At 36.7% G+C, this 72,089-nt stretch overlaps 3 protein-coding genes and 2 pseudogenes across 5 annotated transcripts in view; 3 read left to right on the top strand and 2 right to left on the bottom strand.

Annotated features, from left to right (window-relative positions):
- The first annotated feature begins 5,596 nt into the window (after positions 1 to 5,596).
- Positions 5,597 to 6,502, top strand: LOC143560564 (uncharacterized). Its single transcript, XM_077048845.1, has one exon. It carries the CDS (start codon positions 5,597 to 5,599, stop codon positions 6,500 to 6,502), a length of 906 nt encoding a protein of 301 aa, XP_076904960.1.
- A 4,430-nt stretch (positions 6,503 to 10,932) lies between these two features.
- LOC143560563 (uncharacterized) lies at positions 10,933 to 11,355 on the top strand. Its single transcript, XM_077048844.1, has one exon. It carries the CDS (start codon positions 10,933 to 10,935, stop codon positions 11,353 to 11,355), a length of 423 nt encoding a protein of 140 aa, XP_076904959.1.
- Positions 11,356 to 44,100: 32,745 nt separating this feature from the next.
- LOC143560571 (protochlorophyllide-dependent translocon component 52, chloroplastic-like) lies at positions 44,101 to 46,075 on the bottom strand (annotated as a pseudogene). Its single transcript, XR_013140142.1, has 6 exons — positions 45,562 to 46,075; positions 45,196 to 45,471; positions 44,932 to 45,112; positions 44,685 to 44,851; positions 44,424 to 44,611; positions 44,101 to 44,358 (listed from the first exon to the last, which is right to left on the bottom strand). The product of XR_013140142.1 is annotated as a protochlorophyllide-dependent translocon component 52, chloroplastic-like (transcript).
- A 4,787-nt stretch (positions 46,076 to 50,862) lies between these two features.
- LOC143560562 (uncharacterized) lies at positions 50,863 to 51,630 on the top strand. The gene is made up of 2 exons (XM_077048843.1): positions 50,863 to 51,034; positions 51,083 to 51,630. The coding sequence occupies exons 1-2, from the start codon at positions 50,863 to 50,865 to the stop codon at positions 51,628 to 51,630; spliced, it is 720 nt and encodes a 239-aa protein (XP_076904958.1).
- A 20,429-nt stretch (positions 51,631 to 72,059) lies between these two features.
- The window catches only part of LOC143560574 (protochlorophyllide-dependent translocon component 52, chloroplastic-like), a 2,072-nt pseudogene continuing 2,042 nt past the window's right edge, over positions 72,060 to 72,089 (bottom strand). The window contains exon 6 of the transcript XR_013140143.1: positions 72,060 to 72,089. This exon is cut by the window's right edge and continues 225 nt beyond it. The product of XR_013140143.1 is annotated as a protochlorophyllide-dependent translocon component 52, chloroplastic-like (transcript).

Here is a 72,089-nt window from a genome sequence, read left to right as displayed (position 1 = left end):
GTAACACCTACCTATTGTATGCAAGATTCAACTGTTGAAATCTAATCGGAATAATGTTGTTTAGACCTCCATTCATGTGGGGGATTGTTGGGAGTTTCGGGTATATGTGTGCAAATGAATGCCTTGAAAATAAAAGTGGTAAAACTTGTCTCACATCGGGTTGGAACAAAATAAAGAGTTGTTTATAAGGTATAACCTTTACTACTCATTTGAAGATTTATGATGTGTTTTACTACAAGTCCTACCCGCGCGTAGGGGGGGTTGCAAAATTGGGTTGCTGGACTAAAAATTCTTCGAACTCGTGCGTGCCCGCACGTCTCGCGATCAAGAATGGAGCTCCGAAAACCGGGGCCCGTGGGAAGCAATTTTTTGCATTTGTTTTTTAGACTTTTATAACTAATCTTGAATTAGTGATCATTATTTTCATAATGATTATTTTGGTTTTAACTGATGCACTAATGACCATTATTCATAATTATTATGCACTAATGATCATTATTCAGTTGTGACTTTATGGCTATAAAACCAGTCCAAATGTTGTAGTCTAGAAGACACCAAAACATAGAACACTCTTGTCAGGACCGGGATCTCGTGTTACACTAATAATAGTCGACAAGAACACACAATATCTAGATATTGAAGACCCTCTAATTATACTGGCAAAATTAGTATAATCAGGGTGTTGGATTGAATATATGATTGTATTAGAACACACTCACAATAAACTTAAAGATTCCAATATATTATAATGAATCGATCAAGAACAGCGGAAAGGTTTATAGGATTGCGTGGAATGTCTAGGGTTTCGTGTATTCAATGACGAGTTGTACTAGGTTACATAAATGAGGTATAGTCTCTCATTAATCATTTATGCACCTATGCCCTATTAGGTAAACCTAGTGTTCTATTTATAGGCCCATAGATGTTCTTTCTAGAAACCCTAATGATTACATAATGATTGAAAATAAATACAACTGTAAAAATAGGTCTTCGAGTAAGATATATCCTTGTCGAGCAATTCTACTCTAGCAAACTTCAATCTTCATGACATATTCAAACTTTTGCTCGAGTAAGTCCCACAAGCAAACATATTATTCTTGATCTCTTCAATCTTTCTTTAGGATTTATTGTGAACAACTCCAGCATACTGATGTGGTTTAATTATACATATTAATAAAACCAGTATTTCCTACATTTTTAATAGTTTTTAAGTGTGTATCAATAAAATATTAGTCTCATTTAGCTCATATTTGGATTTTACAAGGTTTCATGAGACCAGGAACTAAAATATAGTATTTTACTAAACTTGAGGCTAAATAATAATAATAATAATAATAATAATAATAATAATAAGTAAACTTACGTTTGTGAAGACTAAAATTGTACATATGGTGCCAGCTAACAAAACAATATGGTGAGCTAGTAACTTTACTGGACCGTGATTAATTCGTTTGTGGGCTGGATAAAGAAGACGAACCCTAACATTCATATGATATATAAAGAAAAAAAGAAGGGAGAGAGTGGTTTCTATTGTCCGGAAGAGCCGTGGGTTTTAGAAAGGAGATTTTCGAGGCAGCTAGGTTTGGACGTGGGGGCTACTAGTTATTATTGGAGGAGCTGCAAGAGACAAAAAGGAGCACAGCAAAAAAAAGAGTCACACGAAAATTATTATTAATTCTTTGTGAACCAAGAAAGAAGTCAACGGAAGTAAGGTACAACAATTAGTGGTGGTGGTGGTGGTGAATATTATTTATTTGGAGATGCATACTCTTTGTTATCTGTTTTCAATTATGGTTGTCATGGATTTTTCTATTATTTGCGAGTTTGTTAATATTATTATGAGTAGCTAAACTCATTAGAACTACCTAGGTTTGGTTTATTGACGATTGTTTTGGGTTGGCAAACGAACATATAATTTATTTTCTATTGTCAAGTTCATATTATTGTGATTTTTTTTCTATGATTACTATTGAATTTTGTCAATAATACATTAATTAAACCCTGTGGGATTTTATCTATACCAGAATTAGTTTCGTGTTTGGTTTAGGATTGCATGCTAGACTAATTACTTGGTGTTTTTGGTCGTTTATGGTAGACGTCACCATAGGGTTTGATTGGTTAGAGTTGTTCATCTCAGTAGTTCATCTCCTTTTAGTCGGACCAAGATTGGAAGCAGTTTATCTCTTTGGTCTAGTCGATTTAGTTAGCCCTTGTGAGACCTCGTTCGGTTTTCTAGCCGTTGATTAGGTTAATTTGTAAGCTGAATTATTTAATCTTTAATATAGAATTATCCCTTATTCTATAGGTTTGTTAGGATTACGAGCCTTAGAGAAATTTGTGATTTTGATACGGACCAAGTAATAAATCATTAGGGTACTTAGAAAATCAACCGCACTTTACCTATCTTTCTAGACGTTTTTAGGGGTCTTTAGTAAAACTGACCGTGGGGACCTATTTTCCCTTATTATTGTCTATTTAGATCATCCTTAGAACCCGGGTTTCATGTGTTCGTTGTCACCCGAGCATCGTCGATAGTCGTTAAGATTCCTTACCTAGGTGGTTCCCCTTCATCATATTTGAGAACTCTGTTAGTGTCGTTAGTGTCGTTAAGTTTTCCCGTTAGCTCCGTTAAGTTAAGTAAGTTAGCTAAATTAGTTTAAATTAATTAAAGACAGAATTACAAATTTTGTCCTTTAAAAAAAGCCAAAAACCGGTTCGTGTCCTTTTCTAAGTTTCCTTGCAGGCGGTGTACTTTAAACTTTTTTTTCTACACGTTATGTCCTTTACGCTAACTGAGTTAGAAAAACTCAGTTAAATGCCCTCACGTGAGACGCATGTGAGGGCATTTTTGTCTTTTCACCTGTACCTGCAACCAGTCACCTACATCACCACCGCCGTCTTCTTCTTCTTCTTCTTCTTTTCCCGCTCCGACCGATACCACCATTAATATAATACATACCTCCCATTTCCTTCAATTTCTCACACAGCTAGTAAAACAATCATGGGGCTTCCTTATATCCCCACCGTAATCATCCTCCCTAGGGTTAAACAACCATCGCCCCCCCCCCCCCCCCCCGCCATCAGCACACCCCTAGGGTTCATATCGTTCTCGTCTCCGATTAAGGCAGTAGAGATGGTTCTGTTATTAACAGTCGCTACCATCTTCATATCTGCTTCAGGCGGCGGAGATGGTGACAACGAGATTAGGAAAGAAAGATGTAGCAGTGAAGCTATTGTGGGCGGGGAACAAGACGATGATGGCGGCCGGCGAATGGTGACGAAGAACAGCCCCGTCGCCGGATCTGAAGATCTGGAACGACCCAGATGGGGTTTGGTGATCTAGGGTTTACGATAGCGACTTGGACATTGGGTATAAAGAATCGGGTCAAGAGAATCGGGTTGTTAATTTACGATAGCGACTTGACATTGGGTAAATATAATTGTTTCACAAACAATTATATTTTTCAAAAATCAGTAAATTGAAATTGCTTTTATGGTGTGCTTACATTCTGGTCAAGAGAATCGGGTTCTAGTTGAAGATGGATCTGGGTTTGTGGGTTCTCCGGCGAGTTGGATCTGGAAGATGGATCTGGGTTTGTGTCTTCTCCGGCGAGTTTGACCGGAATCTGGGTTTATGGGTTCTCCGGCGGTGGCTGGTGGCGGAGCTATGGTGGCGGTGGTGATCCCTTGGCGAGTTTGACCGGAATCTGGGTTTATTTAGAGGTGTTCATATCTGAAGAAGAAGAAGTTGCAGGGTAGGCAAAAAGACAAAAATGCCCTCACATGCGTCTCACGTGAGGGCATTTAACTGAGTTTTTCTAACCCAGTTAGCGTAAAGGACATAACGTGTAGAAAAAAAAAGTTTAAAGGACACCGCCTGCAAGGAAAGGACACGAACCGTAATTTGGCTTTTTTTAAAGGACAAAATTTGTAATTGGGTCTTAATTAAAATAGAATAAAAAAAGATAATTAATTAAATATTGTTATTAGGCAGTACTTATTTAGGGTTTAGTATCCGAGCCACCTCACGTGTCCTTGAGTTCGATATCCGGACTTTCTTATCTCTTTGCTACGCGCGACTGGTACACTTGCCGATTGTGTGAACTAGGTTAGGTTGTCTGGTTTTAAAGCTTAGTTGCGAACCGCATTTTATTTATATATATTTTCGCACATCAAGTTTTTGCGTCGTTGCCGGGGACACGGTTTGAGGAGATTAGAGAACGACCCGAGTTGGGAACTTGCCTGTTTATTTTTGTTTTCTAGTTTAGATTAGTTTAGCTTAATTAGTTTCATTTTGTTTATTTTCGTTTAGTTAAGGGCTCTACGTGCTACTTGAAAAAAAATTATTTGCCTTTTATTTGAGCTTACACCTGTTTATCTCACTAGTGCATGCCACACACACGTTCGCAGGGACCATCCGAGTTAAAACCTTTTTCCGAACCCGAACGTGAGTTTCATAGGCGATCTAAGGCACCACCAAAAGCAAAAGAGAGGACCGTTGCAGACCGGGCCCGTCCGGCCAATGCTGGCGCGAGATCCAGCATCATTCCACCTGCCATCGCGGTAAACACGAATTGGCAGATTCCATCTAATATTCTAAACACTATTTCACACTCTGCTCAACTTCACGGGTTGATCCACGAAAACCCACATTCTCATCTCACTCACATTGCTCGTATCTACGATTCATTCAATCTCACCGGCGTTTCCGAAGATGCTATCAAGCTTCGTGTCTTTCCATTCTCACTCGTTGATCAGACTAGCCAGTGGCTTGAATCCCTCCCACAGGGGTCCATAGCTACTTGGGCCGCCATGCAAGCCTAATTCTTCGAAAAATACGATCCTCCGGCTAAAGCCGCTCGTTTGCGTAATCAAATCCATTCTTTCCAAATGGAGGATACCGAGACGTTCTATGAGGCATGGGAGCGATTTAAAAATCTTCTAGCATTATGTCCGAACCATGGCCTACAAGACTGGGCAGTTGTCGAGAAGTTCTACAACGGAGTGACATATGCGACGCAGAGTATGCTTGGCACGGTTGCGGGAGGCAACTTTGGCGACTAAGGATACCGATGAGTGCATACCCTGTTCAATGGGTTAGCCATGAGTGGATACCAGCGACCACCCGCTAAGAGTTCTAAGAGCGTCGACTCTATATCACATGGCATACATCCGGTCGACACGAACACCGCACTTACTTTACAGGTTGAGGCGTTAAAGAAGATGGTGAAGGACCTGCAGGTGAAGAGTTAGCTTTGCGAGATTTGTAGAGGGGGCACGATACAAATCAGTGCCCCGTAGGTTTCAGGAAGAGGCTATTGACTTCATAAGCTATCCAAACCGAAACCAAAATTCCTATAATTCGGAGGAACGGAAATCAATCCGCTTTCCAACAACGTCAAAGCCTATTTCAGGATTCCGTCGAGGGGGCCGAGCAGTGGAGAGAAGAAACCCACCTTAGAGGAGATGACGGCACAGCAGACGCAGATGTTATCCCAGCTCATAACACGAGAAGATTCCCGTCATAAGGAAACCCAAGAGAAATTCCGTGAGCACGAAACCTTCATGAAAAATCAGGGAGCATATAGAGTGGCAGATGGGAGAGATAGCTAGTCGTTTAAATAAGAGGCCGCCGGGTACACTTGCGAGCAATACCGAGCAAAACCCGAAGGGATTCGCGAAAGCTGTGATTACTAGGAGTGGTGTAGGGGCACGTGACGAGCCCGTGATTCAGAAGGTGACTACAGAAGGAGTCATCGAGCAGCCTGCGGTCGATGGAGAGGAGCAGGTAGATGAGGAGACTCAGATGGATTCTCCGCCGGCCAAGGTGCACCAGAGGCGCAGCCCAGCAAGTACAGCACAGGCCAAGAAGCTATCCAAACCACCACTAAGAGTTTATAAGCCTAAATTGCCATATCCTGGGAGACTTCAGATGGATAGAGACGAAGAGCAGAACGCTAAATTCTTAGAACTTCTTAAGCAGCTTCATCTAAACGTTTCATTCCTTGTGGCACTTACTCAAATGCCTAAATACGCAAAGTTCCTCAAGGACAGTCTTATGAATAAGCAGAAGTTAGCCGAAGTCTCTTCCATTCCTCTTAGTGCTGGATGCTCTGCCGTTTTGCAGAGCAAGTTTCCAAAAAAGATGGCCGATCCTGGGAGTTTCACGATTCCTTGCATCTTAGGCGATGATACGGTTAGTCATGCGTTGGCCGATCTTGGGGCCAGTATTAATCTGATGCCGTATTCTGTTTTCAGTAGACTAGGTCTGGGCGAGCCAAGGCCCACTAGGATGAGCATTCAGCTCGCGGACCGATCCGTGAAATATCCGCGCGGGATAGTTGAGAACATGCTCGTTCGCATTGGTAAATTCATCTTCCCGGTGGACTTCGTCATTCTTGATATGAACGAGGATGATAGTGTTCCTCTCATTCTAGGTAGACCTCTTCTAGCCACCGAGCAGGCGTTGATCGACGTTCGCAATGGCAAACTCATTCTTTGAGTCGGGGATGAGAATGTCACGTTTGACGTTCGAGAATCACTCAAGCATCCCAAATCGGCTAATGACTCCGTATATTTCATTGATACGATCATGACTCATGTGGGGAAGTTTTTCAGTGACATTTGTGGAGGCTCCGCCTTAGACACACAGATTCTAGATATGGAGATCCCAGAGGTTGAGATGGTCGCCATGACCGAACAGCCCTCTAATGCTGACGTCGAGTCATCCTCCCTTGATTCTAGCGTATCGACTGAGATCGTGCGAGTTGATCCAAAGGACCAACCTTCCGTCGAGAGTCCTCCTTCTTCCTTAGAGCTTAAATATCTACCCACTCATTTGGAGTATGCGTTTCTGGATGAAGAGAGGAAGCTGCCAGCGATTATTGCTTCTGCACTGATGGAGGGCGAGAAGATGAAGTTGTTGAAGGTGCTCAGGGCGCACGTGTAGGCCATTTCTTGGAAGATTATTGACATCAAATGTATAAACCCCTCATTTTGCACTCATCAAATCCTCATGGAGGATGATTTCAAAACCGTTGTTCAGCCTTAGAGAAGGCTAAATCCGAAGATGCAAGAGGTGGTGAAGAAAGAGATTATCAAACTCCTTGATGCAGGGATCATATTTCCCATTTCTGATAGCCCCTGGATTATTCCTGTTCAAGTGGTTCCGAAGAAGGGTGGCATGACTCTCGTCACCAATGAGAGGAACGAGCTCATTCCCACTCGGACTGTGGCTGGTTGGAGAGTCTGCATCGACTATCGCAGAATGAACGATGCCACCAGGAAAGATCACTTTCCTTTACCATTCATTGAACAGATGCTGGAGCGTTTGGCATGTCAGCAGTACTACTGCTTCCTTGATGGTTTCTTCGAGTATTTTCATATCCCGATTGCTCGAGATGACCAGGAGAAAACCACATTAACTTGTCCTTATGGCACGTTTGCCTATAAACGTATGCCCTTCGGACTTTGCAACGCTCTAGCCACATTTCAGAGATGCATTGTGGCTGATGTGTTGTAAAACACTCGTATTTTTCGCACGTTTTATCTACGTATTATATTATATTTTATATGTTTTAACTCGTTTTAGATAGGTTTTACATACATTTATTAATCTTGTAGGTTTTGGGTAAAAGAAAGGAAGAAACCGGGACTTTTCGAGCATTCTACAAGCATTTTACGCATACGTTTTCAAGTAAACAACTCAAGACCCGACCCATATGCATCATGGAGGCCCAAGACCATATTATATTATATTATATAAAAAAAATAAAAACCCTAGGGCTGTGAACAGGTTCCGATCGGCAGCAGGAGGAAAGAAAGAAAAAGAGAAAAAGTTTTTTGGAGCTAGGGTTTGATCGTGTAGCGGCTAGGGAAGGAAGAAGACACAAGAACCAAGCCTCAGGAAGGTTTTTCATCAGTTGCAGCAGCCAAGAACAGCCCGGAATTCATTCATATCCTTACATCTTTTTCATTGTTCATATACTTTGATTTACTTATTCAATTTATTAGTAGTTTTGCAATTACTTGGGATATTGACTTGTTATTGATTAGTATTGGTTATCGAATGTTTGAATTGATTTTTAAGATGAGTTTAATGATGCTTTTATTTAATGTTCATGGCTGTCCAAAGATGATTATTGGCTAAACTTGTTAGTTCCACATAGGAATGATGATTCTTGTTAGTGTTTGATGAGCTTTTTGGATTGTTTGATTGATAGACTTGAATTGCTATTGTAAAGTTTGATTTAGACATGAAATAGGTTGTGTTTAAGGGCTGGAAATTTTGGTGATTCATTGCATAAACCTCGTGTGTTGATTGATTAGTTTTGTGTTGATTGATCGGTGCATTGTTTGATTCTAGACTTTGTGTTTAGGGTTTGTTTGCGGTAGGAACAACCGTAGGGTTTTGTTGCGTGATTAATTGGATTAAGTACAGCGGTTAAACACCTTCCTTGAGACCGAGAGGTGATAGGAAGTTAGGGTTGTCTCAGGTTTAGGAATTTTGAGCGACTAGTTGATCTATTTTGGTTTAAGTTGAATTGTTCCTCTATCCTTGGTTGTGTAGTATTCATTACCATTAGGGTCAAGTGTTGGTGAGACCGAGAGGTGATCTTCATTAGAACACGTTAGCAATTGGTTCCCGGTTTGGTCGTTTTAGCCGATTTTGAGTAGTTAGGGTTTTTTGTGTGAGACCGAGAGGTAATCCAGTGAGCCCGAGCGATCCTTAGTCGTGTCATCTTTAGGGACCGGTGTCTAGATATCATTCAATCCATTAGCTTGTTAGGCCTACAATTTGATTCAGACATAGGTAGACGTTTTTCTCCATTCCTAAGTTAACATAGTTTGTTTCCCGTTAAGTTTTCTATTTTTGGTAAGTTTTGTTAGTCAGTCTAGTTAGTTCAGTTAAGTATTTAAAAATCAAAAATCAATATAATTATTATTCTAAGGTAGGTCTTGTCTAGGGTTAGTGATCTTTAGCGTTCTGACGTGTCCACGTGTTCGATACTCGGACTTCCTAAGTCTATACTACTTGCGATCGGTACACTTGCCGGTTGTGTGTGGTTTTAGGATTTTCGTTTTAATATTAAAGCTTAGTTGTGAGGGTCATATTTATAGGGTTATTAGACACACATCAGTGGCTATCTTTCACGACATGATTGAGGACTCCATGGAGGTTTTCATGGATGCCTTTTCAGTGTTCGGGAGTTCCTTTGATCATTGTCTCTCTAATCTTGAAAGATGATGTCTCGTTGCATTGATACCAACCTAGTCCTTAACTAGGAGAAGTGTCATTTCATGGTGCGTGAGGGTATTGTCTTAGGGGCATCGAATCTCGAATGTGGGGATTGAGGTAGATCGTGCAAAAATTGAAACAATATCTAAACTGCCCCTGCCAACTTCCGTGAGATCTATTCGAAGCCTTTTGGGTCACGCCAGATTCTATCGTCGTTTTATCAAAGATTTCTCAAAAATTGAACGACCCATGACCAAACTTCTTGAGAAAGATGCTCCATTTGTCTTTTTTAAGCAGTGTATCGAGGCATTTGATCTTTTAAAAGACAAACTCATTAACGCCCTGATCATGGTTGCTCCCGACTGGACGTTACCATTTGAGTTGATATGTGACAAGAGCGATTAAGAAGTCGGTGCCGTTCTTGGACAGCGGAAGGAGAGACACTTCCATCCGATCTACTATGCGAGCCGGACCTTAAACGACGCTCAGTAGAACTACACCACCACCGAGAAAGAGCTGCTAGCTGTGGTGTTTGCATTCGATAAGTTTAGGTCCTATCTTGTTCTGTCCAAGACCATTGTTTACACGGATCATGCCGCTATTCGATATCTCTTCAGTAAGCAGGATGCTAAGCCTCGTCTTATCCGTTGGATTCTGCTACTTCAAGAGTTTGATATAGAGATCCGTGATAAAAAGGGGGCTGAGAATGTGGTGGCCGATCATTTGTCACGTCTGGAGAGAGCCGAAGTTGAAGATGAAGTTGTTGAGCTCGATGATTGTTTTCCTACCGAGTGTTTGATGTTTGTTAAGGCATAGGATGTCGGTTACCCTTGGTTCGCCGATATCGTGAACTTTCTTGTTGACAGGTCTATCCCGAAAAAGATGTCTCACCAGCAAAAGAAGAAATTCTTTGCTGATGTTAAGTTCTACATCTGGGATGATCCGTATTTGTTTCGTATCGGTGCTGATCAGCTTGTTAGGAGATGCGTGGATGCTAAGGAGGGATGACAGATTTTGAGCCATTGTCACGAGGGACCAAAAGGAGGGCATCACGGTGCGAGCCTTACCGCGAAGAAGGTATTTGATGCTGGATTTTATTGGCCGTCAGTGTTTAAAGACGTGTATACTTTCGTTAGAGGTTGTGATCGTTGTCAGCATATCGGTAATATCTCATCACGGAATGAGATGCCTCAGAATTCTATTCAGGTTTGCGAGGTCTTTGATATTTGGGGTATTGATTTCATGGGCCCATCCCTGTCATCTCGTGGAACAAGTACATACTCATGGCTGTTGATTATGTCTCAAAGTGGGTCGAGGCCAAAGCCTTGCCCACGAATGATGCCAGGGTTGTAGTGAGATTTCTGAAGGCTCTTTTCTCTCGGTTTGGTGTTCCGAAATCCTTGATCAGTGATCGAGGTACTCACTACTGCAATGCGTAGATGGGGAATGCGTTGTAGTGCTATGGGGTCACCCATCGGCTTGCAACCGCCTACCACCCACAGACTATTGGGCAGGTGGAAGTGAGTAACTGGGGCATTAAATGCATTCTTGAGAAGACGGTTGGGCTAAACCGAAAGGATTAGTCCGATAAGCTAGATGACACTCTTTGGGCTTTCCGTACAGCATATAAAACTCCGACCGATTCTACACTGTTTCAGATGATTTATGGGAAGGCCTGTCATCTGCCCGTCGACATGGAGCATCGTGCCTCATGGGCACTTCAGACGGTTAACCTTTATCTTTCGACAGCCGGAGATCATCGTTTTCATCAGCTGCATGAGTTGGAGGAGCTTCGTGATCATGCATATGCGCATTCATATAATTATAAGCAGAGGACTAAGGAGTTGCATGATCGAAAGCTACGAGGTAATAAACAATTCAAATGTGGGGACACCGTACTTCTTTTTAATTCCCGATTGAAATTATTCCCGGGAAAGCTTAAGTCCCGATGGTACGGACCGTACACGGTCAAGGAAGTCTTTCCGTATGGAGCAATTGAGATTGAAGATAAAAACGGGAGCTTCAAGGTTAATGGTCACCGTCTCAAACATTATATCGGGGAAAAGGCGGAAGAAAGGGAAGACGTGGTCTTGCGCCTCACAGCATTTGACGCATAGGCGTGATGGAGGGGTCAGGCTGGGGACCCGCTAAACTAAGCGCTCTCGGGAGGCAGCCCAATTTGTAGAGTTTTGTAGTTATTTTGTTTATTTTATTTTATGTTCAGGATATCTCTCTAATAACGACCGCTCGTACTCAATCTCCATTCAAGTTGGTCGATTTCAGAAGTATTCTATATATATATATATATATATATATATATATATATATATATATATATATATATATATATAAAGTAAAATAAAAAATAAAAATCCAAAAAAAAAATCATAAAATGCAAAAATACAAAAATATGTTTATTTCTTATATATTCTTTTTGTTTTGTACGCCGCTATATGCGAGCGAGTGTGGTTTAGTACAGATGGTATCTATTCGCATGATAGCTCTGACGGCGTTATGAAACCTGCTCCCGAGGATCACAAGATTAGAAGACACAGCTATTTACCATGAGAGTATTAGTTCTTTTCTTTCGTATTTTTAATTTCTAGAATAGTTTTATTTTTATTTCTTTTTCTTATTCTCATCGAGGATGATGTTTTCGTTCAAGTGTGGGGATAGGAGTTTATTTTACTTAGTTGTAGGGAAAAAAAAAGTAATAAAAAAGAAATAAAAAAAAGTAAAAAAAAAAAGAGGTTTTTGAATGTCCCGTGTTTTTGAATTTCTGCGTTAAACATGAAATGATATTATTACCGAGTGTTTTTGACAAATTCTTGGTGTTTTTAAAAAAAATTAAGAAAATAATATATATATATATAAATATATATATATAATAAATCAAAGCAGTGTCAATAGGCCCACACGTAAGGTATTGTAGCTGAACAGTTTAGACTCAGTGTCCGATGTGTTGGCAGGCTCAGCCTTTAAGAATGAAAGGGCGGTTTGGTTGTTGACTTAATTGAACCTTTTAAAATGTCTGATTTTTAGTGGGATACATGTTAGACTATAGAAAATGGGATGAAAGGTCGGGTCATACTCAAGCCTTATGTTTAGTTTGATAATAAAAATTAAAAATTTTATAGAAATCCGAATAGACTAATCATACGATGCTTGGGTAGATTTAACGTTAGGGTATGCCCAAGTAGCCTGTGATATAAACATAAATTTCATACTTCTAGTTTTAGTGGTTAACACTTCATAGGCGTATGGTTTTATAACCTTAAATCCTATATTGATTGAATGCTCCGGGGTTCGGAGACCATGGGTCTTTATGCGAAATGTCATCTGGGTATTCATATCTCCTAAGTGGATTTATGAATATTAAAAGAGCTCAAAGAGCAAACCCGCAGTTTTTTCTACTAAACATAAGTCACTAAACATGATCATCTCGTACTTCAAAGTACAAATACACTACTGACTTGATCATCCACGCTGTTAGTCATATGGTGTCCCCTTGCTTGCGTCCTATTACCATTAAGAAACGGACCACAAGGGACACGTCATATGTAAGCCCTACAGATGAATTTGTGCATACTCACCTATGGAGATGGACTTTGGGTGTTGCTTGATAACGGGGGTATGTCATGTAGTGGAGAACACTTACTAGTTAGTTACTTAATACATACCTTAATCATATCTAATGGCTGCTAGGTAGACCTTGATGCTTAAGCTTAGGTGGATAAACAATATACTTAATCGTCTTTAGCTATTCTTATAAATGGTGCAACAAGTTTTGATCAACTATATATAAGGTTTAAGTGAACTTGGGATGGCTCGGGTCCGGTAAAACCGTAAGAAATTGTTCTTAATTATGGGTCCAACTTAGTCATACAACCTAATATATTTGCCATACCTTATTTGTCTAGATAAGTATTAGGAGCATGGGTTTAAGTGGATCACAATACCGACAATCGGCCTGATCTGGCTTAATAGGTGAAAGCTGATTAGTGGATAGAAATGTCTGGATTCATGATTATTTGTTCTACGACTTTTAAAAAAAATAATAAATAAATAAATAATCCGAGAGTTGTCGTTTTTGCTTGGTTCTGATCCTATATAGAATTCTCTTTCAGGGACGAAAATGTTTTAAGTGTGGAGATATTTGATGTGGTTTAATTATACATATTAATAAAACTAGTATTACCTACACTTTTAATAGTTTTTAAGTGTGTATCAATAAAATATTAGTCTCATTTAGCTCATATTTGGATTTTATAAGGTTTCATGAGACCACGAGCTAAAATATAGTATTTTACTAAACTTGAGGCTAAATAATAATAATAATAATAATAATAATAATAATAAGTAAACTTACGTTTGTGAAGACTAAAATTGTTCATATGGTGCCAGCTAACAAAATATTATGGTGAGCTAGTAACTTTACTGGGCCGTGATTAATTCGTTTGTGGGGTGGATAAAGAAGACAAACCCTAACATTCATATGATATATAAAGAAAAAAAGAAGGGAGAGAGTGGTGTCTATTGTCTGGAAGAGCCGTGGGTTATAGAAAGGAGATTTTCGAGGCAGCTAGGTTTGGATGTGGGTATTGGAGGAGCTGCAAGAGACGAAAAGGAGCACAGCAAAAAAAAAAGTCACACGAAAATTATTAATTCTTTGTGAACCAAGAAAGAAGTCAACGGAAGTAAGGTACAGCAATTAGTGGTGGTGGTGAATATTATTTATTTGGAGATGCATACTCTTTGTTATCTGTTTTCAATTATGGTTGTCATGGATTTTTCTATTATTTGCGAGTTTGTTAATATTATTATGAGTAGCTAAACTCATTAGAACTACCGAGGTTTGGTTTATTGACGATGTGTTGACGATTGTTTTGGGTTGGCTAACGAACATATAATTTATTTTCTATTGTCAGGTTCATATTATTATGATTTTATTCTATGATTACTATTGAGTTTTGTCAATAATATATTAATTAAACCTCGTGTGATTTTATCTATACATGAATTAGTTTCGTGTTTGGTTTAGGATTGCATGCTAGACTAATTACTTGGTGTTTTTGGTCATTCATGGTAGACGTCACCATAGGGTTTGATTGGTTAGAGTTATTCATCTCAATAGTTCATCTCCTTTTAGTCGGACCAAGACATTTGGAGTTGGTTTAACTCTTTAGTCTAGTCGATTTAGTTAGCCGTTGCGAGACCTCGTTCGGTTTTCTAGCCGTTGATTAGGTTAATTTGTAAGCTGAATTATTCAATCTTTAATATATAATTACCCCTTATTCCCTAGGTTTGCTAGGATTACGAGCCTTAGAGGAATTTGTGATTTTGATATGGACCAAGTAATAAATCATTACTTAGAAAATCAACCGTGCTTTACCTACCTTTCTAGACGTTTTTAGGGGTCTTTAGTAAAACTGACCGTGGAGACCTATTTTCCCTTATTATTGTCTAGTTAGATCATCCTTAGAACCCGGTTTCATGTATTCGTTGTCACCCGAGCGTCGTCAATAGTCGTTAAGATTCCTTACCTAGGTGGTTCCCCTTCATCATATTTGAGAACTCCGTTAGTGTCGTTAAGTTTTCCCGTTAGCTCCGTTAAGTTAAGTAAGTTAGTTAAATTAGTTTAAATTAATTAAAATAGAATAAAAAAAAAGATAATTAGTTAAATATTGTTATTAGGCAGTACTTAGTTAGGGTTTAGTATCCGAGCCACCTCACGTGTCCTTGAGTTTGATATCCGGACTTCCTTATCTCTTTGCTACGCGCGACCTGTACACTTACTGATTGGGTGAACTAGGTTAGGTTGTTTGGTTTTAAAGCTTAGTTGCGAACCGCATTTTATTTATATATATTTTCGCACATCACATACTCGGGTACTGAAACTTGCTCGAGATTGACCATTCTCGAAGCTTTACTTAGAACATATTGAGATCTTCCCTTATTGTATGCATGCTCGACCCACCAAGATGCTCGTACAACTTAGTTTAAGCTGGATAGATCAAGTGTTTGCTCGCATAGAAAACTTTGTTTGACGAAGAACATCCTTGCTCGACGAAATGTAGCTTGCTCGAAGCTTTCAGCACTTAGAAGAATTCCAAAAGATAATCTTACGATAGTAAGATATCCTGCTCGAGGCAGTAAACTTCATGCTCGAAGGTCCAAGCTTGCTCGAATTCCATACTTCGCCATTTTCCAAGGAGGTTGAGAAGATTCCAATCTTCCTTAGCACTTTTCCAACTCAACAATCTCCCCCTAGATTGGAACAAGCTCAGATGCAGCAAAACATACCTGCATTTACTCACACTTTTGTCAAAATACATACACAAATCATATAAAGATCAAATAATCATTACATACATAGTCAAGATTCTGCCTTAAAGGAAATATAAATCAAAATACACAGTTATCAAATTACACAATTAAAATCAAAATACCCAAAAGTATAAAAATTTCAAAGATTCATAAGAATACTCCCTTTAACACAAATCTTGTAATCTTTCACCTCTCATTTCAGCCTCCTAGCCCTGTTAATTTTTCGATTTCGAACGGCGGCTCTTTGCTTAAACATGTCAAGTTCTACATACACCTTTGAATCCAACGGTATCTCCACTCTCATTATGTCTGTTAAGTCCTAGATGTGTATGAACTCCAATTCAGGGTCATGTTCAACAATTGCAATGACATCCCCTTCTGAGTTCCTGGGAGTAACCGCTTCACTTTTCTTGTTAAAAGGTCAATAGTAATCCTTCCATTTTTCTGAACTTGTGAGTTAGGCACCACCATCTCCCTTCTCATAGCAATGCTTTCTCTAAGTGTTCTTTTGGTTAAGCTAGCACTAGTGATCTTCTTTTGTCCACTGGAGCTTGATGGTCTGTGCTTCTTTAATGTGTCTTTCTGTCCAGGTTGTAGGAATGTATACTCAGCCCATCACACTTTCCTGAGTCTTTTGTCTCTCCTTGACTTCTCAGCATCAGTGTATGTCCACTTTCTTTTCTTATCTAGCAGAGGAAATCCATTTCTGTGTTGCTCGTGTAAGTACTTCGATAAATCATTCCTCTGCTATCCAGCAAGCTTGTCTTTTTGCAAATAATCATATAAATCGAATGTAGCCATTTTCTCAAGCTGCTCCCTTCTAAACTCTCTAAAGTAATCTTTGAAAATAATCATGCTCTCAACGCCATCTTCTGTTATAACCTTCAGAGTTTTGGATCTTGAATCAAAATGCAGGTTTGTAGGCAGATTGAAATTTGTTCTCTGTTGCTCTTACCTATGAATCTCAGATCTGATGAATGCATTTATGTCCTTGAAGGTGAAGTACGATGAGTTTAAGGTTTCTTGGAATATTTCTTTTCAGATTCATCAAATAATCTCTTTATTTCTGCTTTAGCCTTCGACATTAATTCAAAGTATTTTTCTCCTCTCTTGCATAGGATGCTTATCATCTTTGTAGTTTCTGTATCCATTTTCCCTTTAATTTCCATTGGCTCAGGTTTTACTTCCACTGGCTCTGTTAACTTCTTCATTTTTCTTTCGTCCTTAAGATTCTTCAACTCTTGATTGTACAATCTAAGCTCTCTGTCATATATTTCTATCATTTCCTCTCTTGACAATTTCTTAATTTTAGGCTCAATCATGCCTTTGGTGATCAATAATTTATTCATGATTTCCACCCTCTCGGCATTTTCAAACCATTCTTTTACATCGGCCCTTATCTGTTCCTCAATAAATCTGGCTTTCATTTCTTCAGCCTTTTTCTTGATTTCTCTTTCAAATCTGTCATTCTCCTTCTTCTCCTCATATGCCTTTTTCACCAATCTGACTTTCTCCTCATATGCATCACAGTACATGATAAAGTTCTCTAAACCTTCGTGCAAGCCTAAGATAGATGCATTTTTCAGTTTATTCTTAAGTGTTTTGAATGCTTCTTCTTGTTTTGGTCCCCATTCAAACTTAACATATTTTCAAGTGAGTGAGGTTAAAGGAATGGCTATTCTAAATAAATTATGAATGAACCTTTGGTAATAACCTACCAGTCCTATAAAACTTCTAACTTGTGTTGGGTTTTTGGGTGTTTCTCATTTGGTAATATCCTCAACCTTTGCTGGATCAACTTGAATTCCCTTTTAATTTATAATATGACCAAGAAATTTCTGACAGTTAGAATTCACACTTTGAAAATTTGGCATAAAGTTTTTCTTTTCTTAATGTTTTAAGCATGACTCTAAGATGAGTTTGATGATCTTCCTTTGTCTTGGAGTAGATAAGAATGTCATCAATGAAGATAATAACAAACTTATCAAAATAAGGCTTACATATTCGATTCACATATCCATGAATACTGTCGGAGCATTAGTCAACCCAAACGGCATAGTGGTGAACTCATAATGTTCGTATCTGGTTCGGAATGCTGTTTTCGGGATATCTTTTTCTCGAACTTTCAGTTAGTGATATCCTGATCTAAGATCGATTTTTGAAAAGTAACTGGTTCCTTGGAGTTGGTCAAACAGATCATCGATTCTCAGAAGCGAATAATAATTCTTGATTGTGACTTTGTTTAATTCATGGTGGTAAACGAACATTCTCATTAAACGATCTGTCTTTTTAATGAACATGATTGGAGCTCCCCACGATGAAGAACTCGCCGTATGAATCCTTCTTCCAACAACTCGTCTAATTGTTTCTTCAACTCTTTCATTTTAGTTGGTACTAATCTATAAGGAGATTTAACAATTGGTGTGGTCCCTAGAAGTAAATCTATTCTAAATTCAACTTCTCTGTCCAATGGGATTCCAGGTAATTCTTAAACTCGGAGACAATCGGGACCTCTTCCATTTTCTTAGGTTCGGGTTCCTTGGTTACATAGACTATGAATGCGATGCATCCCATACCTAAACAATGACTTGCTTTAGTTTTTGAAATAATTCCAATTTTTCCCGCTTCTTTATCTCCAGCTACACAGATAACTTTTTTATTCGAGGTTAAGATATTAATGGCTTTTTGTCTCAAAGGATATGGGATTGGTTGGGGATAACCAATCCATTCCTAATATTACATCGAAGCCTGCTAATTCCATAGGTAACAACTGTATAGGTATATTATACCAGGCTAAGGAAATATAACAACTACTTAAAACTTCAAATATTTTGATTAAATTTCCATTAACAGTTTCTACCTCATAATGGCTGTTTAATTTAACTAGAGGTTTGTTTAATAGCTACAAAACATATAATCTATAAATCTTTGATTAGTTCCTGAATAAAAAAAAACCTATAGCATAAACATTATTTATAGGAAGCGTACCAGTAATCACGTCTGGTATTTCTCCTGCTTTCTAGGTATTGAGCATGAAAGCACGAGCATTCCCTTTTCTGGTATCGTACTTGATACCACTTCCTCCAACACCACCAATTGTTGGCTTCTTATTGGTACACTTGATAATAAAATGTCCTTTTTCACCACAACCAAAGCACACTACGGTTTTCTTTCTACAATCCTCCTACTTCTGTTGCAAAGGGATTATACTTACGAACACCAGTTTTGATTGTTGGTTTCAAACATTTTCCATCATGCCTTTTTCCACAATTCTTACACATCAGTCTAGTATACACAAACGACCTTTCTTTCTTTTTATCAAACATCTTTATCCCATCTCCTTCATGTTTCTTCTCACTAATATTCTTTTTATTTTCCTCACGGTTCCTGATCATGCCATCCATTAGATACCCAGTGAGTTCCATAGAAGATTTGGTAGTTGACGACATATGTGATCAAACATGATCACGAATCTCTTTAGGTAACCCATAGATGTAACGGGAGACCTTATTGTACTTAGGGGTAACTAAATGTGCTACTAGCCTGCAATACTCAAGTAATTTTGTGTTATATTCTCTGAGATTTTTTCCGACCACTTTATGGTTCCATAGTTTAGGTTGGATTTGCTTAATCTCATGAATCGAACAGAACTTTTGCTTTATAAGTTCCTTGAAAATTTTCCATTCAAGATTATACAGATTGTTCCTTCCCTTAACTTCAACTAGCGTATTCCACCACTCTAGCGTCTCCCCTTTAAACATTAGAGAGCTGTACTGGATACTCTCTTCTTCCGTACACTTGCTTATTATGACTATAGACTCTATTTTTTCCAACCAACAAAGTGCAACCCTTGCTCACTTTTATTCTTTTTACTTTACTTGGTTCATGCTCAGCGGTTGAACTTTCATACCCGTCATCCTTCTTTTCCTTTGTTTCTTTTGCCTCTTTAGTTTCTTTCTTTGAATATACAGATATACTTTGACTTGGTTTAGAATGTTTAGATGATTTTTCCATGTTTTTGAATTTTTTGTGTTATCTTGTATCATTTTTATCATTGGGGTCACCGCTTCTTTAATCATATCGTGGATCCCACCCACGTATTCTTCAGGTATGGCTTTATTATTTTCAGGAGTCTTTACTTGTTCATTAATTTGACTCCCTTGACTTCCTTGATTCCTTTCTCCAAACATTCTGTGATTGAGTAAAATAAATGGCTTCAAAACAAAGTACACATTTCGCCTCTAATCCTTGTATCGTGATCATCTTGTATCACGATCATCTATCTCTATGCATCTAATCCTTGTTTGTAGCTATCTACACTTAATTACCTGCAATTGTTGGGAAAAATACGTTAGCGATGAGCTGGTGAAACGTTGACTAACTCTTAAAAGAATTTATAACAGTCGCTAAATACAAATATAGTTTTCTGTTCACAATCTCAGATGGAATGCTAGTCATTCCAGGGATTTGTACCACTACCCTACATACATAATTCAGGAGTTCCCTGAGTTACATAGCCCCTGTTTGGAGACAGTGCCCTCCAATTGGAGAACTGGTTATGATTGACTTGGTTTTGTATGCCCGTTTAGTCAGTTAATTTTAGATCCAGACACCTATTTAATCGGTCTGAGTTGCTTTTATTTTCTATTTTGTATTGTAACGATTTTAGAGATCAAGTAATCTCATGCAAATGTTTATCAAACTCTTTGTAATAAACAAACTATCTACTACAAGAGTAAAAATGTCTGTCTGTAAAAGGTTCAACGTATTAACCTGTGATTTTCGGTTTGGTGATGTTTGAAAAACTTCCCTGTCTGTCCATCTGATGTTAACCTATAGTAAAACAGGTTTGAATAAATACTTTGATGGTGTTTCGTGATTAAGCTGCTGACCTTAAGTCTAGTTTAACCTAGATAGAGTTATAGTCGTTTAAGAAAATATACTGTATTTATATATGACATTTGGAATAGCATGCTTTGGCCTAAAAGGTTCTATCACGTTGGTAAGTTTCCCCAGGTAAGTAAACAGGTCCCGCGGTTGATTGGGATTTGTATGAATTATTTCCTTAAGCAAAGAACTTACTACTAATGATATCCCCCTTCCAATTACTACATACCTTTCAAAATATATAGTTTTGATAACATTACTTCTTTTGAAAGTAACATCATTTCTTTTGTAAAAACTTAGTTAGAAATCTTTCATGGTTAACGACTATACTCTCGACTAGGTGTTAAGCTACTATAACTATATATTAAAATAACTTAAACATAACTTCTACCTTAAACGATCATTCGAGAATAATGATAAGAAGAAACAGACAGCAACTTGTTGATAGAACTTTGGTAAATGAGACAGGTTGGATGTTAGCAAGGCTTCAGGGCTTCGTAATTCGCACGATCTTCGAAGAATAAGCCGTTGATTCGTCGGGAAAGTTGGGGCACGAATTCCTAGACTAAGTTTGTGTTTAGAAAGGTCTTTTTGGAATGAAGTGGCTCTAACCTGTAGCCCTCCCTTTTTATTGCCAAAATGGAATACTTCGCGTCGCGCGAAGGACTAAGTCGGTGTCCCTTCGCGTAGCGTGAAGCAGCAACTTATCTGATTCTGCCACGTGGCCTGTTAAATCGTGCCACGTGTTGATACGTAGTTGGACTCGTGTACCCAGTTACTTAACGTGGTTCCATGTAGCGCAAACCATCTATGCATCGTTTTCCGTTATCTATTGCATCGCATAGCGCAAAGTAAGTATGATGAATGCTTCCCGTAGCACGAAGGACTTGGAAATCAAAATTTTCCTTTTCAACCTTTTAACTTTCAGATTTGACATTTTTTTAGCCCAAACTTAAACAGGGTATTTCCGAGATGTTACAATGGTGGTGTAGAGGCACAGAAACGAAAGGCTAAAGGCAAAGCAATCATAGTTAATGAGCCAAAGCTTAAACGAACCAGGAGGGATTCGAGCTTATTTATACAAGATCCACAACAAGAGCCATGGGTGGTGGTTTCTAATCCTATTGTTACTTCATCTACACTGGCTTCTACTACTCCAAGTACACCAGTTGTTACACTTATGATAGATCCGCAATTTATGGATATTCCTCGACCTATGTTATCTCCTATTCCTTCTCTTCAATAAACTCTAGTGACTGCAAGTCCATCTATTCCTACAAGACCAATGTAGAGGCCAGATTATTCTTTCATGACATCAAATAAACCGCAAGACCCGATGCAGCTGATTCATCCAAAATCCTACAACCTACCTGTACAACATCAGATGTTTCAATTGTTGAATCTTTTACATATACAAAAAAACCAAATGGCTGCAGATTGACAATTTCAAGAGACAATGAGGATAGATCAGAGAAAAATGATAAGCGGTCTTCAATATTTACAGAATAATCAAAAGCTGAGAGCACTAGTTGCTACTCGGGGGGGGGGGGGGGAGGATAGGAAAACAAGACGAGATGATTCTTTAGATCACATGCAAAGATGATATGCTAAAGAAACTAAAAGATCATGATCAAGACAAGGATCCTGAGGCGGGCAGTAGTGATCAGCAACCAAGTGTCTCATCATCTGGGAATGTTCCTGCCAAGGGGGAGTCATCGGGAAAGGAGTTATTTGTGTACCATGACTCGACCTATGTACAACCCGTTAACGCATTGAAAGTTAAGATGGTGTTATTCGTAGATGAGAAATAGGGTTGTATGAAGCATGGTGAATGCGGATGATATTGAAGAAGGCGAGTTTGTTGGCCATTCAATAACTAAGGAACAAATCGCTTTTCTTCTTAATTTAAACAAGAAGGCAGTGGATGAGTTAGAAAGGCAAAAGGACGTGGAGGTTGAAGATACTAAGGAGGTTAAATTTTATAAGAGTGTTCCATCTGGGAATACTAATTTTAATAATGTTGACGTTGAAATGGAAGACATAACGGCTGAGGAGTACCCGGATTTGTATACTCAATCTAATTCTGATGAAAGTATTCTATTAATCACATACAGAGCATTTTGATGCGGCTGAAGAACGGTTGAGAAAAGAAAAGGAGAAATAGAAAGGAAAAGGTAAAGTATATGAACCTGAGTCACAAGCTTCTGATGATATGTTCAACCACAACATGAAAAGCATGAAGAAGACGATCGAGGCTCTGAGATGTGCTGAAAAAGAAGATTATATGCAGAAAAAAACTCAAGAATCTGCGTATCGTATGAAGAAGTTTGTAGCGATAAAGACGGTGAAAGGTGACATTTTCTCGTCGATGAATGAACTGATTCTTAAAGTATGTATCGTGAACTGGGAGAATAGCATGCAGTGTTTTCAATGTATTACTGATGTGCTTTTCATGTCGCGATGGGATGTTTGTACATTGGCATGCAAATCGTTTATGAATCGTGGTGACAATCAGATGGCGGATTGGTATTATCATCATTTGTTACACGAGGTAAAGTATGGGTTCAAATTTTTAAAGCCATAGTTGCCTAATCGAAAGTATGTTGACGAAATAGATCCACGCACCAGCTGGAGGAAACTTGTTCTTAAAGTAAAGCCGTCATGCATGTTAAAGAAAGTTCCTTTGAAGACTTTTCCCCAAATCCTTTACAAGAAATTTAATCGGTGGTATTATGATAACAAAAAAGGCGAAGCTGTAATAGTACTGGGATCTGGACTAAAGACGGAGTTTATCAGAATCATTGATCATATGTGGCTAGTCAACTAATGTGAGTCCGACAACGAAGTATTATACAAGAATTGGATCAGATGGGCGAACGTAAAAGATAATGAGCAAGCTATGCAATTCCAAAGAGTTTTTCAAATATGTCATGCTTTTCGGATTCATAGTTGTGCGGATTGAAAGACTAGCAGGTTCAAAAGTTGAAGATTTCAAAGAGCTCGAGACGAGAGGGTTTGTTAACATATCGTTTTACGTCTTGGTCTTTGTTTTAATGTATTTGGAATTAGTTTTAATGTATAGGGGTACTTGGGTTATTAATTTAAGTGACTAATTTGTTAGGGGATGGTAACGAATGAGTCTGTGTCTTTTATTACTCATTCGTTAGGGAATGTTAAAGAATGAGTATAACGTATGTAACTTATTCGTTAAGGATGTTTAACGAATAAGAGGTTAGCGTATCTAGTGTCATTCAATAGGGGATGTTAACGAATGACTTAACGTATAGAGACGTGTGAGAGGCTCATTCGTTAGCGATGTCTAATGAATGAGACATGAATGTCTCATCGTCTATATATACCCTTGTATCTATATAATTGACAACAGAGTTCTTATTTTATCACCTTGCATTTTGTTACTCTGCCAAATTACTCTCTCAGCACGCACACTACACACACTAAAGTAATTCGTACCTAATTGTATTCATACCGCAAGACTAGATCTCTGTTAAAGTATGAATCAGATTAAGGAAATCTCACTTGCATCTCAACATACACACACATGTTCTCTGCAATGCTTTTCTCGTCTTCACCGCTTCACTCAGTGTAAGACCCCGAATCCCGGGAATCCTACAGTTGGTAATCATATCCAAAAATTCTAAAAAATTTAAAGTCAAACCATTTCATCTTATTAAAATTCGGTTCAGTGATAAACAGCGGAAAATCACAAGTACTAAAACCAAGTTCCCAAAACCATAATTTAAATATTTAAAGTAATAAATAAAAAGAAAACAGTTTGCGTATTAATCTCCAACTAGTTATGCCTTCAACCGTCCAAGTAGTCTCCAGCACGTCCAAGCGGTAAGCATCCTCCTCTAAACCTGAAACTCACACTAACATACACACAAAGTCAGCTTGAGCTGAGTGAGTTCAAGTTTTAAGTAAACAATATCAGTAATAACAAATATGGTAGACATACCAAAAGTTTTTAAAGTAAAAAGAGTGCATCTATTAAGTCATCGTTACCGAGGACTAAACATTCTCATACATACATATACAAAAGATATATATATCAACATCCTTCCAAGTACATCCCTATATATATAACAATATATATATAACATCCACGTATAACATTCAGGGTCGAGCACACGTACAACCCAAACACGTAACATCCAATGATGATCATGCCACACGAGCCTCCCCCCCCCTCACGGGCTTTTCAGGGCCCACCACAGGATTTAAGAACCTGAGTCGTATAGTTTGGACCGTCCAAAATCACCATCTATAACATCCATATGTATAACATTCAGGGTCGAGCACACGTACAACCCAAACACGTAACATCCGATGATGATCATGCCACACGAGCCTCCCCCTCACGGGCTTTTCAGGGCCCGCCACAGGATTAAAGAACCTGAGTCGTATAGTTTGGCCCGGCCAAGATCACCATCCATCCGTATGCAAACACGCGGTTTAACATACCAAACACATGATACGGGCCTCCTCACCTCGGGTCTTCCCCAAGTAATATATTTGACCCGACCACGGTTTATAGAACGGCGGGCCTCCTCACCCCGGGTCTTCCCCAAGTAATATATTTGACCCGCCGGGTCATAAACATGCAACACAGGCCTCCTCACCCCGGGTCCTCCCCGAGTAATATATTTGACCTGGTCACAGTTTACCATCACATACACATTCACATACACACATACAAACATCTAATTCAAACATCCAACCAACAATATCACCACATACAATCTATAAATAATGGATAATCTAGGCATTTAATACTAAGCCTAATAGCAACCTCGAGGCTTAGAGCCCAAGTAATATGCATAACCTTAAGGGATATATGACCCTATAACGAGTTTAAAATATCCTAATGCATAAGATATAATTTACACATGTCTTCTTAAAGGCACAACTACAAACAAGATCATACAATACCAACCCAATAGTTTAAAGGAATAAAATCGGTGAAAATCATAATAAGGTGTGTATGCTAGCCAAAAACGTAAAATGATTAAAAAGGGGCATCATCAACTCACCTGAAACGAGCCACACAAACACCAAAGAGTTTGAGAACTTCAAAGCTAATCGACAGTTTACAAGCCTGTCGGATTGCACACAAATATTACTAACTAAACGTACCGACTCGTTTATCCTACGAGACGTTCTAACATGATTTGATTGACCTAAAGCCTTGACATTACCAAATTCAATTACATCAGCCCCCGAGGCCATGTATTTACCAAAACCACCCTTAGTTAATCCCGGGGACAAAGGGTTCCCAATTTACCCCCGAAAGTTGTTGACTTTATCGAATACGCGCGTTAACGGGTTGTTTATGCACTTAGATACCGAATCAGCCCCGTGTGGACCAAATTTAGTAAAATCACAGCCAACAAGTCCACACGACGCTACACGAGTTGGATGGGTCGGTAATTCGTAAGCACGATGCACAAATTACCAATAAACGCGAATTTGCGCTGTACCGACCCGTTTGAGTAACCGACAACCAATTCAGCCCCAATAACATAAAAATATAGCTTTTCACAGCCAAAAAATCATACCGGGGCTACAACATCCGAATTAGTTGTTAATTCCCTCAAACAACGCGCTAGACGCAACAATTGACAAACTAGACAACCGAAACCTAGTTTTCACTTCATCAACAGTTGACCAATCTAACGAATGCCAAAACTCATGATACTAAAGTATATTACACTAGACATACCTAAGAATATGAAGGAGCACGAACTTCAATTATAACAGCCTCGAAAGATGCGAGAAAGGGCAGCCACCGGTTAAGCCTAAAACGAACTTACCGATCAATAACGAATATAACATGCAGATTTTAGCATGCAAAGATGTATTTTATTACATAGGAAAACCATGGAATTAAATTATTGAATTTTTACCAGAGTTGCATAAATATCTTAAATTTATAAAAATATTTTTATTATATTTTTCTAGTAGACACAAAAATCATAAAAATTCCTCCAACACAGAAAGGTATGTACAGCTATTTCAGTGCGCAACAAAATGGTTTTATTTTTATAAAATTCATTACCCAGCCAATTTAAGCGATTACAATTCGGTTTGGTTCCTAACTCAAAATATTAACTTCCAGAAGTGGAACCAACCAATTTTGACTTGTCTAAAAAGAGTTATGATGTCGGGAAGACAGACCAGAATCCGTCATCCCGTATCAGTTTTGACACTCGATCTTATAAAATTATAAAAAGTATTCAAATCTCGTCTGAAAATTATGTATTATACCTTTCTGGAAACTAGACTCAAATTAGAACATCATGGAAACAAGAATCGATCAAAAACAATGGATTATCATTGCGTTACAGACCGAGCAATAAACGTATATGAATCTGTCAGCAAACTGTTATCATCAAAGCTCAACCCTAACGACCAATAAGCGCGTTAATATGATCAATTAAGGTGAAAAAGAGTTGTAGACATACAATACCCACCTGGAATTGAATTTTTATGGATCAAAGCTGGCTGGACAGAAGATTTTTGAGCAGGGGGGGTCTTGAGTCCGATCGGCTGGAAGAGAGTTTTAAGGTTAGGTTTCTTTTGTTTTATAATATAATAAAAATAGTTATATCCAAGTCCCTCCAAATTGAAGTATGTAGCAACTTGGGTGGAAAGTTAAGTGAGAACGTTTACGAGGGTTGCAAGGAGCTCCAGGGAGAATGCCGGGTCAATCCCCGAAAGGTGTACATAACACTACAAGATTAAACCTTTTGTAGGAAATTAACGGGCGTTACACTCAAGTTACCAATGATGTTCTCGAGTGGATGATCTTTTTGAACTTTCAAGTTTGAGAATAAGTTAACTGCCAGATCATCGCCCAAATTAGTATCAAGCTCCCCCGAAGTACGTTGATTGTGGAATGGATTATGAAAATCATCATCATTTCCTTCTTCCATAGTTAAAGTACTCGGTTCTTCATTATTGGATATTAGGGTGCTTGAAGATGTTGGAATAGCAACCTCGTCATCATCATATAGCATTTGAGTTACTAAATTTTCTTCTAAATCTTCATCAAACAAGTAAGGAATGTTAAAGATTTAAAAAGTCTATCATAATCGAAAGCCCCTTCTGATCCTATACAAGGTAGAGGAGTTGAGTAGTTTGTGATGTCAGTGTTGCACACCACTTCTACCCTGTTATTTGCAATGTTAAAAACACATTTATTTGGTTATCCAACAACGTAGCCAACAAAGAATCCTTCATCAGCTACTTCACCAAATTTTGAATTTTTCTTTAAAATTATGCAAGGGGATCCAAAAGGTTCAAATCCTTTCAGATTTGGCTTTCGCTTATGCATTAGTTCATAACATGTTTTATTAAGCCTTTTAACAATTAAAACTCTATTGAGGATATAACAGGCCATGGATACAGCCTCTGCCCAAAATATGACTAGCAGTTTGTAATCCGCGAACATAGTTCTTGCAACTTCAATAAGAGTCTTCTTCTTCCTTTCTGCCACTCCATTTTGCTGTGGTGTATACGGTGCACCCACCTATAATATTCTCAACCTTAGTAATTATGTTTATCACCATTTGAACTGTCTCGTCTTTTGTTGCAAGAAAATAGACCCGTGAGTAACGGGAATAGTCCTCAGTCACTACCAGACAGTAAGATCCCCCCCCCCCCCAAAAAAAATACTTTTGACATTGATGGGACCTAATAGATCCATGTTGAGTAGATCTAAGGGTGTGACAATCAAGTTCACCAACTTATCCAGATGCGATTTCTTATGCTGCTTCCCTTTCTTGCATGAAATGCATTTATCTTCAAACCCAAAGCTCTTCATAGTTACTCCCAATACCAGACCATTGATGACAATATAATTCATTTTTCTTATTTGGATGTGTCCCATTCGTCTATTCCATAACTCAGATTATGATTCCGACACCTTCGAGAGCAAACATGATTCTTCATATGTTGTTTCAATCGCTCTCATATCCATCACATATGTATTTTTTTCCGTTGGAGCTCTTATCAGTATCCACTTCTCATTTATTTTGAGTAACGGGAATAGTCCTCAGTCACTACCAGACAGTAAGAACCCACCCCCCCCCCCCAAAAAAAAATACTTTTGACATTGATGGGACCTAATAGATCCATGTTGAGTAGATCTAAGGGTGTGACAATCAAGTTCACCAACTTATCCAGATGCGATTTCTTATGCTGCTTCCCTTTCTTGCATGAAATGCATTTATCTTCAAACCCAAAGCTCTTCATAGTTACTCCCAATACCAGACCATTCATGACAATATAATTCATTTTTCTTAGTTGGATGTGTCCCATTCGTCTATTCCATAACTCAGATTATGATTCCGACACCTTCGAGAGCAAACATGATTCTTCATATGTTGTTTCAATCGCTCTCATATCCATCACATATGTATTTTTTTCCGTTGGAGCTCTTATCAGTATCCACTTCTCATTTATTTTAAATCCAGGATGCAAAACCAAGGCATCTTTATTAGTAAAGTGCATGGTAAATCATTTGTCACAAACTTAGAATACACTCATAAGATTATGCTTTAGTTCTTCAACATAATTAACTTTCTCCAACTTGATCTTTCCATTTGTAACAATCCCGTCCCTATGATTTTACCACCATTCTTTCCTGCAAAACTAACACATCCCCCTTGAATACTTTTTCAGTCTTGTAACAAGTCTCTGTTACCCGTCATGTGCCTAGAATAGCCATTGTCTGCTACCCACTTGTTGTTCACAGCTCTTGCTAACTGTTCCTGCATAAGTATTGAAACTTAATTAGTATGGGGGACCCAAGCCATAGAGGTCTTGGGTCGTCCAGATCTTCCACTATGTGTCAAGTTTTTCCTATCACCATTACACATAGCATGTGTCTTGGTATTCTAATAGAAAGGATTGCTGATATTGGGGAAACGTCTTTGAGACTTGTTAAAATTGAATTTATATATTAACCAATTAAACTTGGAATTTTGAGAGTGTGTGAAAAACCTAGGTTGGTTCCTTTGAAAATGATGCCCGAGCCCGAACCTTTGGTTAAGATTAGCATTATCATTTTGTTTAGAATTCATCTTTTGTTTCTTAGTTTTCGGGCTGTGTAAAAAGCTTTACTTTCCCTTCCATCCGTTTTCCATTCTTTAAGGGGTAGATTCTCACAACATGACCCTTAAGATGGCACTTAAAACACGACCTATTCTCCAATAGGTCAGTTTTGATGGACTAACTCACCTCACTTGAGTTCATTTTTTAGGATAATGAGGTCGGAATCATAGTTTGTTTAACATAAGGAGGCACGAACGAATTGAAACCACTTTTACATTTTATAAATTCAACGTTCGACTCCTTAGATAATGATCCTGCCTCATGATTCACCATGCTTCCTTTCATAAACTTGATCGGAGTGAAAGTGTTGTCTTTTCTTTGTTTGTTAATCTGTCCAGCAAGTGAGGCAAAGTTACTTAACTTCGCCTGGTCTGTTTTATCGAAGTTATTTAACTTCATTTCTGATAAATCTATTTGATCAGGGATGGCGAACTTGGGTAAGTTCGCTATACCTGATGTTTTGTTCATATTTTGAATGGCTGCTGACTCGGGATAAGAACAAAGCTGATCATTGTTGAGCTCTTCAATAGATTTATTTGTATAATAATAATAATAATAATAATAATAATAATAATTATTATTATTATTATTATTATTATTATTATTATTATTATTATTATTTTAAAGAGGAGGAACTTTCATATAACCAAGTCCCTCCTTATCTATTGAAGACTTCAAGGAGCTCAAAGCATGATTGATGAGACCTAAAATATATATAAAATTATATAAATATTTCCTATATGATGAATAGTTTTGGGTTAATAATTACTTTTAATGAATTCATATTTGAAATTTAAAAGGCTTAAGGGTAAACGAGGTAAAATATATATGAATTTATCATATCATAATAAATAATTTGAATAATAATAAGTCAAGTTGTAATTTTGGTAAAGATCTCGTGATTTTTTGGGATTAAGAAGAAAATTAATTAAATCAAGGAAACAAATAATATTGTAATATTTTTAATTGTTTCCTACAGTGATTTAATCATAAAACCAAAGAAAATATAGTAATTATTTTATTTATGTCTATATAATCAAACACAGTTAAGAATTGAAATATCATATGGGCTGATATTATTGACATGGCACCTTGGGCCCAATTTCTGGAATCTTCTATGAATTTAGGGTTTTTGAGCCCTGAAAGTCTATATAAACACCCCTAAACTTAACCTTAAACATAACCTGAAGAACCAGCCGAATTTGGGGAGTTCCAAGGCTTAGGATTGCTACTTTTGATGGCTTGGGAGGTGAAGAATCATTCGGTGAAGCGCTTATTGTTTGAAGACGAAGACCACGGGTTTTATCTTCTATTTTCTTTCATCTTTCATTATTTTCACCATGAATTCTTTTAAGTTTATTGTTCTTTATTTCGCGATGCTTGGCTAGACTTTATAAACTACTTAGGCATACGATGAACCTATGTTGACGTTGTGATTGATTTTGGATTTATTTATCGTTATGGTTTTATGAATTAGTTAAAAGATTTAATTATATTAAATTGATGCATATGGATACTTAGGATTGTTTGATGAGTTTTATTCCATAGTTGCCTTGATTATTGTTTTTCATATGATAGGTCGCTATTAGGTCAATTACTTTATGTTCTTGATTATTTTATTATTGATTTGCAATAAGATCATATTAATAATATTATCAAATTAACATAAGTATGCTGCTAACCTAAATAGCTATAAGGTGCTAGGTTATTAATAGGTCTTTGTTAATTAATCTTGCTAGATTTAGTTCTTCGTAAGGAGTCCATGTAGGTTTGATTATTTAATATTGTCTATTGAGTCAATTAAATATATTAAATTGCCTTTGATTTCCACGCTGTAAGGTAGGATTTCGTTATAAAGGAACTGATTCATAATTAATTGGGTGACCGTAAGGAAACTTGATTTTTAAAACTGGTGTGCATTAAAACTTATTAAAAACCCATAGGTTTCTTCTTAAGAAGGGTCAGGGGTCCTGTTCGGGTTTTTTTTAAGTGTCTATTTTACAATCCCAGTTCCATAACTAATTATTTTCCTGGTTAATTAAAAACTAAAACTTAGGGGATTCTAGCCTATGTAGTTTTTCTATATCATCTGATTTAATCAACATACTTGTGTTTTGTTTAATTTACTTGTTTTCCTAAATTAGTTTTAATAATAGTTTTAATTTAATATTTTAATTAAAAACCCCCCTTAAACAAATATAAACAAATAAGTCGTATCTGTAGTTAAGTCTAATTAGCTAGTTAACGTAATTTAAAGAGTCTCATGGGTTCGATATCCGAATTTACTTAGCTTTACTAGAGTCGATCGGTTCACTTGCCGGTTAATATTTTAGTCAAGTTTTAGCGAGTCTAGTATTACTGAGTGTCTAGATTATAATAATTTAGCTAATAATTATTTGACTACTTTTAGCACATCAATGATCCAAAACAATAGAAGAGTTTCTAAATTTCTCAAGTTTCTTATTTAACTCTACTACTTTCTCTTGGTAATCAACTATTTCCTTATCTTTTGAAGAGATAATTTTTATCTTTTCTTCAACCACTTTATAAGAAGAACTATTACTTAGACTTTTTTCACCCAGAGTAGTTTTTTGTCCTCTTATATCTTTTTCATAGCTTTTAATAGTTCTTACATATTTACTCTATTTCTTTTTTATGTAGTGGTTATTTTATTTTAGCTGATTAATCTTTTTTCTTAAATCGGTGTTCTGCATAGTTAGTTGATTAAACTATTTAGTTAAATTTTGACACTTTACACAAGACTCTACAGTACTTACCTCAGATAGCAGATCACTCAGTTATGCCATGTAAGCTTGATCACTTCTATTGAAGGAGCTACCGTCTTCCTTGTCAAAATCCAACTTGGCCACTTGAGCTTGTTCATCAACTTCTTCAACTTTTAAATTCCAATTATACCCCCCCCATTCTGTTGAGATACCATAGCTTTTACTTCACTTTGTCCACCGTACTGATTACCCGATTGGTTTGCACTTCTGTCAACTCTTTCATTTGTGCATTCACGAGCAAAGTGCTCGTTTCTCAGACGTTGTAGCGTCGTACCTTAGTTTTGTCAAAACCTGGGCCTTAACCCACAAACTTTCTACCAGTTTTCTACAAAAACCTCTTCACTCCTCGTAAGTACTATCAAAGCCATCTGCCACTGTAAATCCATATCTCCAAGTTATCTACATCTATCTGATCATAATCTTCGTCTAATGTTGCTGGATCTACAATCTGTCCTTTAATGTAGTTCTCATAAGATGCTATGAAAGACGCATATAAGGTAAATTTTTGTTCGGCCGATTTAACACTCATTGGCATTCATGAATAATTCACAATCTATGGACTACCTGATGAGCTACTTGAACTTGCTTTGCTCTTAGTTGGAGTAGACCCTCCAGCCACAAAACAAATATCACCATTCGAATTTATCACCACTTACGGACTTCCTTTCTCACACCCATCACTACCCGTGTAGTATGCTGCATACCCAGAGTTAGAACTTGAGGAAGTTTTGTCCCCATATATTGACGAATCCTGAACCTGACAAGTAACTACTCCCATCCTCTTCAAATTCATCTCATACCCTTTTAGTCTATTAACTATATCTTCCGATTCACGTTTCTCAAAATCCTTATCATCTCTGATCATTACAGCGTACATTTCTCATTTAGGTGGAAGTGCATCTAGAAGCTTTTCCCCTATCTCTATTTCGTCCAGTTTGATGTCAAAATTGTGGAGCACGGTCATGAGATGGTAGTAACGAGTGATGAGTTATCCAAAGACTCATTATTCATGTACTTGAACACGGAAAACTGAGTCTTGAGCAACTTAGTCTTTGAGTTATGTATTGAAACGTTTCCTTCATATCTACTCTCTAAAGCATCCCATATAGCCCTTGCAATTTTATATTTTTTAAGCGCGTGGAGAATTTCTTGAGGCAAAGCCATAGTTATTGCAGCTAAGGTTTTATTCTGCTTCATACATTATGATGGAATCTCTAAAGTTTCCATCATACTGTATTTTTTATTTGCTGTCTTCCCGCAAACGTGGCAGTGGGTGGTATGTACCCATGTTCAATACATACACACATTTTGGCATCTTTCCACTTAATATATTGCTCAAACTTTCTTTCCATTGAACGAAATTAGCTCATCTTAGTAATTTCGGAGCTTTAGCTGTGGAACCTGATTCTACTTCCATTTTAACCAGTTCTGATAAGTTAGTAGAAGTGATTTTTATATTTAAATGGTCTTTGTAAAGTTTAAAATTTAAACAGTTTATAACTCCGCCTAAGTTTCAATGTAAGGGAAGCTAGCTCAACTTCGCCTAGTCAAATAGTCAGGTCAACTTTGTTTGGTCAAAAGTTTGGTCAACTTCGCCTGGCCAAAAGTTATAGACAACTTCTACGAGTTCAAACTTCGCATGTTAGAACTTTGCTAGTTATAACTTCGCCTGATCTAAGGAAACCCTAGCGATAACTTCACTGTGACGTCTGGAAATATTGCTTTTTCGAGTTTTGGATGTGTTTTTTAGTGTAGGGTTTTGTAGGGATGTTTGGTGGGTTATGTAGGCTATGGATTGTATTTTGAAACTTTTGTGAACGTAAAACTTGTGAAAAATTCGTTGTTCAAGTTATAATGCTCATGTGATACTCCCGAACCAATTGTAGGTCCCTGGAATGGATCGCTGCATGGGATATCACAAACTCTAACGGTGCGGAATCATTTTAGCGATTGATTACGAGAATAAACACAACCTAGAATAATAGACAACAATAAAAGCACACGTTTACTTGTATTGAATAATAACCTGGTATCTTTCAATACATTACAAAGCACGTCACAAGTTCACTCCTATTAGAATGAACTCTCACAAGTTCACGCCTGTTACATAATAGGCGAAGTTATCTCAACTTCGTTTATCTCACAACTTCGCTTACACATAACCCGTAAAGCACAAAATACAAGCACAAACTATTGTTCATTACAGACCAGACAAACATTAAACCTATGGACTACTGACACACCAAAATGCCCCAACAATATATAAAATAACAAAAGACAGAAACACACTTAACTTGAGATGTGTCGATAGGCTCAGATTTTTGGTTGTTGACTTAATTAAACCTTTAATTGCTTGATTTTAGTAGGAAATATCTTAAAGTTTTGTTTTCTTAGCTAAGCCTGTGTAAGGACTAGGATGAAAGGTCGGGTCACACTCAAGCCTTTTGTTAGTTTGATCACCAAAGGTATAATTTTCTAGAATATGAATAGACTATTGTGCGATGCTTGGAAAGGCTTAACATTAGAGTATGCTAGATGGCATGTGATATAAACTTAAATGAAAACCACTACTAGAAAATTTGTCTTTAATGACATGCAATGCGTGTCATTAAAGGGTATAGATGACACGAAGTGCATGTCGTTGAAGCCCTAGTCATAAACTGAATATGACATGCATCTACGTGTCATGTATTATGATACGCATTAATGACTTGCATTTGTGACACCCATTTATGACGTGCATGTATGACACACTTTTATGCTTGTCATCTTATACTTTATTTTTAAATATATATTTAACTTTTTTTTGCATAATTAATAACTTTTACATTAATTACACAAATATAGCAACAAAACAATTCATTTCATTTCATAATTAGTCAAAATATTACAAATATTCCCAAGTTGACAAAAAAAATTGGTTAATAGTAAATACAATACACTGTTACTAAAAAAATAATTTGTGTCACATAACCCGACCATTCTTCTCTAACTGTATTAAAATCCACCTATGTGTATTCATCTTTGCCTCCCAAACCTGTAAAGAAAATTAAACAAAGAAAATGCTAAGAAATTTGATCAGGCCAAAACGAATTGGGTCAAAAGAAACCAATATAAACATAATTAAACCTCTAAATAACTTTTACATTGTTAGTAACGAGTATTTCAATCCATGCTATCTCGGAATCAATCCATGCCATTTCATAATCTCCAAACCTCACTCAATATCGGTCAACATACGTATTTTTTTGTCACCAGATATGATCACGAAAACTATATATAATTCAAATAAAATGAATATTGCTAACCTTCATAAAAAAAGTTGCTCATCCAGACAGTTGCACCTATTTCAAAACAAGCGAAATAAAAATAAAGGATTATTTAACGATAAATGGTCCAAAATAACAATTTGAACTCTGTATGTACCTAAGAAAGCATACAAATCTGCCGTGATGTCAATTTTTTCTTTAATTTGAAGTTCATATACAGGGGACAAAACATATTTTATACAGTGTTGCTTAAAAAAGATTTTTTATATAAGTAAAGAAGAAGAACATTCATACAAGTTTCAGGGGACAAATACACACACACATTAAATTGTTATAAAATTATATAAAACGTGCAGGTATAGATCTGATGTGTGTCTAATAACCCTATAAATATGACCCTCACAACTAAGCTTTAATATTAAAACGAAAATCCTAAAACCACACACAACCGGCAAGTGTACCGATCGCAAGTAGTATAGACCTAGGAAGTCCGAGTATCGAACACATGGACACGTAAGACGCTAAAGATTACTAACCCTAGACAAGACCTACCTTAAAATAATATTATATTGATTTTTGATTTCTTTTAACTTAACTGAACTAACTGGATTAACTAACAAAGCTTACCAAAAATAGAAAACTTAACGAAAAACTAACTGAGTTGACTTCGGATGGAGAAAAACGTCTACCTAGGTCTGAATCAAATTGTAGGCCTAACAAGCTAATGGATTGGATGACTTCAAGACACCGGTCCCTAAAGATGACACGACTAAGGATTGCTCGGGCTCACTGGATTACCTCTCGGTCTCACTCAACAAGCCTAAACTACTCAAAATCGGCTAAAACGACCAAACCGGGAAACAATTGCTAACGTGTTCTAATGCTAGATCACCTCTCGGTCTCACCAACACTCGACCCTAGTGGCAATGAATACTACACAACCAATGATAGAGGAACAATTCAACTTAAACCAAAATAGATCAACTAGTCGCTCAAACACCTAAACCTGACAAGAAACGAACTCGCTCTCGCGCAATCCTTATTCTAGCATGCAAAGGCAATGAGACAACCCTAACTTCCTATCACCTCTCGGTCTCAAGGAAGGTGTCTAACCGCTGTACTTAATCCAATTAATCCCGCAACAAAACCCTACGGTTGTTCCTACCGCAAACAAACCCAAAACACAAAGTCTAGAATCAAACAATGCACGAATCAATCAACACAAAACTAATCAATCAACACACGGGGTTTATGCAATGAATCACTAGAATTTCCAGCCCTTAAACACAACTTGTTTCATGTTTAAATCAAACTTTGCAATAACAATTCAAGTCTATCAACCAAACAATCCAACAAGCTCATCAAACACTAACAAGAATCATCATTCCTAGGTAGAACTAACAAGTTTAGCCTCTCATATTATTTGGATAGCCATGAACATTAAATAAAAGCATCATTAAACTCATCTTAAACATCAATTCAAACATTCAATAACCAATACTAATCAATAACAAGTCAATCTCTCAAGTAATTGCAAAACTACTAATCAATTGAACAAGTAAATCAAAGTATATGAACAATGAAAAAGATGTAAGGATATGAATGAATTCCGGGCTGTTCTTGGCTGCTACAACTGATGAAAAACCTTCCCGAGGCTTGGTTCTTGTGTCTTCTTCCTTCCCTAGCCGCTACACGATCAAACCCTAGCTCCAAAAAAACTTTTTCTCTTTTTCTTTCCTTCCTACTGCTGCGATCGGACTCTGCCCAGCTGCTTAGGGCTTTTATTTTTTTTATATAATATAATATAATATGGTCTTGGGCCTCCATGATACATACGGTTCGGGCCTTGAGTTGTTTATTTGAAAACGTATGCGTAAAATGCTCGTAGAATGCTCGAAAAGTCCCGGTTTTCTTCTTTCTTTCACCCAAAACCTACAAGATTAATAAATGTATGTAAAACCTATCTAAAACAAGTTAAAACATATAAAATATAATATAATACTTGGATAAAACATGCGGAAAGTACGAGTGTTTTACAACACATCAAATATCCCCACACTTAAGACTTTTTCGTCCCTAAAAATAAATACTACACAAGATCATACCCGAGTTCAACCGACAACTCTTGGTTTTATTTATTTGTTATTATTATTAATATTTATTTATTTTTTATTTTTTTTTATATAAGTAGAACAAGTGACCCGTTACCCCTTCCAACTTTCACCTAATAAGCTAGATCAGGTCGATTGCCGGTATTGCTGTCCACTTTAAACCCATGCCCCTAATACTTACCGAGGCAAATAAGGCGTGACAATTCTATTAATTTGTATGACTAAGTGGAACCCACACCTAAAAGCCTTGCTGCCACTTTACCAATTCCATTATGGTTTTACCGGGCCGAGCCACCCCAACTTCACTTAACCCTATTGCCACATGATTAAAACATTTCGACTCATATACAACCTATAAACTCTAGCTTGGTCAAGATCGACCGACAGTAGTTTCCTTCATGGTGGTTTTGATTTAAAATAATTTTTTTTCTGCCTTTGGCCATTTGCATTTTTTTTTATTATACCATGTTGGACGAAACTACAGAAATGCATCAAGGCTCAGATCTGCGCCACCGCGCAACAGAGGGCCGAGCAAAACTGTCTTCTGCTAGCAGCAACGTTCAGGTCTGCGCCACCGCGCAACAAAGTACGGAGCTTCACAGGAATAAACACATATACAAAAGATTATAATATACAGACGATCATGCGACTCGAGGCTTGAGTATGACCCGGCTTTTCATTCCAGTCCTGTCACGAGCTTAGTTAAACAAACAAAACCCATAAGATGTTTCCCACTAAAGTCAGACCATTTAAAAGGTTCAATTAGGTCAACAACCAAACCGCCCTTTCATTCTTAAAGGCTGAGCCTACCCACACACGATTACTGAGTCTAAACCGTTCGGTTACCATACATTACGTGCTGGGTCTAATGGGCACTGTTCTTATTTATTATATATATATTTATTAAAAGACACCAAGATAATATACAAGAGTAAAAACAAAGAACGGGTTACTCCCCTGGTTTGTGTGCAGAATCTTCAATAGCTGAGTAGTGTCCAAACGACCGTATAGCATTTCATTCGCGGCCGCAACCTCGGGAGAACCTGTTCCAAAACGCCACCATAGCTACTATGCGTATAATGTAACCTGCAAAACTCAAACTCGCTCGCATGTAGCGGCGTACAATACGGAAAACAAAAACATAAAGAAATAAACATATATTTTATATATATATATATATATAGGATACTCCTTAAATCGACCGACTCGAATGGAGATTGAGTACGAGCGGTTTCATCTTGGAACAACCTGAAATAGAAAAAACAAAGAAAACAGATAGCATCACACAAATACATAAATACAAACTCTATAACTCGAGCAGTCTCCCGAGTGTTCATCCATAGCGTCTAAGTCTCGGAGAGCGCGTCAAGGTAGAATACCTCGACCGTCTGATCAGTCACCGGCTCTCCTATGTAGTGCTTCAATCTATGACCGTTCACCTTAAACTTCCCACCTTTATCCTCTATTTCAACAGTGCCGTACGGGAAGTTCTCAGTGACCGTGAACGGTCCCGACCATCGGGATCTCAACTTTCCCGGGAATAACCTCAACCGGGAGTTATACAATAAAACCAAATCCCCACACTTGAACTGCTTTCTACCCTTCAACTTCCTACCGTGCAGTTCCTTCGTCCGCTCCTTATACCTAAATGACTGCGCGTAAGCGTGATCTCTCAGCTCCTCTAACTCGTGCAACTGGTGGAAACGAGTGCTCTCTGCGGCAGACATATCGAAGTTGACCCTCTGTAGGGCCTAAGAAGCACGGTGCTCTAACTCGACAGGCAGGTGGCAGGCCTTCCCATAAATCATCCGAAACGGTGTGGAACCGGTCGGAGTCTTATAGGCTGTACGGAAGGCCCACAACGCGTCATCCAACTTGTCGGACCAATCCCAACGATTCGAACCAACCGTTTTCTCAAGAATACGTTTGATCCCCCGGTTACTCACTTCTACCTGCCCACTAGTCTATGGGTGGTAGGCGGTTGCAAGCCGATGGGTGACCCCATAGCGACGCAACACCTTCTCCATCTGCGCATTGCAGAAGTGAGTTCCTCTATCACTGATCAACGCCTTCGGGACACCAAAACGAGCAAAAAGGCTCTTGAGAAAACGTAGTACAACTCGGGCATCATTAGTGGGTAAGGCCTTGGCCTCAACTCACTTCGAGACATAATCAACCGCCACGAGTATATGCTTGTTCCCACGCGAAGATGGAAACGGTCCCATGAAATCAATGCCCCACACATCGAAAACCTCACAAACCTGAATAGCATTCTGGGGCATTTCATTTCGCGACGAGATGTTGCCAACACGCTGGTAACAATCACAACTCTCCACAAACGCGTTCGCATCCTTAAAAATCGAAGTCCAATAAAATCCACAATCAAACACCTTCTTTGCCGTCAAACTCCCACCGTGGTGACCTCCTGTCGGTCCAACATGGCAATGGCTCAGAATCTGCCATCCCTCCTTAACGTCAACACACCTCCTGATCAACTGGTCAGCACCTATACGAAAAAGATACGGGTCGTCCCACAGGTAAAACTTGACATCAGCAAAGAATTTCTTCTTTTGCCGGTAAGACATCTTCGGATAGTCCCTATCAGCAAGATAGTTCGCAAAGTTGGCAAACCATGGGAAACCCTCATCCTGAGCCGAAACAAACATAAGACTCTCTGTCGGAAAGTGGTCATTAATCCTGACCCCCGGCTCTCCTAACTCAGCTCCCTCAAGACGCGAAAGATGATCGGCCGTCACATTCTCAGCTCCCTTCTTATCACGGATTTCAATATCAAACTCTTGAAGCAACAGGATCCATCGGATAAGGCGTGGTTTAGCATCCTGTTTGGCATAAATAACTGGCATAAATAACTTAAGGTTAAAATTAAAGAACCATAATGAGTTACCACCTATAATGTTCTTATCGCTTAGAAATTAATTAATAATGTAGAGCCTGCAGGGCTCAAGGTAAAAGGTAAAGAACAATTATGTTTGTATACGATGGTGATGAAACCTTGGCGGTCATCGTTAGCCTTTGTCATACCAATTGCAAATCCATAATGTTTTTTGGTACATCATCGAAAGACGAAATGAGGAGGATGATCGACTCGTTAATTCATACTTCATCAAATTACGTGCCTGCAAAATCGATTCACAGTCGATTTTGGGTTCGTCTGAGAAATTGACTTTGGTGGGTTGTGTTAGGCATCGCGGTATGAGAGCGTGAGGGATCGATTAAGATGCATAAGAATGAAGTAAGAGGAGGAAGAAATCGATTTAGGGTTACACATAAAGTGGCATGCATAACAAAAAGGAAACGAATGTCAAATAGAGATAGAGATAGAGATAGAGATAGAGCCCTAATTTTATTAACACTCCAGTGTTTAAAAAACATATATCTCAAAGATGACACACAAGTAATTTAAAATTGTACAATATTTTATTAATTTTATTCTTTTACGACACTAAAATATGACACACAAAAATGCAAGTTATCGTTTCTTCAATTTTTGAAAAACATGACATTTTTTTATGGCACGCGCTTTTACACGTCATAAATCACTGCTTGTCATGGTGCGCATGCCATTAAAGCCTATTTTTCTAGCAGTGAAAAACTTCTAGTTTAAGTGGTTAATGCTTCACGGCGTATAGTTTTATGGCCTTAAATCATGTATTGATAGGATGCTTTGGGTTTTGAAATTTTGGGTCTTTATGCGGTTTGTTGGGTATTTGTATTTCCTAAGTGGTTTACAAATATAAATTGAGCTAAAAATCTATACCCGTAGTTACTACTTGTTAGAGCGTGGTTTACAAATATAAATTGAGCTAAAAAGCTATACCCGTAGTTACTACTTGGTTATTAAATAATGTATAGGGGTATTTTGGTAATATTTTAATGGTCATTCACTAATGTATAGCTCATTCGTTAGAGTAGCTAATAACGAATGAGCTCTGCATGTTTGTTCATCCTCATTCGTTGGGGATGTTAACGAATGAAGGTAGCGTATTTGCTTATTCGTTTACTTAACGAATGATGCTTAATATATTGATAGAGAATGAGGCTCATTCGTTAGGGAATGTCTAAAGAATGAGCTCATCGTCTATATATACCCTGTAATTATCTAAAGTAAATAACAGTTCTTATTTTATCGATCTACATCTCATTACTTTGCCCAGATCTCCTCTCAACACACACACTACTCACACTAACGTTAAACCTAAACGTATTTCATATCGAAGACTAGATCCGTAACATAATCGATTAGATCGAGGTTTCTCACTACTGCCAATATAAAGAAAATTCTACATAGCCAATGCAAATCACTTATTCAAAATAGTGATAAAAGGTCATAAATGATCATTAGATACTTCACCGTACACTTAAACAATGGGTTATTCACTTCCGTTGTTAGTTATACATTGGTCTTCTTGCGCGTTCCATACCAATAAGAAAGAACCTACCTGAGATTTAATGTATGTAAACCCTATAGAAGAAATCGTGCATATTCACCTGGGATGATGTGCTCCGGGGTATTACTTGATAACAGGGTATGTCATATAATGGGGACCGCTTGTTAGGTAGTTACTAAATTGTGCATTAACTATTTCTAATGGCCATCCTGGTTTTGATGCTTGAGTTTAGGTGGACAACATATCCTTGATTGTCTTACTTAATATATATGGGCTTAAAAATTGTACACTTTGTTGTGCAAAATTTTGAATAGCTGATTTAAGGGTTAAGTCAAGTTGGGGTAGTCTGGCTCGGTAAAACCATAATGAAGCATAATAAGGTGGCTTTAGAGCTTTGTAGTATGGTCCCACTTAATCATATGAACTAATGAATTTCTCACACCTTATTTGTCCAGGTAAGTATTAGAGCATGGGTTTAATTTGACAAATATACCGGTGATCACAGTGCTTTGTTAGTCTGTCATTAATTAAGATAACCTAAGTATTTTGGTAAAGATAGTTTCTAGTTCTGATTCCATTCTCCACCATACTAACATCAGCTTGAATCACCATAATCATCTATGCTTTCATCGCTCCACTCCATGATCAAGCTTATAAAGATGAAGATGCAAGGCTAAACCATTATAACCATCTTCGGGAATAGGGTAATGATCGGGTCTAGACTTTTGATGTTTTAAACCTTGGTATTCGATTTGGATTTTGTTAACCATTCGGTTAGTTAACTTTTAATGTTTGTTTGTGCAATTAAACAGTTTTTCATAATTGAATGCTTTGAAGTTTTATCAATTAATTAATTTTTGGTTATCAACTTTAGGATTAGGTTCTTAGAGTCATTGAACTGTTTATCTTTAACCATTAAGTTGATTGCATTTATCAAACCTTAAAACTGGTAATCAACTAGGTTATTATTGATCCAAACCAATTGTTCGGATGCAGTTCTGACAATCAGTAATGTCAAATATCTAATATTTTGATCATAGGCGTGATCAAATGGGCTTTCTAAATAAGTTTAATCAATTGGTCTAGTTTGCTTCACAACCTGAAACCTAGAGTTCGTTAACTTTTCTTTAATTGTTTTACAATCAAATCAATATTTAATCTGCTTGACATCGACTGTCCACCTAACATAATTAGTTATTTAGTATTGAACTTGATTAGCACTATCCACTAATTCCCTGTGGATTCGACACCTTACTTGCCCTTACTAGTAAGGTATTTTATAAATGTTTTTGATTGCCATTTCGACATCAATCAGTCGGACCTTCTTTGATCGGTAATCCTTGACTGCGACTGTTGAACCCTAACCGTAGCTCTTGATACCAATTGAAGACAATCATAATTCAAGTCTAAACCTCAATTATATCATTGATTGTTATTTTTACTTGATTATAAATTAATAACCCCTATTTATAACCTTATAACCATGCAATTCCTTGTTAGACAAGAATGGAAGAAAAACTAACTCAAAAAACCCCTAGTTTTGTAAGTGCGACAGCCAAGTCCCTGCACTTACGTAAGATTACACTTACAATTTACCATCCGATATTTCCGATAGTCATATTCCATCGGTGAAGGTCCAGTTTTCTTGTAATCATGAACACAATGATTAGATCGATGTTTGACAAAATAAATAACCTTGTAGTGTAAATTTTTCTCTCGCTCTAAAACCTTTTATCTAGTCTTGGCGATTCTCATATAACGTGTATTATATTGTACCATTAGTAATTTTATTGATGATAATATATATGAAACCAGAAAGTTTGGAAATTGGGTTGGAGGTTGATCAGTGCAATACTTAAAAAAGAATACAACGCAAAACACTAGCAAAAGGAAGAGAATACGACTTGATTTTTAAGAAAGAAATAAAGTAGGTAACAACATCATTTAAAGGCATGATTATAGTCATGAAAATGAAAGTTTTTGTAAATGAAACGTGACAACCATTTTGATCCAACAAAACAGGCAATTGCAGCAACTGCGAGCGTATTTCTTGCTGCGACTGATATCGTCCCTTGTTTGGTTACAGCCATAATAGCCACCGAAGCAACCGAAAGCACCTGAAGAGATTTCTGGAGTGCATTAAGACTTTTATATGCACTATTGCAGCTGTTGCAATTCACCACATGGCTCCAGTACCTAAACAAGCTAATCAATTTAAAAGCAAATAAAACTTAATGTAGTTCAAATTATGCAAACAAAACCTATCCAGGAGCTGTTCTCTAGGAGGCATGGGTGGAATAGATCCATTATATTCGGCTCCCTAGTCGAATTGACCACCTGCATATTTCTTTAGCCACTTTCTGTATGCCACCACATTAGTATCTGCTTTGTTTGGCACAAAACAGACATTATGCCAATTTGAAAGACCCAACTCCAACAATTTCATCTCCTACAAGTTGCATAATCATTCAAAAACTTGAATGGAACAACTTAAATCATGATCAGGGTTGCGTTTGGTTTACCTGAACACGAAGAAGATACATATCCGAATCAATAATTAAATTCTGGATCATATGGTTCCTCCACCTAGAAAAAATTGGAGTTGCCCAAAAGTTTCTAGGGACAACAGCTATCACTCTGCTATTACCGGGCGGGGTTCAGGAATACATAAAAAGAGCACACATCGAGGCTGCGCTAAGTTTCTCTGAATCAATCAAATTAAAGGAATGAAGTACCAAGTTTCATTCATGGTGTTAAATTTATAATTACAAATATTAATTACTTATACCTTTATGCTACCTGGATCTGTGATATGAAGCAGACAAGGAGAAACAAAGTTCCATATAACATCTTGCTGCAGGGTTGTAGTAAAACCATATTTGTCTAGCTTTTGTATGTTTACACCCATAGGCATGCCACCTTCACGGTCGACCTTAATCGTGCAGGAAACCTGTGTTAGACTGGTGATTATAGTGACGAATAACTTAATAATTATTTCATTGCAAACATATATATATATATATATATATATACTTATCTTGGCTGTTCTGTTTTCGTTATCCCATAATGTGCATAAGGAACATGAGAGGGGTCCATGAGATTTTCAATCAAGACTTCACACCCGTACGGTATATCTCTATTGTACATTTGAAAAGGAAATGAAGGAACTTCAAGTTCAGGGATGCATGGTGGTTTCTTCTTGGTGAGGATATCTTTGTATTGTGGATCGGTGTTGGGCCAAAACCAAACAATTCCGTATTTCACGGTGCTTGGATAAACAGCAACACACCCTTTCGAGAAGGAATGAACCTACGGTGTATAGTATACTATATTAGCAAAACCATAATATATATAATTATATCAATTAAGGAACTGTTGGAAAGAAGATCACTAGTTTACCAGAGGACCATCAAGGGGAGCTTGAGGAATAAATTTGCAGTCACCGGAGCCACCAAAGCACCAGCCATGGTACACACACTGCAGCCGACCCCATTGATCGATTCTTCCTTCGGAAAGTGGGGCCAGTCTATGTGGACAACGATCATCGAACACTCTCCATGCATTCTCATTCTTATCCCACCACACCACGACATCAAGACCCAACACCTTCATCCCATGGGGAGCCCTCTTGTCCAGATCACAAACAGGCATGAGTGCATACCAGTGATAAAACCAATCAAACTTGTCATCTTGATCAAGGCTGTTTGTTGCTTGTTCGGGCGGGGAACTTGAAACTGATGGAGAAATGACATTGTACGTGGTGAATTTGGATTTTGGAATTTGGGTTAAGTTGGGTAAGCCCCATATTATTTTTTTCTGAGAACATGAATTACTTAAAAAGGGCTTTTGCAGCTTGGCTTTGATAAGTGAAGATGGAGCAATAGAAGAGACAGTTCTTAGAGCTTCCATGACTGATGGTGATGGATGGTATTTCCTACTGTGAATTGAATTTGGAAGGGTTTGCATATAAATACCGGGATCTATCTTAATTTTAAATATATATATTTTAACGAAACACTCTCTAGTTGCTCCTGATATGATATACTAAAAATTAATATCCGATTAACAAACAATTTTTTAGTAATAAATTAAACGGGTTATGGGTCTCAACAAATCCAGATAGCTTTTAAATCGGGTTATAACATCTCATTTGAGAAATTGTTACATTATGAAACATTTTCTTGATAAAAAAAAAAACCAGAGTTAGTAAAAACACATGTAGCTGTTTTCACAACTTGTTTATTTGTTTTACCCTTTCCCTTAAGTTGTAAAATTAATACAATCTAAACTTTTGGGGTCTTGTAGTTTTTTTCATTTTTCTTATCATTTTGTTATTTTTTATTATAAAATAGAACATAAAACTAATCATTACGATAATTATTATTATCTTCTAAGCGGACAGCCTGCATATCTGTGCTTGAAATGATTACTATATTGATTCTTAACTTTCTTCCTAAACTTATCAATAGCTTATCCCACCAATGTAGAAATTAAGTGTAGCGTTGGCCATCCCAGTAGCCACTTGTGGTTGGTGTCAGGAGACTTAGGTTTTTTAATAAAACTTAAGTTCAGTTCCTGTTTATGGCAGTTTAGTTGAATATTTACAATAAAGGATTTGAATAAGCAGTGGCGGATCCAGTAATTTTTTTTAGGTGGTTCCCTCTTAATTTATAAGGTGGTTCCTACGCGTCTTCTATATATCCGTACACTATTATTTCGAAACTCGGGTGGTTCCGGGGAACCACCCGTTTGTATGCTGGATCCGCCAATGTGAATAAGGTGTTAAGGTGTCACTTCGAATCCCGAGCTCATTCAGGTTTTAGTCTCACTGTGTGTTACGTCAAAGAGTTCTGTTTTTTTTGGTGGCACGACTGTTAAGTGGAAGCTGTCAGTATGGTTTCCCGGGGAAACGCCCAAGCCAAACTCTGAAGCCAACGTGAACCCGATTATGACAACATATGCCGGCCAGAGTGGGGCATTGGGGCTCTCCAAATTGGAGAGCGTGTTAGCCTAACACACAAGAAAGTCATCGTTCTAAAAAGAAGGTGTGGCGTTGGCTATGAATCATGGATTTCCAAGCGGAGACATTTATCGTTGCTAAAGATCCCAAATATTGAAAAATCGTCGTTAATGAGGTCGTCGATGATGCTTTGCCGCTAACGCCCAAAAATTGCAAAAGGATCGTAGCTAATGCTACGCCGAAGATTTTCCGGGAAAACTTTCCAGAGCAAGATTTCTTAGACAAAAAAAAACAAACACGATTAATTCACACGAGAGTTTGAACTTGAAAATAAAACGAAAACACTAATAATTTCTCATTAAAAACATGAGAGTTTAAGTTATACGATTTTTTTACAAATACGAACAAGTAGCCGGACTGCCGGAGCACTAGCTAAAAAAAACATACATATATTTACAATTTTTTTTTAGTTATGGATGATCTTCCACATCTATGTGGCTTAAGAATTAAAGATCAAGAACTATTTGATATATAAATGGCATCGTTTGAGAAATTCTAAGGGTGGTGGGGTGCTCTTTATAATTTTTTTATACTACCCTAAGTGTAAACACCCAATCAATCATGCATTATCATATAAGTTTCCCCTAAACTACCGTGTATTGCCCTAAAGGGTGGTATCATGCTTTTCAGTCACCCTAAATAATTTTATTTTTGGATTCAAAATTACTAATAACACAAAATTAAACACAAATAAATAAACTTTCATTAAAATAAAAATTACATAACTAGAATATCTGACCCAAGCGCTGCACGATTATGATGATATTTTGATTGTTGGTTAGTATTTGCGACCATTTATGATGTCTCAAAATGCAACATTAGTGCCAAATTATCTATTACTTATCTGTTTATATATCTATTGTAATATAGTTATATTAGTAAATAGATTCATATAAGAAACAATACAAAGAGATGCATAAAGATAGTGAATCATAGATTAAATGAAATTTAATAATTTATTATCATTTACCATGATGTGGGAAAAGATATAAGCTACACTATTATCAAATGAGATTCGTACATGTGGTAAAACAAATACTAAATGGTCCAATAAAAGAAAGGAAATTGAAGAGTAAATGTGTGTGGGAACTTAGCACTAGGAGTGTTCTTCGGGTTATTTATTTGGGTTTCGGGTTGTTTGGGTCTGGTTGTTTGGGTTTGAGCTCAAAACAAATTGACCCAAGAACCGACCCAAATAAGTTCGGTTTGTTCGGGTTTCGGGTTGAACGGGTCGAGTTAATTCGGGTTGGGTTTTGGGTTTAACAAATTAAAAAAATATATCCACCTTTGACAATATCATAAATTAAAAAACCGTATTCCAAATCGTTATAAAACCATAATATACAGCCATATTCAATAATAGCATATATTATTTAGCAAAACATGAAATTTATCATACAAGCATGTATTAGATCGGATGAAGGAGTGTCGTAGTTTGCGGATCAATACTTGTGTAGATTGAAGAAACATGCTCAATACATATTGGTTTAAATACTATACTATTTAAAATTTTGAACTGAATATACATAAGATCAATGTGTTACTTCACCGCTAAATTACCCTATAAAAATTAGGGATACATGCATCGACGTATTATACTTCGGGTTATTCGGGTCAACCCGAATTTGGGTATTTGAACCCAAATACCGACCCGAATATTTTGTCTCGGATTCGGGTTAGGAGCTTCATCGGTTCGGGTGAATTCGGTTCGGGTTATTCAGGTCTTGGGTCGCTTCGATTCGGGTTCGTTATTCGGATACGGTTAAAAAACACACCCCTACTTAGTACCACATGCTAGACAGGAGAGAAATGTTAAAATAGTGTGTAAAAGCTAATGCATTAGAGAGTTGTACAGAGTGTAAGAACACTACTGACAAAGTTGAATAGTGATATTTTCTCACGTATTCTAAAAATTAAGATATGTTATAATTCATACTAAAAAACCACACAAACACGTGATCATTAAAAAAGTAACAAATATAAAAGTCGAAGGCCAATTATATTTTTTTTCTTTATCTCATGTGTTTTCGATTAAGAACTATATCGAATATCTCATCGGTAAAACATTCGTGTGACTCCTTATACGTCTTCAAGTCCATGTCAAACTGCCTTGCGCTACCGCTTCCTGTTGCTCCGCTAATAATTGCATAGCTTCTTCTCCTTGTTTCCTTTATATTTCCATTATCTCTTTCAGAGCATTCTCATCCCTTCCTCTATCTCCAAATCCAAATTACATTAGAAAAACTACATTTTTTCTCTCTTTTTTAATTAAATAATATTTTTTTTATATATTTATCATTATCTTTTATCTTTCCTTCATTCACAACCACTTTCAAACAGTATTAAAAATTAAACTGTGTGAATAGTAACTTTTCAAATATACAAAAAAAATACTACATTTCATCTTTCCTCAACTCACAACACTCCAAAGCACTCCCTATGTTATAAAAGCTCAACTTGAATTATTTGGTGAATATGATTTGAATGCTCTGGACATTGCTTCTTTCGTTGGTGTGTAACAATCAAATTTGTCAACAAAACTGCATTTACTTGATGACTCAGATAGCCTCTTTGATTTTTATTTGATCTTGAGATTCAACATATGAGTAGTGAAAGTCTCGTCTATCGGCTCTACTAGCTACTCTACTAGCTCCTTTATTGGCTCCTCGGAATTCATTTGAATCTATTTTAGTAGAGATGTTTGTTGGAAGATTAAGCAAAGTGTGTGTGAATGAATGTCTCAAAAAGTGAAGTGGTGAAACTTTGTCCCACATCGGTTGGGGAACAAATTTGAGAATGGTTTATAAGGTGTCATTCTTACTACACATTTGAAAATTTGTGATGTGTTTTACTGCAACTCCTACCCGCGCGTAAGGGGGGTGCAAATTTGGGTTTCTGGACTAAAATCTATCGAACTCGTGCGTCCCCGCACGTCCCGCGGACACGAATGCAGCTCCGAAAACCCGGGCCCGCGTTAGGCGGTTTTTTTTACATTTGTTTTTGAGATTTTGAAATCGTAACTGCTGATCAATGGTCATTAATAATAATAATTATTATTATTAATCTTCAGTTACATATACTACACTAATGACCATTATTGCACCTTAATGGTCATTATTGAGTTGAATACAGTTATAGTTTTGTCACTATAAAACCAGGTCATATGCAGCAGTTCTAGACAAACCAAAACACACAGCTCTTTCTTCTTTCTGCAGCATTATTCTTGATTTCGTTTCAGGCAAGTCGTCAAGTCCGGCAGCACGCTACGGATGTTTCGAGCCGGCGTACCCTGGGAACAGACCGCGAATCTGTTTAAGGGAATTGTGTTAAACACAAGCCCAGTTAATCGTTAACGTTTACTACTTTTGCTTTATTGTTACACGTTTTCATAAAGGAATACCAACAAACTTAAACAGATTACTAATTCTTCCTGTATTTTTTATTTCAGAATGTCCCAACCCATGAGCACTGCCGTTTCCGGCCATCGTCACTTCTGTTGTTGCTGTCACAGCCAATTTGGTTACGCCACTACCTAATGCAATTGCGTCTCATGCTGAGAAACAGGAAAAATTCACCGGTGTGAATTTCAAACAGTGACAGCAAAAAATGTTCTTTATCTGACCAAGTTGAACCTTGCGAGGTTCTTGACTGAAACTGTTACCCATGTTGATGAAGGGGAAATGGATGCTCATTCGGTGAGCGCGGTTCAGGCTTGGAATCATTCGGATTTCTTGTGCCGTAATTATATTTTGAATGGTATGGTGGATGCACTGTACAATGTATATTGCAAGGCCAAGACTGCCAAAGAATTATGGGAGTCTTTGGACCGCAAATTCAAAACCGAAGATGTCGGTGCTAAGTAATTCATGGTGGCTAAGTTTTTGAACTTTAAAATGATAGACTCCAAAATTGTCATGAGCCAAGTCCAAGAGTTGCAAGTTATTCTTCATGATGTTCATGCGGAAGGAATGTCGATTAGCGAGACATTCCAAGTTGCGGCTATGATTGAAAAGCTACCACCAAGTTGGGTTGATTTCAAGAACTATCTCAAACGTAAGCGAAAGGAGATGACCATTGAAGATCTTGTCGTTCGTCTTCGTATTGAAGAAGATAACAAAATTGCTCTAACAAGGATTGATGGTCCTGGAATGGCAAAGGCCAATGTTGTTGAACATGGTCAATCTTCAATTGGTGGAAAGAAAATTCATAGGAAAGACTCCAACCTTGGTCCTAAGGGGAGAATTGGGAAGAAGAAGAAGAAGTTCCAAGGAACTTGTTATAATTGTGGAAAGCAAGGCCATAGGGCCAATGAGTGTAAGCTTCCAAAGAATGAAAATGCTCGACAAGTGAATATGGTTCGTGAGGTTGAAAACCTTGTTGCTATGGTCACGGACCTCTCGATTATGGTCACCGACGTTAACTTGGTTGGGCAAAATAACAAGGATTAGTGGGTTGATACGGGGGCTACCCGTCATGTGTGCTTTGACAAAAGCCTCTTTAGCACTTTCAAATATGAGGGGAATGTGATCTTGAAGATGACTTCGGGAAAGGAACTCACTTTGTCCATTGTGTTGTATGTTCCTGAAATTTGTAAGAACCTTGTGTCGGGGTGGCAGTTGAACAAGTTTGGTTTCAAAATGGTTATTGAGTTGGATAAGTTCGTGTTGACCAAAAATGGTGTGTATTTTGGTTAGGGTTATGCCCTTAATGGTATGTTTAAACTAAATGTAACCGTGTTTAATGGAATGAATGAGAACACTACTAGTTCTGTTTACTTGCTTGAGTCTTCTAATGTTTGGCATGGTAGACTAGGTCATGTTAACTTTAATTCCATTCGACGTATGATTAAACTTAATTGTATACCAACATTCGATATTGACTCAAATAATAAATGTGAAACTTGTGTCGAAGAAAAACAAACAAGATCATCATTTAAGAATATTGAACGATTCACCGAACCCCTCGAGATGATCCACACCGATATGTGTGATCTAAAAGCAATTCCTACTCGTGGTGGGAGTAAGTACTTCATCACGTTTATTGATGATAGTACAAGGTATTGCTATGTGTACTTACTTAAGAGTAAGGATGAGGCTATTGATAATTTTATCTTGTTCAAAGCCGAAGTTGAGAATCAACTAAATCGGAAAATCAAAAGAATAAGGAGTGACCGAGGAGGTGAATATGTTTCACCTTTTGTTGATTTGTGTAAAAGAGATGGAATCATACATGAACTCACGCCTCCTTACTCCCCTCAATCAAATGGCATAGTGGAACGGAAGAACCGCACTTTGAAAGAAATGATGAATGCCATGATGATAAGTTCTGGTGTAAGCCAAGACATATGGGGGGGAGCAATCTTATCGGCGAATTATGTCTTAAACATGATACCCAATAAGAAGAAAGATATAACTCCATTCGAATTATGGACGGAAAATAAACCATCATATAAATACTTGCAAGTATGGGGGTGCCTAGGGTAGTAGTAACACCACCGAAACGGCTACTAATAGGACCCAAAACAGTGGATTGTATATTTATAGGATATACTCGTTGTAACATCTGACCCCTCACACCACCAATATTGTCCGCTTTGCCCACGAAGAGCTCACGGATTTGTTTTTGGTAGCCCAGGTGGAGACTTCCCAGGAGGTCACCCATCCTGCTACTACTCCCACCTGAGCACGCTTAACTGTGGAGCTCTCCTCTCGTCCATTACCATTAAGCCCAAAACGCGTTGGTGATTTAAGAGGCGGAACCTTTACTTATGAACCAAGGATCTCTCCTGTCCATGGCCGATGTGGGATTTGCCTAGGGTGTTGCACGCACCCCCCCTTTTGGACTCATCGTCCTCGATGAGGTTTGCCCCACCATCCAATCCAGGATGTGGGATTTGCCTAAGGTGTACCTCACGACACCCCCGGGGACTCACCTTCTCCGATGAGGCTTGCCCCACCATCCCGAACGGCACAAGAGTGGCTCTGATACCACTTGTAACATCTGACCCCTCACACCACCAATATTGTCCGCTTTGCCCACGAAGAGCTCACGGATTTGTTTTTGGTTGCCCAGGTGGAGACTTCCCAGGAGGTCACCCATCCTGCTACTACTCCCACCTGAGCACGCTTAACTGTGGAGCTCTCCTCTCGTCCACTACCATTAAGCCCAAAACGCGTTGGTGATTTAAGAGGCGGGACATTTACTTATGAACCAAGGATCTCTCCTGTCCACGGCTGATGTCGGATTTGCCTAGGGTGTTACACTCGTCCTGGTGGTGCATTTCGTTTTCTTGTGCATGATTCCAATAACCCTGGAATAAACAGCTGCACCATAATAGAATCAAAGGATGCATCATGGTTTGAACATATGTTCCCATGCTTGGATAAGGAAACCTGAGTTGTTCTAGATCGGTTTAGGAAATTGTTCTAAAAAACGAGGGTGCAAGAGATGAACCTCGAGAACAATCTGAAATAAAGGAACTTGAAATTAGAAAGAGTAAACGGCAAAGGACTGAAAAATCCTTCGGCTCTGACTTCCTTACCCACATGGTAGAAGAGGAACCTCAAACGTACCAACAAGCGGTGAGTTCCTCAGAAGGACCTCAGTGGAGAGAGGCCATCAAAGGTTAGATAGATTCTATCTTACAAAATCATACTTGGGAACTAGTGGATCTTCCTCAAGGATGCAAACCACTAGGATATCGATGGATCTTCAAGAAGAAGATGAAACCAGATGGCACCATCGGTAAGTACAAGGCAAGGTTGGTGATCAAAGGATATAAACAACGAGAATGTTTAGATTACTTTGATATATATTCACCAGTTACGCGAATAACCTCCATCATGTTAGTGCTTACCATTTCCGCCATTAGAAATCTGGAAGTTTACCAAATGGATGTGAAAACAGCTTTCTTGAATGGAAATCTGGAGGAAGAGATTTACATGGAACAACTTGAAGGTTTCATAGCTATTGGGCAAGAAAATAAAGTTTGAAAACTTGTAAAATCCTTTTATAGATTGAAACAAGCTCCAAAACAATGGCATCAAAAATTTGATCATGTCATGCTTGATGTCGGGTTCAAAATCAATGAGTGTGACAAATGTGTATATGTGAAGGACACATCAGATGGATATGTCATTTTGTGTCTATACGTAGATGATATGCTCATTGCTGGAAGTGATGACAAAATCATAACGTCCGCAAAGAACATGTTAAGGGTAAGATTTGACATGAAAGACTGGGTTTTGCGGATGTGATTTTGGGAGTTAAAATCACACGAACCCAAAGTGGACTTGTTTTAAGTCAAACCCATTACATGAACAAAATTCTTGAGAAGTTTAATGCTAATGACTCTAATGTAGCTAGAACTCCCATTGACACAAGTCAACATCTAGCTAAGAATAGAGGTGAACCCATTAATCAGTTAGAATACAAAAGAATTATCAGCAGCTTAATGTATCTTATGAGTTGTACTAGACCAGACTTAGCATATGTTGTGAGCAAGCTAAATAGATACACGAGCAACCCAAGTTCAATTTAATGGAACTGTGTGGTTCGGTTGCTTCGGTGCCTAAGATACACTCGGGAATACGGGTTGCGTTATAACAGGTATCCGGCAGTTATCGAAGGACACTGTGATGCAAATTGGATATTTGGCACGAATGATTCCAGAGCAACAAGTGGGTATGTATTCACACTTGGAGGTGCTGCTATATCGTGGAAATCGTCTAAACAAACGGTTATAGCTAGATCCACAATGGAATCAGAATTCATCGCCCTAGATAAAGCGGGCGAGGAGGCAGAATGGTTACGTTAATTTGTCGAGGATATACCAAGATGGCTTAAGCCGGCATCGGCCATTTGTATACATTGTGATAGCCAATCGGAAATTGGCAGAGCTCATAGCACAATGTAGAATGGTAAGAACAGACATATTAGACATAGACATAATACGGTACGACAACTAATCTCAACAGGAATTATCATTGGTGACTATGTGAACTCAAAGGATAATATTGCGGATCCGTTAACAAAAGGCCTAAGTAGAAAATTAGTTCAGAATTCGTCCATGGGAATGGGACTAAAGCCCTTGAAAAATTAAAGTTTCATACCAAGGAAACCTAACTCAACAGATTGGAGATCCCAAGAATTGAGTTCAATAGGAAAACCTAATTGTATGAATTAATGAGGTCACTGTGGGGGGGGGGGGGAATAACCCTACATATATAAAAGGTAGTTTAGTACATGGTTGGTAAACTTCCTAGTCCATTCCTAAAAGTGACAAGTGTGAGGCTAATCCTATGGCTTTTAATGATTCGACTAAGGTAACCATACATGGTGAATCACCTATGTGAGAGAGAAGTGGGGTCGCTTCGAAGGGTGGGGCACAATACTTAATGGCTCGTGCAGAACCAGGCTCATGTTCATGACCATAATGAACATAACTATGAGGACTTGACTTTGTCAGGGAGAGTCTTGTGTGAAGTGTATTGTCTTCTTCACAAACGATATATGAGTTCAAAGACATCGCTGTCTACCCAGAGTTAAGTGCGCTTCATAAGCAAAGGTTCAAAGAGTAACATCTACCAATTGTATGCAAGATTCAACTGCTAAAATCTAATCGAAATAATGTTGTTTCGACCTCCATTCATGTGGGGGATTGTTGGAAGATTAAGCAAAGTGTGTGTGAGTGAAGGTCTCAAAAAGTGAAGTGGTGAAACTTTATCCTGCATCGGTTGGGGAAAAAATTTGAGAATGGTTTATAAGGTGTCATTCTTACTACACATTTGAAAATTTGTGATGTGTTTTACTACAACTCCTACCCGCGCGCAGGGGGATGCAAATTTGGGTTTCTGGAATAAAATCTATCGAACTCGTGCGTGCCCGCACGTCCCACGGACACGAATGCAGCTCCGAAAACCCGGGCCCGCGTGAGACGATTTTTTTTTGCATTTGTTTTTGAGATTTTAAAATCGTAACTGCTGATCAATGGTCATTACTAATTGTTAATGGTCATTAATAATTATTCTGTTACTGATTATTATTATTATTATAATCTTCAGTTACATATACTGCACTAATGACTATTATTGCACCTTAATGGTCATTATTGAGTTGAATATAGTTATGGTTTTGTCACTATAAAACCAGGCCATATGCAGCAGTTCTAGACACACCAAAACACACTGCTCTCTTTTCTCTTTGTAGCATTATGTTGATTTCGTTTCAGGCAAGTCGTTAAGTCCGGGAGCATGCTATGGCTGTTTCGAACCGGCGTACCCTGGGAACATACCGCGAATCTGTATAAGGAAATTGTGTTAATTACTTCTGCTTTATTGTTACACGTTTTCATACGGAATACCAACAATGTTGTGACTGCGTAAGTAAAAATGTTGTATTTATGTTTGAGTTAACAGAGTATGTGTAAAAATTAGGGTGAAATAGAGTATTTATTTGAAAAAAAATATTAAAATTGGAAATGAGCATTAATGAGATATAGTCGTTGTAATAGCTATATTATTGCATTTGGTCACGGGTTGTATAACTCGAAATGGGTACCAGAGAAAGGAATTGGGGGATATCGCGATGGTGTTGCCATAGTACCCGAAGTATCCGGAGGCTAGTACCAGCTGCTACCACCCTCACCACCATAAATATGGGTCATCAAGTTCGAGAAAAGGTTGATGATCCAAATAATTGGCCATTGGAGATTGATCTTAGGATGATGTTTAATATACCTATGTCTTTTGTGGTGATATGTTTAATGATTAAAGAACTAAGCATTTATTTTTTAACAAGTTCTTCCAACTAAAATACTCTAAATCTTGCATTTACAATGATTTAAATTCACTAATTTGTAAAAAATGGCACAATCTCACTGGATCAACAGGTCGCAATCGTTTGTTTTTCTAAGTACTACAAATGAAAATGGTGTTTTTTTAATTTTTTTTTTTTAAATATGTTATTAAATATTTTTATGAAAAAAATCTCTTTGATTTTTCTTCATAGAGTAAATACGACAAATTTTCCTACGATTTCTCATGTGATGGATTTGACAAGTAAGAGCATTCACAACCATATTTCTCTCTCTTAAACTTAAAAACATCATATTTTCTTTTTTTTTCCAAGTAATCACAACCACTTTAAAAAACATTAAAAATTATATATGGTGAACAGGTTTCTCCAAATTTACTCATGAACAGAGTTTTTTTATCTCTTCCACTCACAACCACTTACAACTACTTTATATAAATAGAACTCACTTACAGTAATACGAAGGACATGTTAAAAATGCTCTAAAAGAGTATATTACTTTTCCCAAATACTACAAATGAAAAATAGTGTTTCTTTTATCTTTCGATCAAAATATGTGATTAAAAAATGTTGTTACATGTTTTTATGTAAAAGAAATTTTGATTTTCTTCAAAGAGTAGATAAAAAAATTTATCTAGGATTTCTCATGGAGCTAAGTGCAAAATGAACTCCTGTAGTCAATACTATTTTTCAGAATTGCACCCTGTGGTGGTCATTTTGCACGGGGCACCCTTGTCTTCTCCATTTTTTTGCAATCGAAATTGGCCGTTAAGTCAATCATTTTTTTACCATTAAAAAATGACATGGCTAGGGCCAAAGTCATCTTTTCACAGATAAACTTAATATAATATTAACAACAACATGTAAATTAACCAAGGGTTTGATGATGCCAACGTACGAAAAGGGTTTAACGCCAAGGGTTGATGATGTCAACGGTAACCATCGCCATCTTCGATAAGGTTGTGTCGTGACTAGTAGGACTGTTCAAAGGGTAAGACCCGACCCTTTCACCTAATACTCTACCCGGACCATTTACCCTTTAAGGAAAAAACGTGGACCCGAGACCCTACCTTCTAAACAATAAAAAGGGTCGGATATAAATAAGGGTTTCAAGGGTCCAATCCTTTATCCTTTAAGGTAGTAATCATATCTCCTTTTCAGCATTTACTAGTTGCATATTTCATATATGACTTTAATTTATGAATCCAAGAACAATTGTACTTTCATTTAATAACATAGTAAAGTCTAATTTCGAAAGTTTATCAACCATTTGAACTTTTACAAATAATCACAATTTACATATAGAGAACAATTCAGTGATTTCCACATATATGTTTCCAATCAGTAGTATGGCCCTTTATTTTTATTTTTCTTAGTAGTTGGGAAATTTCTGATGAATTATATATGAAATACAAACCTCTCCTAAATTTTAGATTAATCGCTTATCTGATGTATATCTATCTAGAAACTAGCAAACTGGTCAAGGGTTTGAAAAAGGGACGGACCCTTTAACCCTTTTACCTTTTAAGGTGAAATTTAAATACCCTTATTATATATCCAGGTCTAATTAAGGGTTTAACGAGTTGAGTAACCAGATTTCAAGGGTCCGACCCTTATCTTGCTCACCCCTGGTGACTAGCGTTTCACGCCAAGGGTTTGATAAGGTCGACGGTTAGTTTTTTTACGACTATGGTGGTGTTTAGGTGGTGACGGATCAAGGTAGGGGTTGCGAATCTATGGTTAGGAGGTATAAGTGATGATGTGACAATTGCGGTAGCTGGTGGTGTTGTGATTGGAGGGTAAACCTTTTTGGGGAAGAAGAAGCCTTCATATCTTAATGCACGTATTTAATTTATTCGGAACTATTAGAGCGGGATCCACTTTTGGGGAATGTGAGTCGAAGCAATGACAATAATATTTCTAGTTTCATAATACTTGGAGATAAGGTTCATTAACAGATCTAGGAGAAGTCATTTGAATTATTTACATAATGTTTGGAATCCATATTATGCAATGAGGCATTGCTTTTGTTAATTCGAAATGAAGGGTGATATAAAATAGGTCTTCATCTTTAGGGATTATATCCATGGTCACCGCATTCATGCTAGTTAGCAATTCCACCTCCATATAAAAAAATACCGTCACTAAAATCAACATCGTCACAAGCATCTATATCGTCACTAGCATCAATATTGTCAAAATCTTGAAACTTTTTATCCTGGAACTTGTTCAAAAATACCGTAATGAAAGGAAAACTAGGAGTTTTACGCTAGGTATTTGACCAAATAAGATAGTCCAGTTCCTATGGAACCTGTCACTAAAATACCCATAGAGAGAGATAAGGCCAAGCGGAGCGAACAGAGTTTTCCATGTGATAGGAAATGAAAACTATTAGCCCAATACGAAGTTTGTGAATAAGAGATTGTTTGATAATGAGCAAGGAATATATGTATTTCTGCTAAAGAGGTTGTATTGAACAGAATATCCAGAATCATGGTGTGCCTGGTCATCGAAATTCTATCGCCCGAGAATCGGGATTTGTAAGAATCATTGCAAAGTCGTCGGAGGTGCTCTGTATATCTCTAATTAGTTTCAAGGGCCTCCCCAATACTATACTTGTACATTGATCATTGTTTTGTTGTTGCGTTTACGAGAGTTCACCATCGCTAGAAATGGGTTATCCGAACCCTAGATCATCTAGAAGGCATTTAGTTATCTGGGTTTGAGTGACAGAAATGAAAGACTAGTTGGAAGGCATGATAAGTTATAACAAAGTTATCTTACAGTTTTAAAGGTTTTTATTACGTTTTTACCACACTCATAAACAGATAGAAATTTAATTTACTGGATGAGAACATTACAATAAATGCCGTTTTGAATTACCCAAATAACGGAATGGATCATTTTTGCAAATGATTTTCACTCTTTATCAATTATATGCATATTTTTCCTCGGTTTTAGTCCTTTGCATTAACGACTGTTAAGTGTTCTCGTTAACTCATCCAATGAGCACTGCATATGAGGGTATTTTCGTAATTTTACCCATTAAAGATTATTTTTTGTAATTAACTTAATGATATGATATTCCAGTATCATTCGTTAATTTTTCAAACCCGAAAACTCGACCCATTTAAATTTTTGGATCTTCTTTTAATTTCTAAACTGGATCGTTAACCTTATTTTATGTATTTTATACTTTAATCAAAGTCTAAGGGTTAAAACTATCAATTTCTAAACTTTCTACGAAAACTTGTTATTTGCGTAATTGCATGATCAAATTTAATAAAGTTCTCATTCATTATTTATATTATTAATATTATTGTTGAATCATAAATTATTCGTTTCAAGTTATTAACATTATTTCATATATGCAATTACTTGAATATATATTCATTTCATTTTTACATGTGAAATCGTTAATTTGACGCATTGAATCGGGTATGTATAGATAAATATTTTAACATGTAACATAAATAATTATGGTCATCTTAATTAATTTTTATCCTAAGTATTTCACTTGGCGTCTTTTATTTATAGAAAAACATCTTTCAATCATATTCCAAACACAACTTTCTATCCAAGACCTACCTACGTAACCCCCTTTCTAATCGCAACTATAAATGCCCCTCGTTTTCTTCTTATTTCCTTCACTTATTCATCTCTTCTTCTCTCCCTAAAACATTCCTCCAAGTAAGGTTTTAATTTATATTCTTCATTTTCATCATATTTTCTTTGTTCTCTCTTATTTTTATTTTTGTTTATAATGGTTCAAAAACCATCATATAATCATGTCAAGGATCCCACATGTACACCATGGTGTGTGTTGTAGAGAATACAAAGAACTAAGGTTGGAAGATGATCTTCAGTGGTCACACCTTCACAAGTTCTTGCATTCTTGAAGTTTTTGCTTTGTTTAATTTATTTTAATTCATGAACCATAAGTATTGCGATAATACATGACCAAACATATTGTATCTATCATGCCAAATGTGGTTCATAATTTTTATTTATCAAATCCATTACAATGCATAAAAAAAATTGGTATTTACAATGTTCCAGATTAATAGAGAATTGTTCGACAAAGGTTAAGCAATAACTTGATCATAACAAACTGGAAATATGCAAGGCCAAATCCTATCATTAACTTTATTGAGTTACCATTCTAACGATTATTTGTTTGTATTTCTTTTCTTTCGTATGACTTCACAATCGTTATTTTAAAATCAGTGTGCAGATATGTACTCGTTTAGAAGAATGGTTGTTTTAGCCAATCCTGGGTTCGAATATGGCCAAACTTTCTAAAAGAAAGTTGTTTCTAACACATTTATTTAGTTGACTGGAGTTTTATATAATTTTTGGGAATTGTTTCATGTTTTTTTATAATTTATCTATTCTGGGACAGCAAGCTGTCCAACTCTGTTTTCATTTTTCACTTTCTTTTTCAAGTACAAGTTATCATGTCATCATAACATTATAATCCTTAGTTAATTATTCGTCAAACACAAACTAAAACTATCCTTATTACTTTTATTTAGGGATTACACTTTAGGACATTCACACTTAACCAAGATTTTAGTCTTTCAACCAACCAAATTCAAGGTGAATTTACATACACCATTTTTCATCTTTTATAAATTTTGGGGTAGCATATATACCTTATGTACTATTCGAGTTTTATTATCACGTCTATTCAAAACACAATTCCATCTACGTTAATGTGTGATTATTGCATGCTCTATGATTAAGCTCTATGTGCTTGAATATTTATTTTATTGTTTGGTGGTTTGGTATTTCATCCTCATCTTTTCTCATCTAGTATGATTATACATTTACCCAGATACGTAGATTTTGTATCATTAGGAACGGGTCCACATCTATTTAACTGTTTACATTTTCATAAGAATTGTAATTCTTATCATTGACATGAATTGTGATTATATATATATATATATAAACACACACACACACACAGATATATATATATATCAACTTAAACTAATGACTTCTCACCAATGTTCATGTTGACAAACTTTATTTTTATGCATGCTACATGTTCAAGTATTTTGATGTTATCAAGATCGAAGATAGTTAGTTGACCTTGGGATATTTATTCAAAATACAAAAGTATGATGTATTTGTTTTGATGATTGAATTTGTGTGCTTGTTTTAGTGTTAATAAAATTAAATGATTGATGTCGCTTTAATTATTATCTTTTAAGCTACTGCCCGATCAATACGTTACGCCCCAGCATGTTTCACCACTTTTAGTTGAGGTGTGACAAAATTCCTACTCAGTTCTGATTTAATATATATTGACACAACATAAAACTTTCTAACAATAAATTGAAATCACCCAAAGTGGTTTTCATTAGAAAAAAAGTTTAAGACCACCGTTCAACCACAAGCAAGGAAGGACACCACTGTTTCCATCAACCTCCAGCCACATCACAATGAATTGCTGATTCAAAACCTTCGTGGAGCTACATACGAGCAAGAAACGTCGTTATCGTCTGCAACAACTCTCCTCGTATTGCCAGGGGGAAGCCGTATCTCCGTTACGGACCTCATCAAATCAGAAACCGTAACCCTATCTTTTCTTCATCATTGTCTCACTGTACTCCACAACATCATGTTTCATAAGCGTGTCATGTGTATAAATTCAACCCTAATGGATTGTTGATCGTCGTGCTGCCGTCGGTAAATCAATTTATATTTGGAGGTGACCCGAGTTTATGAAGGCTCTTTCTCGGTTTGAATTGCTGAAAACTTTCGCAAATTGTAACGATAAGATTACTACACTCGATTGGAGTCCTAACTCAAAGTGTTTTCTCGCCAATTCAAAAGATTTGGATGGTTAAGCTTTTATGTTTGAAGAAATTAAATAATTTGAATAAGCCATTTTGTTTTTATGTCATAAAGATCTAATTTTAGTTGCGGTTTTTTACATAAAAAAAACAATTAAAGAAAACTAATTTGAAATTAGGCCGGGGGAATGGAGAGATGTAGAGGCGCAGAAAGTGGTGTTTCCAATTATGGTTGCAAGGCTAGGTGGTGGTGGTTGATGGCCAAAGCTAGCGGTGTGAAGAGAGAGAGAGAGAGAGATTTATATATGAATTAATTATTATTGTAAGGGGGTGTTTGGTAGAGAGATTTGAGGGTGGAGAATTAGGTTTCTCTTGTTTGGGAGAATTAGGCGGAGAATTGGGCGGAGAATTGGTTTTCTCTGAGAATTGGGTGTAGGCAAAAAGTAGAGAAATCCAATTCTCTCCATTTGGAAGAGAAATGGAATTCTCTCTGCTTCTAAATCGCGTCTCTGCTCTACTCCGTTCGCGTATGATGATGATGATGCTCCGACCGGCGATGGTGATGATGATGCCGACGTCCGGCACGGCGGCCGACGCCGCAGCCACGTCCGTTCGCGTCTCTGAGCCAAAACGAAACCCTAAATCGCGAGGCGGTGTTGCGAGGCGGAACCCTAAATCGCGGTGTTGATGTTGCGCGGCGATGATGATGACGCTCTACTCCGTTCGCGGTGTTGCGACGCGTCTCTGAGCCACCATTTCTCCACCATGATGATGCCGAGGCGGAACCCTAATCACGTCTCTGCTCCCGTTTCTCCACCCATTTCTCTATTGTACCAAACAAAGGAAATGATTGTCAATTCTCCACCCATTTCTATTTCTCTCCAATTCCATTTCTCTCCCATTTCTATTTCCATTTCTTCCCATTCTTTTTCTCTGTACCAAACACCCCCTAAGAGGAAACATGCCACTTTTACATGAACAGTGAGGTTGTTGGACTAAATTACAATTTGAACTATGTTACATAAATAGTCATTCAGAGGTAAAAGGACAAAAACACCCTCATGTACAGTGCACATGACATGGGTTAATTAGAAAACTTAACAACAGTTAGTGTAAAGAACTAAAACCGAGACAAATATGCATACAAAGGATTAAGAGTAAAATTAATTTTCAAAAAGGACATAATTTGAGTAATTCAAAAGAACAAAAAATTATAGTTTTTCTCTTAATAGATAATATATTTTTTCAAGTGTTATAAATTGTGTTTTGCTTGTACTTGAAGTGAGGTTAAAATGAGGAAATTGAAAGAGGGAATTGATAGTATTATGTGGATCATAATTTCAATTACAAGAAATGATGGTGCTGGGGGTTATAGATGCTTTAGTGGTGTCCGGCGATGGTGGTGGTGTAGGGAGAAAAGAGAATGTGCAAATGTTAATAGCATCAAACTAAAGGGGGTAAACTATATGGGTATAATGGTCTTTTCATAGAATTTCTAACATTGGGTTCACAACATGGTTCTGATTACAAAAAAATGCAGACCGCAGGGTGCCCTACACAAAATGGCCGCCATAGGATGCAATTTTGCAAAATGGTGTTAACCAATGGGGTGCATTTTGTATTTTAACTTTTTTTTAAGTAATGAATTTGACAAGTAAGAGAGTGAGGTATGTTTAGTTTGTTATTAATTTTTAAAGTAATGATAGCCGATTTCTTATTATAAATAGGATTCTAGTTGTTTTATATTGTTGTTAGATTTGATAGGAAATCCCGTTTTCTTTTATAACTTTGTTTTATTTGATGTGTAAAGAGAGTCTAAATCGATATCATTTTTTTTAGAACGACGACTTTCTTATATTTAGGCTATCGCACTCTCCAAATTTGGAAAGCCCCGATGCCCCACTCTGGCCAGATTATGTTGTCTTAACCGGGCCCATGCTGGCTTCAGAGTTTGGCTTGGGCGTTCCCCCGGGAAACCATACCGCCGACTGCCACCACAAGAGCAGAACTCTCTGGTGTAACACACGGTGGGACGAAAACCCGGATGGGCTCAAGATTCGAACTGACAACCTTTACACAAGGCCTAGCTAAAATCAATCATTGTCAATATCCACCCAAATATGACACAAGTGGGATTCGAACTTGAGTCTCCATTGGAAAACCCAAACCTCTTACCACTAGGACACAAGTGAAGGATAATATCATTTTTTAGTATCCCACCAAAACAACCATTCACCAAATTTAGATTTTGCTATATAAAATCACCATCCTAATCGTAAATACATTTGCAAACGAATATCTAATGAAGCATAGAATCAGAGATATGTAGGATCTAAGCGGATTTTTGGGCAATTATTAGCCACCTAACCACGCCACTAACTAGTGCCTACAAATATATGTTGTTAGCGAATACTTCATTGATTCGCTTAAGAAAAAGATAAAGTAGAAGAGAAGGACAAAGAAATAGAAATACTTTCTTAATAAGAAAAAAGGTTGGTTATGGAGAATAAAGCGTGTAGGCCATAGTTAATAATTAAAGTGTGTACGCCATATTATTAATAATTAAAGTACCACTTGCAAAAAGTGAGTGGAAGATGAGTGGAATAGTGGATAACCAATTTAGTAGTGGGAACTTAGACTATTTGTGTTATTGTAGGACAATTTTTTCTATAAACAGCATAGTTATTTCGTATTAGCTTTTTATTTATTTTTTTTATAAATATTTTTTACCTACAAAAATAACATATCTATTTTTCATACAAACAACCTTATAATTTTCACATCACCAATAATTTTATATTTTTAGTTTTATTAGTGTACCGTCATGGTTGTGATGGAGTTGGATTTTCTTCATTGTTATCATTGTTTAAAAGCCTTGTGAACGAAAGAGGAATTGATGGATCCATAGGAATGTTTGAAGATAAAGGAAAGAATGTAAGGTGTGAAATTGTTTGAGCTTGTGTAGTACTATACATAATCGGTTAGTAAAACTAGCTGTTAGAAAAAGACAAAGATATATAGCCGTTAGTAAAATACAAAATATATAGCCGTTAGTAACAGACAAAAAATATAGCCGTTATAAAAAAGAAAAAAAATAATAAAATTGTTATTATAAAAAAATGTTATCTTGTTTTAGAAAATCTAATTAAAAAGAATTGTATTCATGTTCGTCAAGACTCGAGGTTGAATCGACTCGGTTAGATTTAACAAGGCTCGAACCGAATTTATTAGTTGTTAACTTATTTTAATTTAATTAATTTGTTTTTGTAGATTATTATAAATTCAAGTTCAAGAAAAAGAAAGAAATTAAGGATGAAAAAGAAATGGACCCACCAATCATTAATCTTCACCATCCATGATAAAGGATCTTTAAGGATGGATGACATCCACCTCAACCTCCACAATAGTTACATTTTCCATCATTCTCATAAATCTTCTCCACATAAGCTATGGATGACCCTGATGCGATAGGTTTTATTAGTTAATATATATATATATATCCTAAAAACAAGTAGTTTCTTAGGAAAATTAGGAATAACTCATAGTCATTGAATTATATTAATCAATTGTTGACATTTAAAATTACCAAAAACCGACATAGTTTCTTAAAATTACTTTTTCATCATTATAATCAACATAGTTTCCTAGAATTGTTCTTTCACCATAGGTTGTAATGTCACATATCAAAAATATATTGGTTCTAACCATTTTTAGGAAACTCCTTATTTTTATTTGAACCCTTATATATACTAGCTTTTATTCCACGTATAACGATTTGTTTTACATTATTCGTTTGTAATATTTATATATTTTTTGGATTTTAATTTTATTTATTGTAAGGAAAAATAATATACTTAGGGTTTGACGATAAAAATGTTTCACAGATAAATGATATGTTATAACCTAGTTTAAAAGTTATCTGGGTTTGGTGAAACCCATGACCCGTTTAAATTTTTTTTACTATAAAGTTGTTTCTTAATTATAAATAATATCTTTTTTTAAAAAAAAATCGAATGTTGATTCTTAGTATATCCCTATTTTATAGGATTTTCATATCAAATATTTGGTAAGTTTAATTTTTAATTTAATGAGATGTTATAACCCGTTTAAGAGTTATCTGGGTTTGGTGAAACCAATACCTGTGAATTCGGATCAAATACACAAGAAGCCTTCATTTACAAATAAAGCAATTTGGTAGCTTGAGAGAATTTAGGGAGCAACCAGAGAGCTTTTAAATGTTTCGTTTATATATATTACTAGGTTTTATCACCCATATTACGTGGGTTGTTTTACATTTTTCGTTTTTCAATATTTATTTTTTGGATTTTAATTTTCTTTATTGTAATTACAAGGACAACGAATAAAACATTTTAGTTTTTTTAATTTTTTTGTCGATCACCCTAGATAGACAACTACATAGAGGGTCTCTACAAGTCAGTCTATACCCCCCCCCCCCCCCGGGTAATAAGATCAATATCACAACCAATAAGAACTGCAAGTTTCACATCTATTTTTGATTTATATTTTTAGTTAGGAATTTATTATTATTATTTTTGAATATTTTTTTGAGGGTTTTTTCATCTGAATAGAAAACCTATAAAAAAATTCAAAGAAAGAATAACGCAAAATATAAATACAAAACAAAAAATCTAAAAAAACTAAAATGTTTTCGCCGTTATCATCGTTATAAAAAGCGATTCCAATTCATTTGTAGTGATAGATTATAATTTATTTATCAAACGAATACATCAAGTATGGAATTGGATTTCAATTCCTCCCATTTCTAATTCCTATTGGAATGTTTAGATTCCAAATCCACTTCTTTCCAATTCCAAATCTTATGCAAATTCCAATTACAATTCTATTTCATTCTGTGAAACGAGTGCGTCCTTGGGGTTTGATAATGAAAGGGCTTCACAAATAAATGATATGTTATAACTCGTTTAAAAGTTATATGGATTTGGTGACCCATGACCCGCTCATTTTTTGTTTTTTAATATTTATTTTTTGAATTTTAATTTTCTTTATTGTAAGAAAGTTAATAATATACTTAGGGTTTGATGATGAAAGGGCTTTACAAATAAATGATATGTTATAACCCCTTTAAAAGTTATCTGGATTTGGTGGCCCATGGCCCGCTTATTTTTTTACTATCAAATTGTTTCTTAATTATAGATATATATTTTTTTTAAATCGGAGATTAATTTTTAGTATTTACATATTTTATAGGATTTTCATATAAAATATTTGGTAGGATTAATTTTAATATAATGAGATTTTATAACTCGTTTAAGAGCTATCTGTGTTTGGTGAGACCCATATCTGTGAATTCGGGTCAAATGCATGAGAATACTCTATTTACAAATACAGCAATCTGGTGGCTTGAGAGAATTTAGGAAGCAACCAGAGAGCTTTTAAAGCTTTTGTTTATATATATTATAGATTATATATATGTGTGTGTGTGTGTGTGGATATAGAAAAGGGTTCAAATAAAAATAAATAGTTTCCTAGGAATAGTAAGAAATAATAGTTTTTTGACATGTGGCATTACAACATATGGTGAAAGAACAATTCTAGGAAACTATGTTGGTTTTTTGTAATTTTAAATCTTAGCCCTTGATTAACATGATCCAATGGCTATGATTTATTTCTAGTCTTCCTAGGAAACTACTTGTTTTTATGATAACCCTCTCCTATGGATATATATATATAGAGAGAGAGAGATAAAGGATCCAATATAATAATCCTTTATCGTACATTACGTACGCTACACTTCGAACAGTTGATTTTCAGAAACCCAAAATCACAATTACACTCATCTATCCGTCCCTCTCCCTCAATCCGTCTCCACCATCACTCACCAACATCAGCACACATCCTTCACCATCACCACTTCAATTGAATGAACTGAAATACACCATTTGCAGATACCCATTTGCAGAACTTTAAATAAATTCCAGATTTGTTCATATGATGAAATCGATGGTCGATTGATGATTACGAGATTATATAAAGTGATTTTAGCGTTCAGTTTCATGTTACAGATAGTTTAATTTCATATCTGAGCTTCTGAATGTTTAAAGGTTTGTCTGGAACGTTTAATTTCATATTAGGGTTCTGAACTTCTAAACTTTTTTGTTCAGAATGTTTAACTTGAACGTTTAAAGGTGTTCGGTTTTGGTCAGATGGTTTAACTTGAACGTTTAAAGGTGTTCGTTTTTGGTCAGAACGTTTAACTTAAACGTTTAAAGGTGTTCGTTTTTGTCAGAACGTTTCACTTGAACGTTTAAATGTGTTTGTTTTTTGTCAGAACGTTTAACTTGAACGTTTAAATGTGTTCGTTTTTGGTCAGAAAGTTTTGGTGTCTTAAGTTTTGTTTAGAACGTTTAAACGTGATATTTTGAACCGTAATCAGAGCTCAATTGAGTATAGTATTCTGCAATTTCATAGTCGATTAATGAATCTAAATCCTTTTACACATCAATTTGATTGATTAAATCATCATTGTTTTGATCAATTTTGAAGATTCTTAATGTTTAACAACGTTTCATTTTGATTATGATTTTTGACTTTAGAGGTTTCATACTTTAAGCTTTGATTAGGTTTAGAAATTGGATGAGATAAAGCGATGAGTTCAAAATTTGGATCAGAATGGATTTTGAATCGACGATTTTGATCATGAACTAGTTTGAGTTATTTACGAAACTGCCACCAGCGTGCTTTTTAATCCAACACTCTCGAAATTGCGTACGTAATGTACGATAAGATATTATGAACAGTAACTTCTATGTTTATATATATATATATATATATATATATATATATATATATATATATAAATGAAACCTTTAAAAGTCCTTTGGTTGCTCCCTAAATTCTGCCATCAGATTGCTTTATTTGTAAATGTAGGCTTCTCATGCATTTGACCTGAATTCACGGATATGGGTCTCACCAAACCCATATATCTCTTAAATGGGTTATAACATCTCATTAAATTAAAAATTAATCTTACAAAATATTTGATATGGAAATTCTATAAAATAGGGATACACCAAACTTTAATATCCGATTTTTAAAAAAATATATTATTTATAATTAAGAAACAATTTTATAGTAAAAAAATAAGCGGGTCATGTGTCACCAAATCCAGATAGCTTTTAAAACGGGTTATAACATATCATTTATTTGTGAAACCCTACCCTAAGTATATTATTAATTTTCTTATAATAAAGAAAATTAAAATCTAAAAAATAAATATTAAAAAATAAAAAATGTAAAGCAACCCCCGTAATGCGGAGGATAAAGCCTAGTGTGTGTGTATATATATATATATTAAACATAGAAGTTACTGTTCAATTTGGTTAGATTTTATTGATACACAAAAACACACTATTAAATTTCGTTGGATTTTATTGATTCCTATACTTTGTTGATAGTTTAATACCCTCCACGGGAACAGATATGATGCTATTTGCTTCTTTGGCTTTTTTTTTCTTCACCGTTTGCAACCTGATTTTTTACTCTTCAGCATGATAACATCTTTTATCACCTCTAATACTATGGTTGAAGTTTCTTTACTACTGTTGCCAATCTCAATATCTTGATGTAACACACAATCATCATCTTTATGCGATTCACCAGTTAATACATTATAATTACCTTTTTTTTTTTTTTGCATTGAAAATTTTTCACATATTTAATATTATATTTAAAAAAAAAACAACCAAACGATTTACAATGAAGTGGCAGGTAAGCGGACAACAAGCTGCGCCGCAACCCTCTTTTGGATAGCAACCCCAATCCTGCTAAAAACAAAGTTTTGGTTCTTATGGGCCGATAAATTGATATGCACGACTTTCTGAACTCTGTTCAGAAGGTCCACGCAATCCGAAGCTAAGAATCCAAATGTGTCAAAGACAAAGGGGATAAACACGTGTTGATTCTCCAAATAGGCTGTCTTATGTTTAACAACCTTGCCCGATGCCGCCTTCAATGCTGCCTGACATGCTACAGACTCATTGTCCCTGAGCCCAACAAGAGGGACACTCCTGTGAGATCCACACAAGCATGTTTCCCCCTACCCACCTAAAAACAAGAATATCGGCCAGTCGTAAAGTAGATCTTCCTTCAAGAGGATCCGTAAGAAAGTTTACGGGAGCCTCCTTTTAGCTGAAATCCCTACCCATTTAAGAACATCGCATAGAACATCCCTCACCAAATAGGGATGCACCTCTTCATGACAATATGTTGATAGCTACGACTAGTGCTTCCAACGCCTACTTTGTTCACAATGGCACGTCGAATAGCACCATTGTAATTGCTCTCATGATTTTTGTCAATGTTTCCTGCACCTACGGTCATGGAACGTAATTCTTCAATCGTTGTGTCGACTTTAGAATAGAGATCATTTATACGAACGAAGATGTTGATTTACTCCAACGCAGTATGCCATCAGGATACTAACGAGCTCTGATGCCATCTGGCGTGAAACGAAAATGATTATTTAGCAAGATACGTTCTAGCATATGTTTAGAGATAAAACCCATATGGGAGAAAACATATATTACATATAAGTCTTTATTTTTAGGCTATGTACTAGTAGCGTAAACATTAAACTTGATCAAAGTAACCGTAGGTTGTTTCACGTTCATCAGCAGAGGTTGAGTATCGGGCCATGGCCACCACCGTTAGTGAAACCTTGTAGGTTTGGTGGCTTTTGAAGGAGTCAGTCCCACTCAATTGTTTTGTGACAAATCGGTGGTTAACAAAGTGCTAATAATCTAGTTTTCGAACTAAACATATTTAAATGGATTGTTATTTTGTGAGAGAATGGGTTGAATCCACATAAGTTGAAGCCTTACACATTAATGCAACGTGCCAGATAGCCGATATCTCACGAAGTCTCTCGGTGCAGGAGAACTACAATCATTATTAGACAAGTTGGGTTTTGCAATCTTCATACTCCAACTTGAGGTAGAATATTAAACGTAAATATTTATTGATATTAGTTTTTCTTCTTTTATTTCGTTTCCTTTATTATTGTAACTTATCACCAAGCTAGGTTCTAGCTTGTTTAAGTACCTTGTAATTCCTTCCTCAAAACAATCAATCAAAATACACAAATTATTCAATATTTTCGTAGCAATCTTCTAGGTGATGAGTCCAAAGGCTATAACTCGCAAAGTTACCTCAACTTGAATTATGCTTTCAACAAATACACCGTGGCTATTTAACATGAAATGAAGTAGGTAAAAACAAGCTCACTTAAAGGCGTGATTATAGTCATGAAA

This window comes from Bidens hawaiensis, unplaced genomic scaffold, assembly GCF_021521415.1.
Source record: "Bidens hawaiensis isolate Kalapana, Puna unplaced genomic scaffold, B.hawaiensis_p1.1 tig00020412_1, whole genome shotgun sequence".
Taxonomy (NCBI): domain Eukaryota; kingdom Viridiplantae; phylum Streptophyta; class Magnoliopsida; order Asterales; family Asteraceae; genus Bidens; species Bidens hawaiensis.
Note: the sequence above shows the minus strand (reverse complement) of the source record. Positions and strands in the feature narration are given on the sequence as shown.

Coding starts and splice junctions, on each gene's coding strand:
- LOC143560564 (XM_077048845.1), top strand. CDS start 5,597: ATGGGAGAGATAGCTAGTCGTTTAAATAAGAGGCCGCCGGGTACACTT.
- LOC143560563 (XM_077048844.1), top strand. CDS start 10,933: ATGGAGCATCGTGCCTCATGGGCACTTCAGACGGTTAACCTTTATCTT.
- LOC143560562 (XM_077048843.1), top strand. CDS start 50,863: ATGGATGCTCATTCGGTGAGCGCGGTTCAGGCTTGGAATCATTCGGAT. Junction 51,035..51,082: donor ATTCAAAACCGAAGATGTCG/GTGCTAAGTAAT, acceptor TTAAAATGATAG/ACTCCAAAATTGTCATGAGC.